General features: G+C 39.1%; 1 protein-coding gene and 2 long non-coding RNA genes across 3 annotated transcripts; 1 reads left to right on the top strand and 2 right to left on the bottom strand.

Annotated features, from left to right (window-relative positions):
- Positions 1-5,631: 5,631 nt before the first annotated feature.
- Positions 5,632-8,489, bottom strand: LOC131421951 (uncharacterized). The gene is made up of 3 exons (XR_009223992.1): positions 8,197-8,489; positions 7,826-8,057; positions 5,632-7,521 (listed from the first exon to the last, which is right to left on the bottom strand). It is a non-coding gene; the product is annotated as an uncharacterized LOC131421951 (long non-coding RNA).
- Positions 8,490-15,860: 7,371 nt separating this feature from the next.
- On the bottom strand, positions 15,861-20,898 carry LOC131421875 (uncharacterized). The gene is made up of 3 exons (XR_009223962.1): positions 20,855-20,898; positions 19,903-19,959; positions 15,861-16,197 (listed from the first exon to the last, which is right to left on the bottom strand). It is a non-coding gene; the product is annotated as an uncharacterized LOC131421875 (long non-coding RNA).
- Positions 20,683-24,570, top strand: LOC131421874 (oocyte-expressed protein-like). Its single transcript, XM_058568777.1, has 3 exons — positions 20,683-20,885; positions 21,091-21,270; positions 21,633-24,570. The coding sequence occupies exons 1-3, from the start codon at positions 20,702-20,704 to the stop codon at positions 21,710-21,712; spliced, it is 444 nt and encodes a 147-aa protein (XP_058424760.1). The 5' UTR covers positions 20,683-20,701; the 3' UTR covers positions 21,713-24,570.
- Positions 24,571-62,495: the final 37,925 nt, after the last annotated feature.

The following is a 62,495-nucleotide window of genomic DNA, read 5'->3' as shown; positions in this document are numbered from 1 at the left end:
AGAGACTATCAACTTAATATAGACTGCTATATACGTAGGTTACTGTATATGAACCCCATGGTAATCAAAAACCAGAACCTATAATAAATACACAAAAAACTAAGAGAAAGGAACTCAAACATAATACTAAAGAAAGCAATCAAACCACAAGGGAATAGAGCAAGCAAAGAAGAAAGGAACAGAGATGAACTACTAAAACACTGAGAAAGAAAAAGTTAAAAAATGGCAGTAAGCACATACTTATAAATAGCTAATTTAAACATCAACGGACTAAATGCTCCAATTAAAAGACACAGGGTGGCTGATTGGATTAAAAAACAAGACCCATGTATATGCTGCATACAAGAAACAGACTTCAGAACTAAAGACACTCACAAACTGAAAGTCAAGGGATGGAAAAAGATACTCCACACAAATGGCAATGAAAAGAAAGCTGGGGTAGCAATACTCATATCAGACAAAATAGACTTGAAACAAAAACTAGAACAAGAGACAAAGAAGGGCACTACATAAAGATCAAGGGAACAATCCAACAAGAGGATATAACACTTGTAAACATCTATGCACGCAATGTAGGAGCACATAAATATATAAAGAAATTATTAACAGACATAAAAAGAGAAATAGTAACACAATAATAGTAGGGGACTTTAACACTCCACTTACACCAATGGATAGATCATCCAAACAGAAGATCAATAAGGAAAGATTGGACTTAAATGACACACTAGAAGAGATGGACCTAGCAGATATATACAGAACATTCCGCCCCCAAAACGAAGAATACACATTCTTTTCAAATACACATGGAACATTCTCCAGGATTGATCACATATTAGGCCACAAAAGAAGTCTCCATAAATTTAAGAAGATTGAAATAATAAGCATCTTTTCTGACCACAACAGTATGAAACTAGAAATCAACCATTGAAAGAAAAACAGAAAAGCCACAAATATGTGCATATTAAACAAAATGCTACTGAACAACAATTGGGTCAACAAAGAAATCAAAGGAGAAATCAAAAAATACTTGGAGACAAAATGAAAATATGACATGCCAGAATTTATGGGATACAGCAAAAGCGGTTCTAAGAGGGAAGTTTACAGCAATGCAGGTGCATCTCAGCAAATGAGAGAAATCTCAAATAAACAATCTAACAGCATGCCAAAAGGAACTGGAAAAAGAAGAACAAACAAAGCCCAAAATGAGTAGAAGAACGGAAATAATAAAAATCAGAGAAGAAATAAATGAAATAGAGACTAAGAAAACAATAGAAAAAAATTAATGAAACCAAGAGCTGGTTCTTTGAAAAGATAAACAAAATTGACAAACGTTTATCTAGACTCACCAAGAAAAAAAGAGAGAGGGCTCAAATAAGTAAAATCAGAAATGAAAGAGGAGAAATTACAACAGATACCTCAGAAATACAAAAGATTATAAGAGAATACTATGAAAAGCTATATGCCAACAAATTTCATAATCTAGAAAAAATGGATAAATTCTTAGAATCATACAACCTTCCAAAACTGAATCAAGAAGAAATAGAGAATTTGAATAGACCAATCCCCAGTAAGTAGATTGAAACAGTAATCAAAAACCTCCCCAAAAGTAAAAGCCCAGGACCAGATGGCTTCCCTGGTGAATTCTACCAAACATTCAAAGAAGACTTAATACCTATCCTTCTCAAACTCTTCCAAAAATTGAAGAGGAGGGAAAGTTCTCTAACTCATTCTATGAAGCCAAAATTACCCTGATACCAAAACCAGACAAGGACAACACAAAAAAAGATTACAGACCAATATCACTGATGAACATCGATGCAAAAATCCTCAACAAAATACTAGCAAATCACATACAACAATACATTTAAAACATCATACACCATGATCAAGTGGGATTTATTCCAGGGATGCAGGGATGGTTCAACATCCACAAATCAATCAACGTGATACACCACATTAATAATATGAAGAATAAAAATCACATGATCATCTCTCTAGATGCAGAGAAAGCATTTGACAAGATACAGCATCCATTTATGATAAAAACTCTGAATAAAATGGGTATAGAAAGAAAGCACCTCAACATAATAAAGGTCACATATGACAAACCCACAGCTAATATCATTCTCAATGGAGAAAAACTGAAAGCTACCCCCCTAAGAACAGGAACCAGACAAGGATGCCCACTGTCACCACTCCTGTTTAACATAGTACTGGAAGTCCTAGCCAGAGCAACCAGGCAAGAGAAAGAAATAAAAGGGATCCAGATTGGAAAGGAAGAAGTGAAACTGTCACTATTTGCAGATGACATGATTTTATATATAGAAAACCCTAAATAATTCACCAAAAAAACTTTTAGAATTAATAAATGAATACAGTAAAGTTGCAGGACACAAAATCAACATACAAAAATCAGTTGCGTTTCTATACACTAACAACAATGCAGCAGAAAGAGAAATTAAGAATATAATCCCATTTGCAATTGCAACAAAAAAAAGAAAATACCCAGGAATAAACTTAACCAAAGAGGTGAAAGATCTGTACACTGAAAACTATAAAACATTGCTGAAAGAAATTGAAGACGACACAAAGAAATGGAAACATATTCCATGCTCTTGGATTGGAAGAATTAACATAGTTAAGATGTCCATGCTTCCTAAAGCAATTTATAGATTCAATGCAGTCCCTATCAAAGTTCCAACAACATTTTTCACAGAAATAGAATTAACAATCCTAAAACTTATATGGAACAACAGAAGACCTCGAATAGCCAAAAGAATCCCAAGAAAAAAGAACAAAGCTGGAGGTATCACACTCCCTGATTTCAAAATATACTACAAAGCTACAGTAACCAAAACAGCATGGTACTGGCAAAAACAGACACACAGATCAAAGGAACAGAACTGAGAGCCCAGAAATAAACCCACACATCTATGGACAGCTAATTTTCGACAAGGGAGCCAAGAACATACAATGGAGAAAGGAAAATCTCTTCAACAAATGGTGTTGGGAAAACTGGACAGCCACATGGAAAAAAATGAAAGTAGACCCTTACCTTACACCATACACAAAAATTAACTCAAAATGGATTAAAGACTTGAATGTAAGATCTGAAACCATGAAACTTCTAGCAGACAACACAGGAAGTATGCTCTTCAACATTGGTGTCAGCAACATATTTTCAAGCACCATGTCAGACCAGGCAAGAAAAACAATAGAAAATATAAACAAATGGGACTACATCAAACTGAAAAGCTTCTGCACAGCAAAGGAAACCATCAACAAAATGAAAAGACAACATAACAATTGGGAGAAGATATTTGCAAACCATATATCTGATAAGGGGTTAATCTCCAAAATATATAAAGAACTCATACATCCCAACAACAAAAAAACTAACAACCCAATTAAAAAATGGGCAAAAGACCTGAACAGGCATTTCTCCAAAGAAGATATACAGATGGCCAACAGACACATGAAAAGATGTTCAAAATCATTAACTATCAGGGAAATGCAAATCAAAACTACAATGAGATATCACCTCATGCCCATCAGAATGGCTATAATTAACAAGACAGGAAACAACAAGTGTTGGAGAGGATGTGGAGAGAAGGGAACTCTCATACACTGCTGGTGGGAGTGCAAACTGGTGCAGCCACTATGGAAAACAGTATGGAGATTCCTCAAAAAATCAAGGATAGAACTACCATATGATCCAGCTATTCCACTGTTGGGTATTTATCCAAAGAACATGAAAACACCAAGGCATAAAGATACATGCACACCTGTGTTCGTTGCAGCATTATTCAAAATAGCCAAGACTTGGAAGCAACCTAAGTGCCCATCAAGGGACGAATGTATGAAGACGATGTGGCATATATATACAATGGAATACTACTTTGCCATAAGAAACGATGAAATCCAGCCATTTGTGACAACATGGATGGACACTGAGGGTATTATGCTAAGCGAAATAAGCCAGACAGAGAAGGTCAAATACCGTATAATCTCACTCATAAGTGGAAGATAAAAACAACAACAAATAAACATGCAGAGACAGATATTGGATTGGTGGTTACCAGAAGGGAAGGAGGGGAGGGAGGAGGGCAAAAGGGATGATTAGGCACATATGTGCGGTCATAGATTATAATTAGTATTTGTGTGGTGAACATGGTGTAATCAGTGCAGAAATAGAAGTATAATGATGTACCCCCGAAATTTATACAATGTTACAAACCAATGTTACCGCAATAAAAAAATAAATTAAAACAACAACAAAAAAATAAAGACTAAAGTCTTTCATTTTTGGCTTGTTGTCTTCATGGGCTACTCTAACATCTGACAGTTCAGCAATCTCTCTCTCTCTCAGCTCAGCTGAGCTCCCAACAGTAGCTTTATATAATTATGCTTACTAGATTCATGGAGATACAAAATAAGTTTAAAATTTTGACAGAGAAGTAGAACATAGCTTTCAAAGGACAAAGCAAATTTGGAAAAGAACAAAATAAAAATTCTAGAACTGAAAAGTAAATAATATTAAGAACTCAGTGGATGTATTTGAAAGTGAACATCTTAGAAACAACTAGAGAAACATTAGTGAACAGGATAAATACCAGAGAAGAAATCCAGAAAAAAAGCCCAAAGAGGCAAAATTTTGGAGAGAGAGAGAGAGCACATGAGAATATAATAAAAATTCTAAAATACATAAAATTGTAATCCCAGAAGTTAAAGATAGAAATAGGTTGAAGCAATATTTGAATTGAAAATAACTAAGAACTTTAAAACAAACAAAGGACTCCACAGAATCAATAAGTGCATGGACTGCATGCATGACAAAAAACGAATTCCCCATCTATACTTATTATAATAAAATCACAAAAATAGAAAAAAGAAAGAGAAAGCCTGACAGCAATCAGGAGGGGGAAAAAAGAAGAAAAAGAGAAAGAAAGGAAAGAAGGAGGGAGGGGGGGAAAGGAAAAGAAGGGAGAAAGAGAGAAAGAAAGAATACATCAAAGAAGGAAAAATTAAACTGATATCTAATTTCTCAACAGCAAAAATGGAAGCTGGATCACAATGGAAAGATAGCTTCAATGTGCTGAAAGGATACAATGACAAACTTAAGAATTATATACAAAGCAAAAATATCTTTTAGAAACAGAGAGGAAATGAAAACATTTATAGAAAAAAGCCCCTGAGATTTGTCATTAACATAACAAACTAAAGGTTAATAACAAAGGATGTTTTAGGAAGGGGGAAGGGGGAAATTCCAGATAACAGGATGGAGAAGCAGAAACAAATTAAGAATAACAAAATTAATAAATATGTGACACATAAATATGCGTCAAATAAAGAATGTATAAAACAAAGATAATATGTAATCACTTTAAACTTATGTATAATTTAAATACTGCACACAATAATAATAGCCTAGAAGTCAGGAAGAGGTAAATAGGAACTCTCTAGGAAAAAAGTGTAAGTATCAATTAACATTAGACTTTGATTAAGTAGAGTAACCAGTAAAATAATAAAAATAATATTTACAACTGGAAAACTAACAGAAGAAAACTTTGAAAAATTAAATCAATTCAAAGAGAGAAAGAAATCAATACATAGAAAAGGCATAGCAAACAAAGATTTAATCTCAAATACATCAATAATTACATCAACTGAAAATAGACTAAATGCTTCCCTTAAAATAAAATATAGTCAGTTTTTCTAAGAAATATATCTAAATATTAAGAATACAAAAATATTTTTAATGAGAAAATATTGTATGAGAAAATATACGGTATGTAAACTCTACCCCAAAATAAACAAATATAACTGTTAATATCACAGTAGATTCTAAGGCAAAAAGTATTACTACAGATAAAAAGGAAGGCTTACTAAAGATAGAAAATTCAATTCAAAACATAAATAACAATTTTAAATTATATACACCTAATAATTGGCAGAACCACAAGAAAATAGTCAATGCTACAAACTAGGAGATGTAATAAACAATGGGAGCACAGATAATGATAAACTATGTCAGTAAATTTAATCCTCTACATACGTCAAAAAACATTTTATTTAAACATGAAATGTTGAAAGCTTTTCCTCTGTTATTGGCAATAATGAAAGGTTGCCCACTGTCATTACTCCTATTCAATAGTATATGGAGGTCTTAACTAATGCCTAAAAAATTCTATATTCATATTTTATATCTAAAACAAAAATTATAAGGATTTAAAGAAGAGAAGTAACACTGCTGGTATTTATGGATGATATGTTATATAAAAAATACAGAAGAATCTACAGTTAAATTATTAAAATTAAGTTAGTTTCTCAAAGTTGCTTAAGATTAATATATTCAAATAAATTTTATTTCTACATACCACAGCAAAAAGTGAATTTTTAAAAATATAATTTTAAAAGCACTAAAATACCAAATATTAAGGATCAAGTCTAACAATACATATGCAAGGCCTTTATATAGAAGATTATAAAATGTTGCTACGAGAAATTAAAGAATACTTAAATAAATGGATAAATATACCAAGTTCATGCATTAAAAAATTGAATACTGTAATATGCCAATTCTCCACAAATTGATATGTAGATTCAAGAAATCCTAACCACAATTCCAATTGTTTAGTGGAATTTGGCAAGTGGATTCTGCAATTTATATGAATATTCAAAAGGTGAAGAATATTCAAGACACCCTTGAAAAAGAATAAGGTAGCAGGACTTTGTCTAGGTTTTCAAATATTATGATAAAACTACAGTAATTAAAATATTACGGTTTTGACGTAAGAATGGACAAACGTGCCACTTGAAGAGAACAGTATAAAAATATGCCTGCCATGTGCATACGAACTCTTTAATTTTTACAAAAGTGGCACTGCACAAGCATAGGGGAATAGTAGTCTTTTTTAATAAATAATGCTGGAACACGCAGGGTGTGCGTACAGAAAAATAAAGGAGCTAAATTCTCTCTCACACTGTTCACAAAAAATTAATTTCAATTGTATTATGGAACTATGAAAGGCAAATCAAAATTTTTCCTTAGAATATAGTGTCAGAAAATATCCTGATGACTTTGAAATAAAGAAGATTTATTTTTAAATTGAGATACATAAAGCACGAATGATGAGTAAATTAGATCTAAAAAATGGGGGCCCATGAAACCCGAGTCAGGCGACTCCACCCCTCTCCCACCCCACTCGTCCTCTGGGGGAACCATACACTTCCCCTCCAGTCCGTCAACACAGAACTGGGCTGCTTTAACTTCTCAGGTTAGTGATCAGCCCTGAAATCAATCTGTGTGTGTCAATAAACAAGGAAAGCCAAAGCAAGGCGGGGACCTGAGAATACTTGTTTTTCTCCAGCTTCCAGGGCCGGAACAGTTCAACCTCGGACTTGCAGGCCCGCTCGCCTGCGCCGTGGGCGATGCCTTCACGGCCAGCGGGCAACATGACTCAGTTGGTACCAGAGTCAGCCTCCACGGCTTTTTGGCCTCCTCAGGTCTGCGCTGCCCTGCATGAGACAGAAGAACAGCCACATTAGAATTAAAAACGTGCGACCTGAAACTTAAAATAGGCACTTGACAGCCACATCCCACACCCCTCAAGCTGGCGAGGCCCCGGCTCTTCCCACATGCCGAACTCGGCCCTCGGTCCATGATCGGGATGTGCTGACGCTAAACGACTCTCCCGGCTCAGGAGTCAGGGTCCGGGGCTTTCCACAAGGGACCTGAAGGGGATGAACAAACCTCCCCGCCCCCACGAAGAACGCGAACATGCTGCACTGAGGCCCGGTCCCCCTCCCCCAAGCCTCTCACTTCGGTCCTGGCGGCATCGGTGCCACTCGACCAACACCTGGATAATCCGTTGTGCCCGTTCCCTGAGTAGCATCGGTCGTAGACTGTCCTCTCCAGGGTGTCCTCGAAGCAGGGGTCCACCTGGATCAAAGTGTTGAATCCACGCTCTATTTGGGGGAGGGAGACCTCACTGGTCCTGCTCGGGGAGAAGGGATGCTCAGGTCCAGACAGCTTGGTCCCAGTCCCCGCGAGGCTACGAGGAAGGAGCCACTGTCACTTACAGGAGGTCCCAGCAGCGCCAGCTGCGGCAGGGACTGCGGTCGGGAAGGAGCATGGGGGCAATGGTAGCACTAGAGTGGGCCCTTCCCGGGGCACCTGGGCGGTTTACTCACCGAATACCGCAGCCACAAGGTCAGCCTTGGCGTAGGCCAGTGAAAACTTATTAAAACCTTCCCGCTCTAAAGACCTGTGAGGAATATGGGTTTGCTCTGGCCGCTTTCCCATGGTGATCTCCAGCTGGCGTCAGGACCACGGCACGACCCCTGCGACCCGGAGAAGCAACCCAGACGGTCGGACAGGCGTTCTGCCCACGCCGCCCGGCCGGCTCCGGCGGCCTGCACCTGCTCTGTGCATCTCTCCATCCTCGCCTCTGGCCTGGCTTCCGAGCGCCGCAGACCCCGCCCTCCGGCCCGCAGGCCTCCTGGGGGCCCTCTGTCCCTTCCAGTTTCCCAAAAGTTTCCCGGCAACGGTTTGGGGGCGGGGCAGCGAGGAGAACCCCGCCTTCCCGGGCCGCGGTTCGGCTCCCACTGCCAGGGAGGATGCCCTCAGAAGAAGAGCGGTCCACTCGGGAGACAAGCTGCCCCGGGAAGAGGAGACAGGACGGGCGCGGTCGGGCTGTCTGTGAGGGAGACGCCTGCTCCGCGTTCAACGTGCCGGGGCTTCTGGGGGCTTCCTCGATGAGGATCCCCATAGGGCAACAGGGTGCTACCTTACCCACACCAGGAGACTGAATCTGGGAGACGCTATTCAACTTATATGTCTATGGTTCAGATCACCACGACCCACATGAAGAATCCATTAGAAGTATATAAATGCTGAGTAAAACGGAAATAATCTTTGTCTTGCCTAGAGCAGTGTATTTAAATCTCTTGAGTTAAGGTTTTAAATGTTTACTCTTCAGAGAGGTAGATAAATCTTTCTTCCTAAAGGTATGTCCTTACAGCTGATATTCACATTTTCTCAGAAACCCTTTTTCGAGGATGAGCTGAGGCGGGCTGGGGACATAGGACGGACAGAGCCTCTCTGGAAGCCCAGTCCAGGTGACTCCCCAGGACTTTGCAACATGCTACCCGCTATTTGGGGCTTTTTCTTCCCTTCTGTCTAATTCTCTTTCCCAACTTTTTCATTTTATTTTACTTTTCCTTAACCATCAGCTCTTGGTGTAATATAAAATTTCAACCATTTAAAATCTCATTTACAGGGGCCGGCCTGGTGGCGCAAGCAGTTAAGTGCACACGCTCTGCTGAGGTCGCGCGGTGTTTGCTGGTTCTGATCCGGGCGCACTGATGCACCGCTTGTCAAGCCATGCTGTGGGGGCATCCCATATAAAGTAGAGGAAGGTGGGCATGGATGTTAGCCCAGGACCAGTCTTCCTCAGCAAAAAAAGAGGAGCAGTGGCAGATGTTAGCTCAGGGCTAATCTTCCTCACAAAAAATAAATAAATAAATAAATAAAATCTCATTTACAGAAGTTATTTATTCCCTATTTTACTTTGTCTTGGAGGTGGAGGGTTGCTCTGTTTCCAAGGGCATTTGTTCACTTCATTGTTCATGTATTTCCTCCCGTTTTTAAAGACCGGAAGCATTTAACATAGGACTCTAGATTTTATTTAAACTTTAAATTCTATATAAACTTTAAATTCTGTTATTTAAACCATAAATGCTATACCAAACTATTCACACAGCATAAGGGAAGGTTGAAAATATTAAACACGAAAGGCCTCCAAAACTGGCAGATTGAAACACACAGCTTTTATCAGACACTCTGCCAAAATCCCTCTAAAATGATAGCAAAAAGATTATCAAAAGACATAATGCACGAGGATAAAGAATGGATGGAAAGGGGCCGGCCGGTGGCTTAGCGGTTAAGTGCGGGCGCTCCGCTACAGGTGGCCTAGGTTCGGATCCCGGGCTCGCACCGATGCACCGCTTCTCTGGCCACGCTGAGGCCGCGTCCCACATACAGCAACGAGAAGGATGTGCAACTATGACATACAACTATCTACTGGGGCTTTGGGGGAAAAAAAAAAAAAAGGAGGAGGACCGGCAGTAGATGTTAGCTCAGAACCGGTCTTCCTCAGTAAAAAGAGGAGGATTAGCATGGATGTTAGCACAGGGCTGATCTTCCTCACAAAAAAAAAAAAAATGGATGGAAAGAAGGCAGCAAAATATATATATATCTATAGGAAGCTAGAAAGCAGGTGAAAGTGTGGTATTTGATTAAGACCAGAAAAAGCTGCAAACTAATCTTTGAAGATGGTTGACTTTTTCTGTAGAATTCCAATCTGCCTCAGAAATGAGAGGCATCAAGTACCTCTGAAAATGGGGATGGGGGTAGAAGAATTAGTTGAAAGGCTATATAAGAGGCAGAAAGATGCCCTCCCACCCCATTCTGTTCCTGACCCTGACAGAAGGCCTATCTGAAACAGACTGGAAGAACCAGCAAGGTTCTGGACTCTGGGTCAGTGGGTGCTGTAAGAGCAGAGGGGAGCCAGAGCAAACAAGATTAACACAACTCCTCTGTCCCCACTGGCTCACAGAGCCTGGGACACCGGTTTATACCTTCCAGGCAGAGAAGTGGATGATTCCTCTCAGGTGAAACTGATTAGTCCAAGAAAACACAAACAAACAAAAACCCTGATACTGACACTGGGGAGAAAGGGCCTCTCTACTTAGTTTCCTCTGTGACCAGCAACCCCTGGGAACAAGGCTCCACTCTAAAGACAGGGAGGGGGTGGGCCAGTAATCTAGGTTTTAAAACTTGCCCTCCAGGTGATTTTGCTGTAGTTAAAGTTTACAAACTATTGAGATAGATTATTTTACAATGTAGCCCTTGAGTCAACAAGACTAGAGCCCTGCTCACAAGCTGCCAATCAAGTTTTTTAGAGATCAACTCTTATACAGAAACAGCCACATAGCATGAGCAGATGCTGCAAGAAAATCTCTAACATAAAAGAGAAAAAAAGAAATCTGTGAAAATAGAAACAATGTCGTAAACAGAAGAAAACTTCAAAAGGCTAATTCAGATTTTCTGAAAGATAAAAGATATTACATTCATGAAATAAGAATATATTATAAAAAAGAATATTCAAAAACTAAAAGAGAGAGGTTTATAAAATAGGAAAGATAAGAAAAATAAGAACAATCTAGAAGATTCACCATAGAAATATAGGAATCAATTAACAGAGATTTCAGAAAATAAGAGCAGAGAACATGTTCAGGAGGAAATTATCAAAGAAATAGTTCAAGAAATTTCCCAGAATTGAAAGGGCCTGTGCTTTCAGATAGAGAAGGCACACTGACTGCCCCATGCCATGGATAAAAGAAAATTACACTGCCACTTTATCAGGACACTAAAGGACAAAGAGAAGGTGCAAAACACCTACAGACAGAGACAGAACAAGAAAATAGCACATAAAAGGAATGGAAACCTATTCTGTATGATACTATAACAGTGGATATTATACACTTATTAAAGCCCAAAGAGTGTACAATACTAAGAGTGAACCATAATGTAAACTATGGACTTTGGGTGATAACGATGTGTCAATCTAGGTTCACTAATTGTTAACAAATGTACCACTCTGGTGTGGTATGTTTATAATGGAGGAGGCTGTGTTGTGTTGTGTAAGGGGGGAGGGTGGTATATGGGAACTCATGGCTCAATTTTGCTGTGAACCTGCTCTAAAAACTAAAGTCAAAAAATAAAAGGAATGGACATCAGAATGGCATCTCACTTGTCTAGCAATGTTAGAGGCCAGGAGACAATAGAGAATTGCTTTAAAAATTCTGAAAGAAAATTATTTAAAACTCAGAATAATATAACCCAGCCAAACTATGGACAGATGGAGAATTTAAAACATTTTTAGACAGCCAAAGTGTCAAGACATTTACCTCTCATGAACAGGAGGATGTAGTCCACCAAAAGAAGCCGACTGATAAAAGACTCCATTCAGAGAATGCACAGCCAAGGCACTGCAGTCTCTAAAGGTAGTTGCGGTCAAGGACTCAGATCCCCTGCCCGGTCAAGCTCTTTCCAATATTTACATTCCTGGGTCTCTATCTGAGGCCTTGGGCAGAGGTCTTCTTCAGGAGCATCTGCTGAGGTGTCCTCATGGGGTGAGGGGTGTGGGGAGGAAAGGGGGAAATGATGAAGACACTTTTCCTCGCTCTGACTCAGTATCTAGTACTTTTCCACTCAGAGCTCTCCCCCTTTTCCCTCCCCCTCTGTCTCCCACCCACCCCAGGGTCCATTAAACCGCTAGAGCCTTTTATTTTCCCTCAACTGTGAGATGACGCCCATGTCAGTGCTGATTTACCTGACCTCTTTCGATGAGACAAATGGAACACAGGGAGGCTCTGGTTTTAGCCTCTTGCTTATACAGTTTCAGTAAGTGATTAAAAGTTTAACTCTTCTTTTTGGCTTTGCTTTAATTGGCTACTCCAACACCTGGCAGCTCCGTTCTCTCTCCCAGCTAAGCTGTGCTCCTGACAGCCTCCTTTCCTATGCATCCCTAACTGCAATTTTCCATGGGTGACCTAGACAAGCTCTGGAGGTTTGTAACTCAACTTCATGGGAACCATCAAAAACTCATTGCCTTACCCTGGACCCAGCTGCAAAGGCTTATCCCCTTTGTCCTAAGGCAATAGCTGCCACTGCAAAACTTGATGCTTCTGCTGAACTGGTTCTTGGCTCTCACCTGACCTAACGGTTCCTCAGGCAGTACAGATATTTCTAGTGACTGAGAACACACACTTTCAAACAGCCTTGTAACTTCTCATGAGACTTTGTTACATTCTCCCTCTCACATTACTCTTCACTGCTCCAATATCCTGAATCTTGCCACTTATCTGCCCCTACCAGAAGAAGGGGAACCTCACGATTGTCTTACTTCAGGGACCTTTCTGTACCTCGCTCAGATTTATTAGAGGCTCCCCTTGAGAACCTGACCTAACATTGTTGATGTATCACGTCTCAAAACTGAGAGTGGATGTTATCAAGCAGGACACGCTATCACTAATTTAAGCTCTCCTTTAGAGTATAGTCATCTACCTGAGGAAAAAATCAGCCCAGATGGTAGAACTTATTGCATTTACTAGAGCCTATCAACTAGCCAAAGACCTCAGAGTAAACATATATGCTGATAGCAGGAAGGCTTTTGGAGTAGTACATGACTTTGGGATGCTTTAGAAACAAAGGAGGATGCTTTGGAAACAAATGTTTTATGACGTTTTCTTCTCTACTGAAAACCCTACAAAACATGAACAAGTTAAGGAACTTTAAGATACAATCCTAATTCCTAGAGAGGAGGCTATTATAAAGGTTGAGGCCCATGTAAAAAGAGAGAATATGGAAGCTAAAGGAAATGCTCTAGGACATCATTTTGCCAAATAAGCCACTGTAACCAAGGTTATGATCCTACCCGAGCCTTCAAAGCATAAATATCTGGAAGGATTCAAAGAAGACATAATAAAATATCAAAATTTAGCCCCTGATTTTCAAAAGGAGGAATGGAAAATTCCGGTTGTACCCTTCACTCAGATAATTTCCTGCACTCTCAAGATGGCCACTTGGTGGTTCCAGATGGTCTCACATGGATAGTAGCTTACTTTCTCCAAGAAACTATCCATCATGAAATAGACACTGGTTATCTTAAATCAACATTGATGGAGAAAAGTTTAAAAGACAATGGAGGTTATTTTCAAATTATGTGTCACCTTCAACAACACACTCCTGAAAAGACTGTACAGGTGACATGGCCAGGAACCAAAGCCTCGAGGGCCCTCTGAGCTCCTTCAGAGGGACTGTCCAGCTTTCACCCTCCAAGGCATTTGAATATGTTTTATTTACTGTGTGTCTATTTTCAGGATGAGTTGAAACATTTCCTTGCTAAAAAGCTGCAGCCTTCACAGTCACAGAAGAGCTGCTTGATTTTGAGTTTCCAACCTGGTGGCATCCCAACTGGAACATCAAGTGATTGAGGCACACACTTTACAGAACCTTTATAAAAGAACTTTGTCAGGTGTTATCTCTTACTCAAAAACTACAATTTCTTGGAAGGTTGAAAGGATCAATGGCATACTTAAATTAAAATAAGCAAAACTTTCAGAAACCCTTGAGCTCCCTTGACCAAAGGCACTCTCACTAGCCCATGTGGTCATACAGTCTACTCCCTCCAGGACACACTGCTTATCTTCCCATGAACTGGTAACCGGAAGGCCCATGCATTTAGAGATTTCATCTCCAATATTAGACTCTGCCAACTGCATGTAGATATGGCAAAATATTGCAAGGGACTCACGTACTACACCCAGTCCTATCACCAAAATGTTAGGACCACCTTCCCACAATGTCTTCCTAAACAGCCTCTTCATAATCTTCAACCAGGGGATTTCATCTATTGGAAGAGATATTGGAGGAAAGCTGCTCTTGAATCTTGTTGGAAGGGCCTTTATCAGGTACTGTTAAAAAGTAAGCAGTGAGGGGCCGGCCTGGTGGCATAGCGGTTAGGTGTGTGCACTCCGCTTCCGTGACCAGGGGTTCAGATCCCAGGCGTGCACTGACACACCGCTTGTCAAGCTATGCTGTGGTGGCATCCCATATAAAGTGGAGGAAGATGGCACAGATGTTAACCCAGAGCCAGTCTTCCTCAGAAAAAAGAGGAGGATTGGCAACAGATGTTAGCTCAGGGCTAATCTTCATCACCAAAAAAAAAAAAAAAAAAGTAAGCAGTGAAACTCCAGGAAGTCAATACTTGGGTTCATGTTTCACAACTAAAAAAGCAATTCAGAATTGCACACAATTGGAAAGCTAATATAGGACCTGAAACTCAGGATTCTCAGAGATCCCCCAGAAGCAAATCTTGAGAAGCAGACAGCTGGCCCAGACCTTTGGAACAAACAGATGACCACAGATAGTCCTTGGTCCACTGTTGGACCAGGACACCTATCTAATTCCTGTTTAATTTTTTATCTGCTTGTTTATAAGCATTCTTCTTATTTTCTCTAGACCCCTTTGTTGTCATCCACCCACAATGGCCCTTTTTCTCTTTTTTTCCCTCCTTATTATAATTGTTAGGTCAGAACATATCATTCTAATGCCATTCTTAGATTATTTTGAACAATAACCACCGCCCTCAATCATATTGACTGCTGGATATGCTATCCCTCACCAGACCCCCATGATAAAAACAACAGAATTTATCATGGCAGCTGATGGTGTTTCCACTTGCACCTACATGGACAATTGACCTTAAACAAATCAACCTATGATTTTGCTAGTGTTCCTCCCACCCAGAAAAACCTTACAGAAGATTTTACAGAACATTATTACAACGTATTGATTGACCCAAGATAATTCTAAATTTGGATTCAACAACATTCATAGAGCTACGGGCCAAATACTACTTGGAAGAGAATAATAGAGATCCAAATATGTAGCCCGGGTAATGTAAGGCCTTGGTTCCAATTTCACCTTATGAACTCTCTTTTTCCCAGATTTCCATGCACCCCTACTGGATACTACTTCCTTTGTGGCCAGAATGCCTGGTCCTATTTGCCTCAGACTAACATCTCGTGCTGGAAATTCTGACTCAGATATGAGCTCCAAAATGAGGCCACCCTGGATTATTCAGGTACATTATCTAGGAGAATTACTGACTCATTGTTTATGAGAATAGTCAGAGCAGTATCCCCATCAGTAAGAACCATACAAATAGAAAAAACTGGAATAAACCTACCACTAACTCTGGCAGAAGTTATTAATGATACTACCTCTGCCCTAGATGGAGTAAAGATCAGTCTCAACTCATTGGCATGAGTAGTGATGGACAACTGCATTGCTCTAGATTTCTTATTGACTATTCTTGGCGGCATCTGTGCCGTTGCTAATCCTTGTTGATGTGCTTGGATCAATGAAACAGACAAGGTGGAATAAGCTATATAACGCCTGAAGGAAAAAGTTATTTGCCTCTCTAAGATTGATCCTCATGGTCTACGGAATTTGTTCTCTTGGCCTGGGTGGGACAATTAGGATTCCTGGTCCCAAAGCATCTTACATTAATTGTTAATTGTTTTCGTTTTTGTCATAGTGGTCACAATGATGATCCATTGCATCTGTTAAAGAGAAACCAAAATGGAGGTCACAGTTTGAATATACCCCTAGACAAACACTCATAGTCACATAACCAAAACTTAAAACTGTCTTGATTTTCCTGAAATGCTGACTCTGACCTTAAACAGAACTTAAGTTTTCTTCATGTCAGCATGACCTTATAGCTTCCTAGCTAATCAGCTATGAACAAGCAAGCTTATGTAGCACCACTACCCTAAAAGGAATGTAAGTTTCTAGTAGCCAGTCACAATAAAAACAATGTACTTCCTCATTCATGCTTTATAAACTGAGCTGTAACGGCTGAGAGCAGAACTTCAAGCCACTTTTTGTTTGGAAGTCTCTCTGTTTGCAAACAGTTTGTTTCTCACTCAATAAAATATTCATCTCAAGTAAAGCTCTCTGAATTTTCTTTTGACACATTCTATCCAGAGTCTTAAATGCTTCTATACAGTCACTCTTCTTCAGATGATCTCTATGATGACACAACAAAAAGGGCAAGAAGATCTTGTAATACAGTTGACCATGAAGACAACTGAATGATCTCTAAGCAGATCTGGATTTCTAGCTTTTCCTGAATTGGTCAACCTCTCATAGACGAGAGAATGGCCAAGAGCAGGGACTGAGAGACTAAATATATAAATGGACAAGGGCCAGACCAAATATCATAAATAGAACTCTGACCCACAATCCGCAGCACTCAGTCTAGGAAGCCAAACAACCCCTATGGTAATCAACACAAATGGCCAGGACTTGATTAATAACTGACAGCTCCCCCAATTTTTGCCTTAATTTCAATTTAGAACCGACTGGAGAAAGCCAAATATTCACCCCTAACCAATCACATATAATGCTCTGCTTCTAGATAGCCCAGCTACAGCTTCCCCACGCCAACAACCTCCTCCTTCAGGCATACCTGAAGCCTTCCCTTTTTCCCTCTATAAAGTTTTCCTGCTCCTCTGCCTGCCTTTGAGTCTCTGCCCAACACAAGTGATGGTGGCTGACTCCCTTGCTATAGCAAGCTCTGAATAAAGAGCCTTTGTTTGTTCCCATTTGGTGGTCTTTGTTTCTTTTCACATAAGATAACTCATGATTTGCTATTTGTTGAAGCTGTGTAATGAGTATATGGGCATTCATTTGTACTATCCTCTCTACTTTTGTATATGTTTGAAATTTCCCACAATAAAAAATTTAAAATATTTCAAAAATATAAATGTCATTAAAGATGGAAAAAACAACAGAGAATGATTCTAGATTAAAAGAGACTAGAGACATGATAAGTCAATGCAATGTATGCTCCTTGATTGGACTAGAGATTTTTAAAAATTTTATAAAATACATTATTGGAAAAATTGGGGAAATTAAAATTGGACTGTATACTAGACAAGAGTATTGGATCAATGTTAGCTTTTCTGAGTGAATAATTTTATATGGTTATGTAGGAGAACGTCTTTGTTCTTAGGAGATAATGTGGAAGTACTTGGGGTAAAGCGTCATGATGACTGCAATTTAACTCACAAATAGTTCATGGAAAAGTCTATGTAGGTAGAGAGATAAAATAAATGAAGCGAAATGTTAACAACTGGTGAAACTAGATGAAAGGTATAGAATATAAATTTAATGTTCTTACAATTTTTCCATAGGTTTAAAGTTTTTCCAAATAAAAATATAGTGGGAAAAGAGTATAATAAAATACGTGTAATATTACAAAAAAAGTAAAAGCAAAAATTCCCAGATACTTATATACATTTTTTTAAATGAAAGGATAATCCAAAACCTAATAATAGTTAACTAATATCGAGGAGGAGGGTACAGGATAGATGAGAGGGGACTGAAAACTAGGTTTTTCTGAATAGGTATTGTCCATAATAAAATCTTCTTAAAATGTACTTTGTAAATTATCCTTATATTCTAAATAGGCTGTCAGCGAAGATTTTCATTTACTTTACTTGAATGTTATTTAGTAGTATGGTATAATGTCTCCTTGTTTATTTATCCATCCATCCATGCATCCATCCATCTGAGGGAACTAGTGTATAGTTACTGTTTGTAAATGCTCCCAAACATTAGAAGAATGTTCTCTATTGTTCAGAACTATTAGGCCTTTGTGTATTCTTTTTCTGCATGTTTGCTCCTACTATGACAATGATTTGTTAAATATCTCCTTACTAGTTTACTTTCCTCATTTTAATCATTTTGTCTATCTGTGACATACATACATTTTGATGTTAATATTTGGTGCAAAAAATTAACATTATGTCTTTGTAACATTTCTCATTGTATAGAGATTTTATCTTCAGAGTTGAAGATTACAAGAAGTGAAGTAATGAAGAATAAAGCTTCTCAATGAGAAATTACAAAACCAATTAATTCACATACTTCACTGTCTGAAGCCAAATCCCCTCAGAATGGTTCCTTCAGGACTAAGCAGAGAAAATAAAAGCATGTGATGTGCTGAAAGTCTTCTTGGTAGTCTTTTTGTTTGTTTCTACTTTATGGGGTGCAGAGAGTTTAAATAACTTGAATTCAGTCACACAGCTAGAAAGCGTTGGAGCCAGTATTCAAACCCTGCTCCCTCAATCAGAGTCAAATCAGGAAGCCTTGGAGGTAAAAGAATGACAAAACTGGTTCATCTTGGCAGATTCGGCTAAATCCTAAAAACTTTGTGATTCTGTTTAGAAGCTGGCATGGTGTCAGTAAATAAAACTCAGGGCTTGCCAAATGTAGGAAACTTTATATGGGGTCTCTGCATAAAGCCAGGACTCCAAATGACTATACTTCTGAAATCAGAGATAAACTTTGCCATCCAGATGGGAATGGCAAAGGAATTTGTCTTGACCTTGCCTTGCTCAAGTATGTCTTGACCTAATAATTAATTACCACAAATCAGCCTTGTAGCTAACTCATGCTACATGTAGAAGTCTGAAAAATTTCAAGGAGATAATTTGAAGTGGACTTAGGTCGGATGTATCCTCAAGAGAATGGCTCAAGCAAAAAATTATCAATTTATAAAAGGATAAAATTATCTCCCTACCTTACACCCAATTAAAAAAAAAACCAGAAGGTTCAAGGATTTAAATATTAAGACAGAAACTTCAGCATTCTCAGTAGAAAGTATAGTGAATATCTTTAGACCTCAGGGCAGGAAAGATTTCTTTAGCAAGACACAGAATGCACTTACTGTAAAGACTAATAAATCTGACTATATTAAAATTAAGAATTTTATTCATTGAAAGACACCTTAAAGAAAGTGAAAATTTAAACTAAGAAGATATTCACAATACCCACAACTGAAAAAAGATTAGTAAGAGATTGAGAGAGACTACATAAAAGGGAGAACTTTCACCATTACTTCATATCTTCAAGACTTTTTTTACAATGTGCATGTATTATGTTGATTTCTTAAGCTGAAGAAATAAAAATATCCGCTAAAGTTAGCTTCAATTTCTCCTTTCATAGAGATTATCTATTGATACCTGTTGACGCTTAGATGATGTGGATGAGGAAATTCAGTATATTAATACTATCCCCCTTATGTAAATGATAGAAATTTTCCATTAAAAAGATTTTAAAAAACAAACACATTATAGCTAATTGTAACAACAAAATAGTTTGCACAGCAGATGCTATCTATTCTAAAACAACTACCAAACAATATTTCTAGAAAAGCACTAGAAAAAGTATAAAAACATGCATGGCATGATACACACCAGCTTCAGGACAATGATTTCCTGTGGGAAGGGGAAGAAATGATGCTTTAGTGATACCTATTTCAGAGAAGAGAAAAGTGAGACAAATGTGGGAAAATGTTAACATCTTGTTAAACGGAGGTGGGGGCTGGGAGATGGTACATGGGTGTGAAATCCTTTATAACTTAAATTTTTAGCTAAAATTAATAACATTGGGAAGAAATGTGCATTAACACTAGTTGTCTTAGGATACTGGACATAAATGGGATTTGTCTATACTTGCTACGTTTTCTATAATGACCACCTCTGACATTTACATTTTAAAAAACGACACACTTGCTTGAGTGATTTTAAAGTCCTAATCAACCAGAGTCAGAAGATAACAGGGAGCAGAAGAGAGAAAATGTAAATTCGACGAGCCTGTCCTCCGCCTGATCTATCTACCTACCTCTGGAAGGTAAGATAGAAACCTTAACGTAGGCATTGAAAGTGACTCCCAGTCAAGGTCGCCAATGCACACCACACTGCTAATCAGCTAGGTGTTGGGGCAAGGCCTTTGAGGCTAAGTGACACCTTACTTGGAGGAGATGCCCATGCACAACCTCCGAAACCTGACAAGGGCTCAAATAAATACTAGTTCAAAGTCGAAGAAGTCCCAGCGATGGGAAAAACAGGAGACCCCGCCTGCCGTGGGCCCGACCCACACGTGGAGAGGGCGGGCTCGCCGGGAGGGGCGGGGCCGCCAGAAACCGTAAAGGGGTGGACGCCGCCCGGAGGCAGGGGCGGCTGCTGGGACTGGCTCCGGGGCGGGGGTGCTAGCATGGTGGACGCCGCAGGTGCTGCAGAGGCCCCGGGGGACGAATGGGCGCCCGCCCAGGCCCTGGCCGGGTTGCTGAGGTTTCCACCGCCGCGGGCCCGCCCCCGGCCGTGGTGGTTTCCTGTGCAGGAGCTGAGGGACCCGTCGGTGTTTTACCTGGAGGCTTGGCTGGCCGACTCCCTCTTCGGTGAGCGACCCCGAGGTGCTGGCGGTCTAGGCCCTCCGCTGGGAGAGAGGCCCAGCAGAGCAGCTCTCTGCGGTCCCGTCCGGGTTCGCAGACCGCGTGTGGCGCCAGGACGCCCAGCTGGCAGCTCTTCCCTCCGCAGCCAACGTTCCCTTCAAATCCAGCTCCTCTTCACCTTCGACCTCCGAGTCTCTCTTTTCCTGTTTAGGCCGAGACCAAGCCATAATTCCAGAAATGGAGTGGATGAGCCAGGCCCTGCTGACGGTGGACACAGTTAACCCCGGGAACTTAGTCAAAATCACCATCTTTGGACAGCCCCATGTTCAAAATCGGGTGAAGAGCGTGCTGCTGGGCCTCGCGTCCTGGCACCGGGAACATCGTGCCCGAGGTGAGAGTCTTTGAAAACCTGCGTGAGGAGGGAGCCACTGGTGAACCACTTGGCCATACCTGGCTTCCCTACAGCCTCTCCTACCTTCCCGAAACGTTTTGCAGTTTTCTAAGTCCAGTATGCTGCACGCAGCCCCTGGGCATCCCTTTGTGAGAGGAGTCCAAGTAGGACCTTGGGAACGTAAACTGAGATCTGACTCATTCAGGCCCATCACTACCCATGCCACCCTCAGCTTGGTTACGCCATTGTTTGCAGATCCCAGGTTCAAGCCTCCACCCTGAGAAATGATGTTCCCGCCTCCCGCCTCTCCTCCGCCCCAATAACAGAGCAGTTTAAAACAGCGAGCATTTTTCCTTATCCAGTTGAGAAGATGGAACAACTTGAGGAGTTCTTGAAGGCCCGTGCATCACGTCTCCAGACTCCCCAGCATCCTGTTGCATAAGTATTGTCAGCAGCATTGTGAGAACAGTCCTGCCTCTGCTACTAAAGTTAAAGAGAAGCGGGTATTCATAATCTCAACCTTCTTTTTCCCTGTGTCTCGATGGGTAGTGGTTTGATTGTTTTGATGCAAACATGAGTTTATAGTGCCATTCTAGTAAAGAAGTAAATTTCCTTTTTGTTCAACGGCATAAAGATCTTTGCTCACTTAAGCAAATTTGTGCAAGATTGACTGTTCATTCATGTCCCCATGTGACAAGTGGGTAAAAGGCTGATAGGTAGTGATTTTATTTTTGTTTTTTTCCTTAGTTTCTACCATTTTGAAACTACTAACCTTTTTATGATTTTGTGGTCAGAGTCAGGCCCTCAAGTACAGGGGGCAGAGATGCAGGGGCAATCTGCTTTGGGTTTTTTGCATTATTTGTTTACAAACTTTAAAATGTGTAAGCATCACCTTGAGAGCTTGCTATGAATACAATTTCCTAGGCTGCTTCTCTAGTGATTCTGATTCAGTACATTGGGCTCATGAATTTGCATATTTAACAAGCTCGTGGGTAATACCAAAGCCTCTCTGAGGCTCTCACTTTGAAGCTGGTGGTTTGACCCCTGAGAAGCACCAAGTGTACCTTTTCTTCTTGGAGTGGAGCCTCCCTCCGTGCACGTGGGCGGGTGTTCCAACACACAAGCTGAGGCTATCGGCATTAATCCTGCTGGTGCTTGGATTCACCAGAGGAGAGTCGGTGTCCCGCCAAGTCTGCTGTCTCCTTTTCCCCTGAGGCCTGCACAGGTGTCCTACATGGGCTGGGTCGTTTTCCTATTACCCGTTACAATGCCGTGGCTGATTTGTGCGAACCAGCTCCAACCCCCTGCTGCCTCCACTTGCAGGAAGCAGAATTCTTGGAGGAGAAGTTGCCAAGAGCTCTGTGGCTTCAGACACGATGTTGCAGTTGGTATAACTCATGCCGTTTCTTCCCTCTTAGCAGTAATGGATTCTAGCCATTTGCAAGGGTTTTAAGCACACACATACACAAGTCTTAAAATGTGCTTCTTTGATTAAAAATGATATTGAATGTTTTCCTACTTCACATTTTTGTAAAATGCCTTTATATTTTTCTTTATTCATTTTTATCAACTTCTTTCAACCCTGAAGATAAGGATTTTTATTATCTGTATAAGCTTTTGTGACAAATAATTGTCCATTATAACCAATATTTTCTATCCCTTTGCTTCTCAAAGTTTTTACATATGAAAAATTTTTCTTCTGTGTAGTTAAACCCACTATTGTTCTCTGTGTGACTTCCCTCTCATCCCCACCTCTTTTAAGCTTAGGAACTCTTGCTTTTTCTCCTGCAGAAATTTTATAAATATTTCTACAGGTTTTTTTCTAGTGGGATTTCTACAAAACCATTGGACATTTTTGACTGTTACTTGGAGGAAGGGTTATGTTCAAACTTATTCCAATTTTCCAAAAATTATCCAAAATTAAATTACTAAATGGTCCTGCCCTCCCTCCATTCTTGATGTACATTAACATGTTGAGTCCTATCTGCAGTCTCGCAGAATGAGACTGCATTTGGAGATGGGGCCTTTAAAGAGGTGATTAAGGTAAACTGAGGTCAGGTGGGTGGGCACTCATCCAATGTGACTGACCTCTTCATAAGAAGAGGAAATACGGACACAGATATGTGAGTGCACAGAGGAAAGACCATGTGAGGACACAGCGAGAAGGCGGTCATCTGTGAGCCAAGGAGAGAGGCCTCAGAAGAAACCAAACCTGCTGACACCTTGATCTTGGACTTCTAGCCTCCAGAACTGTGAGAAAATATCTGTTGTTTAAGCCACCCAGCCTGTTAGTTATGGCAGCCCTAGCAAACGAATACATTTAATGTTTTTTTCCTGTGTTCCCCTTCATCCGTATGCCAATACAATGTTTTTACTACCTTCATAACCTTGTAATATCTAACAAGCAGTTGCTCTGTCACTCTACCTTTCAGAATTTGGGGGTAATATTAACTATGTGTTTATTAGAGCTTGTATCACACACCAGGCCCCGTGCCAAGCACCTAACTAGGATGCTTGGAGCATAAGAGACTTGCTAAGGTCATAGAGCAAGGATGTGGGGGTGAGTGAGATTTGAACAACACATTGATTCTAGGATCCAGACTCCTGCCTCTACATTATACTTTCCCATTTGCTTTTATTTTTCACCGCAGCTGAATTTAGGCTCATTTCTCAATGTTTTTATTTCTTTTTAGGAGGAATTAGAAGAAACCTCTTAATTTGTGAAGAATCCACAATATTCTATTGAGGGACAAGACAATGTTTTATCTAACAAGTTGCTAAAGTAGAGATATTTACTAGTACCACACCCAAAATAAAAATAGCATTTTTTTCTGATAAATGTACTTACATGCTCAGTGTTTTTTAAAAATAAGGCAATATATTAAAATAATTACTCAATCTCACTGCCCATATGTTACCTTCAGGTACTACAAATATTTTTCTCTTAGTAAACATTTTATTGATACATAGCATTCATATAAAAACATGCACATCCAAAGTGTGAAAAAATTCATCAAACAATGCAAAGAAAACACATCCACTTAGCCAGCACCCAGGGAAGAAAAGACATTACCAGCAGTCCAGAAGCCTCCATTTGCATCCTTCCCAAGGATAACTACTGTTCAGACTTAAATGGAATTGTTGTAAGATTTATCCATGTTGCGAATAGTTCCAGTTCCATTGTATGAGTAAACCATAATTTAGTTTTCTGTTGATATAGATTTTGATTGTTTCCTGTTTGGGTCTATAATGAATAACGCTACTACGAAAATTCTCATACATGACTTTTGGTACATACACAGATGCATTTCTAGTGAATATATATCTAGAATTAAAACTTCTGGGTTACAGAGTGTGCATAAGTTCAAATTCCCAAGGTGGCTGAACCAGTTTATATTCCTTCAGCAACGTATGAGACTCTTACTTGCTCTACATCTGTGTCAGCAGTCAGTCTGATAGACATACCACTCCCCTGGTCTTTAAAGTTAGGTTTCCTTGAATTTTTAAAGTGCAAGTTTTCATACCACTACGATTAATGCATACTATTTTTTTTTTTTTTAACCCTAGCACCCAGCTGTTAAGTTTGCTTCCTTCTTCCAGCCATGGCACATGCATCCCAGCCACCAGGAACATGTGAGAGGCGCTAATTATCACTACATTTGCAATCACATTACAATATGTATATATCAAATCAACATGTTGTACATCTTAAGTTTACCCAATGTTATATATCAAATATATTTAAAAAAAAAATGACAAAGAGGGCTCAACTGCCCCAGTGCCAGGGCCCCCTGCTGCTGCGGTTACTAAGGGAAGAGTCACCAGCACTGCTTGTGTCTCGCTCGTGTCAAACCTCACTGAAGGTCAGTGACCAGGGCAAGACTTGAGGACGACAGTAGGGTAGTCCTGGCTGTTTCTCCTAGTTTCCTCCTCCCGTGCTGCTTGCAGTGCTACAATACACCCAGCCATGGGGCCGGGTGGGAACCACGTGGTTGGCATCCCACATCACCTTGAGTAGAAACACGGCAGGCTTGACGAGGTTTCCCAATGAGGACTGACCCGATGGGCTGGAGAGCTCTCTCACCTGGTGGAGCCAGATGTGCACGGTTAAAAACCACAAGGGAAGCACCTGCCTGAGGCAGGAAAACACCGGCCTCGGATCAGCTAGAAATCCAAGAGATCTTACCTGCCTCTGGGGAGAAATCAGCCCGGAGCAGAAATTGGCTGCTAAAGAAATGTGCCTCTCCCTCCCCTTCTACCTGCTGATTAACAGAAATTAAGGAAATTCGAATCTTGATTAAGGAAATTCAGTTCTTTATTTGAATTCTTTATATTCATATTTGCAAATATTTAACATGAGGCAGGGGACCAAGAGCAACCCACACCGTTTTTTCTCCAGCTTCTGCAGCAGGAGCAGGACCTAGAAGAATAGGGATCCAGAGAGGGGCTTCTGCTTTCACTTGGCGTCTCCCTCATCCCTGGGCCTGAAGTGCCTTTACAAGCGAGTAACCTGGCCCAGGGTGGCGTTGGGCGAGCGCTGGGTCGCCGCCTCCCGGAAGGTGTCAGAGGGCCGCTGGTTCCCGCCCTCCTGGGCGGGGGTCTTCTTTGAGCCTGGAGGAAGGCGGTGAGGAGACCGCACCTGTGTCCGTATACTCTTTCCACAAATGGAGTCATCCGTAGGGACTGCGGAGGTGAAGCACCGGAATCTGAGAGCAGGGGGTCAATTTGGCCTTCTAGATCCCTTGCAAAAAGGAAATCCTCTCTCAGGCGAACTAAGGATAACACCGCTGCCCAAGTATAGCCAGGAAGCATCAGGATCCCTCCTGAGGAACCCAAGCCTGCCTGGGGCACCCCTCACTCTTCCCAGCCCCGTACTTTGTGCCTGGAGTTGGCGGTGATAGCTAAGTTCATGATCATCTGGGATACATCCTTGTGGTAATCAGGCTGACCAAATAGCAAGAACTCAGCCTCGCCTTCAGGCTCCCACTGATTAACGTGAAGCAGGGTCTGCGATCCCCACCTCGCCCGCCTGGGACTGCGCAAGAAACAGAGGCCTCGGAGGGGTGGGTCTTGGGAGGGGAAGGCGGCGGGAGGAGGTGGGGGTGGGGAGGGGCCTGGATTGGGGCCAGGGCCACAGGACAGGCTTGCCGAGGGAATGGGCCGCATCAAGGAGACTGCATCAGCTGCCCGTCTTGGGCCCACTCACTGAAGATCTCTTCCACGAGCCAGGCCTCGAGATGAGCTGCTTTCGGACTCTTCAGGTACTCAAGAGTGGAACCAGTAGGGCCGCTTGGTGAGGTTACCAACCACCTCGAATAGCGTCCCTTCTCGCCGCTCCAACTGCAGGAGCGTCGGAAACCGCTTGCAAGTGGCCATGCTGCGGCTGGCCTCGCAGGGAGCCGGGGGACAGCTGCAAACCCGAAGGCTGCGGTTGGGACCAGCTGCGGCAGCAGTGTCCTGGCCTGTGCCTTACTTAAAGGGTTTTTGGCAAGCCCCTCCCCATCCACGCCCTTCCCACTGGATTACAGGCATCGCCTCCCAAACCCTGCAGCCTAGACTTCCTCCCCAGATCCCGCAGGTGCACTGGGGTGTGTGCCTGGGAAACAGCACCCTTGCGTTTGGAGGGGCGGAGCTCCTAGCTTCAGGCTACCATCTGGTAAGCTGTGGCAACCTTAAGTGTGGACTCTGGGAGGTAGGGGAGATCCAACATCAGGACGATATCTTTCAGAGGAGTGAACTGATATTTGCAGGGACTCAGGGGCTTTTCAGACAGTTCTAATGGGACCAGTGTGGCATTCTTGAGAGGTTGGAGTAACTTTCTTTTTTACTCCCTAAAGTCCCAGTGCATGGTTGTATATCCTAGTTGTAGGTCCTTCTAGTTCTTCTATGTGAGCTGCTGCCACAGGATGGTGACTGACAGAAGGGCGGTATGGTTCTCCAAACAGGAAATGAACTTTGGCAGTGGAAGTGGTGAGAGCTCCAAACTGTAATTATTAGGCCATCAGGGCTGGCTCTGGAATAACTTTTTAATGGAAAATCTAATTAAAAACATAAAGCAAAAACTGCGGCACATTTGTACTGTGACAGATGGAAACTAGACTTTTGGTGATCATACATGATCAACATTTGTCTATACAAGAAGTTGAAATATAATGATGTACATCTGAAATGTATATAATATAAATTGATGTTACCTCAATAAAAAAAAAATTCAGAAATGTAAAAAGGAAAAAGAACAAGCTCAAGGAGTAAAAAAGGTATTAAAGGAAGTCCCCCACTTCCTCCTGAACCCTGACAGCTAAGTTCCCTCCCCCAAGGCCACCACATTTCCATTTTATTCCTTAACCTGTCAGAGACAGTTGAGCACACCCAACAGCACATGGTCCGTGTGCTCTGGACACCAGATGTTCCTTTGAAACATTTGCCACCTTAATTCTCTAACATGATTATATTTCCATTTCTTGATTTTTCTGTCCAGGTTAGAGCATTACCTATTAATGCCACTCCGGAAAATGAAGCTATATAGCTCTCATATCAGTTGTTGGGGTGTCGTGCCCAGACCCAGCATCAAGAGATCCCCAGAATTCAGTCAGACTCATCCTTGTGTCCTTTGTGGAAGCTCTAGGCCAAAGAAGTGTGTGAGAAATTTGCAGATGTCTGATAGGGTCAAAAGTCTTGAGATCTAAGTAGAATATGGATCAAGAGCCCAAGAAGGGCAAAATCCATTCAAAGGGTCTCAAGATGGAGTTACAAGCTTCTGTGGGTAGGCAGAACAATTAGGTGAATGTGTAACTGAAATCCGAAGATCTGGACTCATAACTGTCCCCTCTGGAGGTTATGGAGTCACTAACATAGCAACTATAAATTGAAATTTGAAGTCCCATCTGTATCGCCAACAAGAATTCAATTCAGGAAGCATCCCCATGAAAATCTCTAGTTGGAACTCAGTTTCTTATACCAAAATGATATAGGATGATATTGTTGTTCCTACTTGGCATAAGAGGATACCTGTAGTTCTGTGCATGTTATTGTCATTTATGTGTGTGTGCAGATATCTTTTACTTCCTGAAGCTTCAGAATTGGGTATAGAAATACTTAAGAGAATTAAAACCATAGTATTAGTAATTGTGTTTAAAAAGAATCTGTCACTTCCATAAAATCCTAGATTATGCGAACTAATCTATAATGATAGAAAGCAGAGAGTGATTGCCTGGGGGTGGGGATGGAGGGAGGAAGGGATTGGAAAGAGGCACTAGGAAACTCTTGAGGATGGTGGAATGTGCATTATCTTGATTACAGTGATGATTTTACTGGATGTGTCTATATGTCAAAACTCGTCATATTGTACACATTTTAATATAAGCAGTTTATTGTAGTTTATTCTTCAAAGTGGTTAAAAAAGGCATACCATAAACATGGTATTTTATGTTCCTGTAATATTTTAGATAATTTAACATGTTAGTTTTGTAACTCCAATTTAAAATATATAATTAAGTAATGGATTTAGATGTGTAGCTTTAAGATGAAATCTTAGTCTATATTCAGTATTGGATCACTGAAGAGGACTTCAGGTTCAACACGTTAGTAAGTTTCATTTATTTGATTTATAGGAATTGGTTAGTAATTGGGAAGTTCTTAGTTGTTATTTGAGACTGTTAAACTACTTTGCAATGCTTTTTGCCGTGTATGAGGATGTTTAGTTAATTAAATTTGTCAGTGGGACCTTGTGTCATTCAGAGGTCGTTAAACGTAATTTTTAAAACTTTCTAGGCTTATGAATAGTATAGTAAGGTTTGAAGGTAAAACTTGAAAGCTTTAGGAAGGACTAAAGTTTTGGTTTCTATATTTTTAGGAAATAAAATGTTAATTTTCAAAGAAGCCTCTAAACATTCTTTTGGGTGCACAGAAATCACCCCCAGGTCTCCAAAAAGAAAAAGTACACCAACGTCTTTCACCCTCCTCCCCCAGCTTGCCTACACACGAGACCTGGCATCCTCACAGTTCAGTAATATTATTTTGTTAGATCAGTATTCAAGTTGACACTATTATGACCTTGTAAACAATGTTCATAGCTCCATATAGCTTACTATGATTTATTGCACAAAGTTTTGTTTTTCTTGATGTTTCTGCTTTTATATTTAAATGCTTCTTTTTCCTTTTAAAATGCTTATTTTTCCATATCTTCCTCCTTAATCTCCAAACTCTTCCCAGCTGTAAATTTCTTCTCAGCGCTCTCAAGCGCAGCAGGCACTTGATCATCTCATCTTGACGGTTGCTCTCAGGCTCATGGTTCCTGGGCCCCCATGGATGGCTACAGCCTTTCCTGCTGTCAGATCCTGGGCTTTCTGGACCCCATGACTTCCTTTCTTTTGTTTTGTTTTGTTTTGTTTAGTAGATTTTATAGGAGTAGCAATAGCATTCAGGCAAAATGTTTTTATTTTTTATTTTATTTGTTTATTTTTTAATTTTATTGTGGTCACATTGGTTTATAACATTGTATAAATTTCAGGTGTACATCGTTATACTTCTATTTCTGCATAGATTACATCACGTTCACCACCCAAACATCAATTATAACCCATCACCACACACATGTGCCTTATCATCCCTTTCACCCTCCTTCCTCCCCCCTTCGCCTCTGGTAACCACCAATCCAATCACTGTGTGTGTGTTTGTTGTTGTTTTTATCTTCTACTTATGAGTGAGAAAATATGGTATTTGACCTTCTCCCTCTGACTTATTTCGCTTAGTATAATACCCTCACTGTCCATCCTTGTTGTTACAAATGGCTAGATTTCATCATTTCTTATGCCTGAGTAGTTATTTCGTTGTGTATATATACCACATCTTCTCTATCCATTCGTCCCTCGATGGGCACTTAGGTTGCTTCCAAGTCTTGGCTATTGTGAATAACGCTGCAATGAACACAGGGGTGCGTGTATCTTTACACATTGGTGTTTTTGTGTTCTTTGGATAAATACCCAGCAGTGGAATAGCTGGATTGTATGGTAGTTCTATGCTGAATTTTTTGAGGAGTCTCCATACTGTTTTCCGTAGTGGCTGCACCAGTTTGCACTCCCACCAGCAGTGTATGAGAGTTCCCTTCTCTCCACATCCTCTCCAACACTTGTTGTTTCCTGTCTTGTTAATTATAGCCATTCTGACAGGCATGAGGTGTTATCTCATTGTAGTTTTGATTCGCATTTCCCTGATAGTTAATGATGTTGAACATCTTTTCATGTGCCTGTTGGCCATCTGTATATCTTCTTTGGAGAATTGTGTGTTCGGGTCTTTTGCCCATTTTTTAATTGGGTTGTTAGATTTTTGGTGTTGAGATGTATGAGTTCTTTATATATTTTGGAGATTAACCCCTTATCAGATATATGGTTTGCAAATATCTTCTCCCAATTGTTAGGTTGTCTTTTCGTTTTGTTGATGGTTTCCTTCACTGTGCAGAAGCTTTTTAGTTTGATGTAGTTCCATTTGTTTATTTTTTCTATTGTTTCTCTTGCCCAGTCAGACATGGTGCTTGAAAATATATTGCTAAGACCAATGTTGAAGAGCATACTTCCTGTGTTTTCTTCTAGAACTTTCATGGTTTCAGGTCTTACATTCAAGTCTTTAATCCATTTTGAGTTAATTTTTTTGTATGGTGTAAGATAATGCTCTACTTTCATTTTTTTCCATGTGGCCGTCCAGTTTTCCCAACATCATTTGTTGAAGAGATTTTCCTTTCTCCATTGTATGTTCTTGGCTCCCTTGTCGAAAATTAGCTGTCCATAGATGTGTGGGTTTATTTCTGGGCTCTCAATTCTATTCCATTGATCTGTGTGTCTGTTTTTGTGTTAGTACCATGCTGTTTTGGTTACTATAGCTTTGTAGTATATTTTGAAGTCAGGGAGTGTGATATCCCCAGCTTTGTTGTTTTTTCTCAGGATTCCTTTTGCTATTCGGGGGTCTTTTGTTGTTCCATATAAATTTTAGGATTCTTTGTTCTATTTCTGTGAAAAATGTTTCTGGAACTTGGACAGAGATTGCATTGAATCTATAGATTGCTCTAGGAAGTATGGACATCTTAACTATGTTAATTCTTCCAATCCAAGAGCATGGAATATGTTTCCATTTCTTTGTGTCGTCTTCAATTTCTTTCAGCAATGTTTTATAGTTTTTGGTGTACAGATCTTTCACCTCTTTGGTTAAGTTTATTCCTAGGTATTTTCTTCTTTTTGTTGCAATTGTAAATGGGATGGTATTCTTAATTTCTCTTTCTGCTACTTCGTTGTTAGTGTATAGAAATGCAACTGATTTTTCTATGTTGATTTTGTATCCTGCAGCTTTACCATATTCATTTATTAATTCTAAAATTTTTCTGGTGGATTCTTCAGGGTTTTCTATATATAAAATCATGTCATCTGCAAATAGTGACAGTTTCACTTCTTCCTTTCCAATCTGGATCCCTTTTATTTCATTCTCTTGCCTGGTTGCTCTGGCTAGGACTTCCAGTACTATGTTAAATAGGAGTGGTGAGAGTGGGCATCCTTGTCTGGTTCCTGTTCTTAGAGGGGTAGCTTTCAGTTTTTCTCCATTGAGTATGATATTAGCTGTGGGTTTGTCATATGTGGCCTTTATTATGTTGCGCTGCTTTCCTTCTATACCCATTTTATTTAGAGTTTTTATCATAAATGGATGCTGTATCTTGTCAAATACTTTCTCTGCATCTATAGAGATGATCCTGTGATTTTTATTCTTCATATTATTAATGTGGTGTATCACATTGATTGATTTGTGGATGTTGAACCATCCCTGCATACCTGGAATAAATTGCACCTGATCATGTTGTATGATCTTTTTAACGTATTGTTGTATGTGATTTGCTAGTATTTTGTTGAGGATTTTTGCATCGATGTTCATCAGTGATATTGGCCTGTAATCTTCTTTTTTTTGTGTGTTGTCCTTGTCTGGTTTGATATCAGGGTAATGTCAGCTTTGTAGAATGAGTTAGGGAGCTTCCTCTCCTCTTCAATTTTTTGGAAGAGTTTGAGAAGGATATGTATTAAGTCTTCTTTGAATGTTTGGTAGAATTCACCAGGGAAGGCATCTGGTCCTGGGCTTTTATTTTGGGGGAGGTTTTTGATTACTGTTTCAATCTCCTTACTGGGGATTGATCTATTCAAATTCCCTATTTCTTCTTGATCCAATTGTGGAAGGTTGTATGATTCTAAGAATTTATCCATTTCTTCTAGATTATGAAATTTGTTGGCATATAGCTTTTCATAGTATTCTCTTATAATCTTTTGTATTTCTGAGGTGTCCATTGTAATTTCTCCTCTTTCATTTATGATTTTACTTATTTGAGCCCTCTCTCTTTTTTTCTTGGTGAGTCTAGATAAACATTTGTCAATTTTGTTTATCTTTTCAAAGAACCAGCTCTTGGTTTCATTAATTTTTTCTATTGTTTTTTTAGTCTCTATTTCATTTATTTCTTCTCTGATTTTTATTATTTCCGTTCTTCTACTCATTTTGGGCTTTGTTTGTTCTTCTTTTTCCAGTTCCTTTAGGTGAAGTGTTACATTGTTTATTTGAGATTTTTCTTGATTGTTGAGATGGGCCTGCATTGCTATAAACTTCCCTCTTTGAACTGCTTTGGCTGTATCCCATAAATTCTGGCATGTCATATTTTCATTTTCTTTTGTCTCCAGGTATTTTTTGATTTCTCCTTTGATTTCTTCATTGACCTAATCGTTGTTCAGTAGCATTTTGTTTAATCTCCACATATTTGTGGCATTTCTGGTTTTCTTCCAATAGTTGATTTCTAGTTTCATAACGTTCTGGTCAGAAAAGATGCTTGATATTATTTAAATCTTCTTAAATTTATGGAGACTTGTTTTGTGGCCTAATATGTCATCAGTCCTGGGGAATGTTCCATGTGCATTTCAGAAGAATGTGTATTCTTCAGTTTTTGCATGGAATGTTCTGTATATATCTCTAAGTGCATCTGTTCTAGTGTGTCATTTAAGTCCAATCTTTTCTTATTGATCTTCTGTTTGGATGATCTATCCATTGGTGTAAGTGGAGTGTTAAAGTCCCCTACTATTATTGTGTTACTGTCTATTTCTCCTTTGATGTCTGTTAATAATTTCTTTATATATTTAGGTGCTCCTACATTGGTTGCATAGATATTTATGAGTGTTATTTCCTCTTATTGGATTGTTCTCTTGATCATTATGTAGTGCCCCTCTTTGTCTCTTGTTCCAGTTTTTGTTTTCAAGTCTATTTTGTCTGATATGAGTATTGCTACCCCAGCTTTCTTTTCATTGCCATTTGTATACAGTATCTTGTTCCATCCCTTCACTTTCAGTTTGTGAGTGTCTTTAAGTCTGAAGTGTGTCTCTTGTATGCAGCATATATATGGGTCTTGTTTTTTTATCCAATCAGCCACCCTATATCTTTTAATTGGAGCATTTAGTCCATGGATGTTTAAAGTGGCTATTGATAAGTATGTACTTACTGCCATTTGTTTTTTCTTGGTATTTTAGTAGTTCTTCTCTGTTTCTTTCTTCTTCTCTTGCTCTCCCCTTCTGGTTTGATGGCTTTCCTTATTGTTATATTTGGGTTCCTTTCTCTTACTTTTTTGTGTGTTTATTATAGGTTTCTGGTTTGTGATTATCATGAGGTTCATGTATAGTAACCTACGTATATAGCAATCTATATTAATTTGATGGTCTCTTTAGTGTGACCTCTATCTGAAAGCTCTACTCTTTAACTCCCCTCTTCCCACATTTTATGTTTTTGATATCATATCTAACCTCTTCTTTGCGTGTTTGTATCCATTATCCTCTAATCGTGGAAATAGACAATTTTTCCTGTTTGTAGTCTTCTCTTTCCCCCTTAAATAAGTCCCTTAACATTTCTTGTAGGATTGGTTTCTTGGTGACAAACTACTTTAATTTTTAAATTGATATATAATCATCTTCAAGATGGTCCTCGTGTTTACTACTATAACATCTTTTCTACTTTGTTTCTGATTAGCTTCCAGATCTGGTTCTCAAGGGACCAGGTGGCAAGTTGGTCTGGATGTGAGGGCTGAGAAGCTGTGATCCAGGACAAGGGGAGGGGTGGAGAGATGGCCTTCTTCAGGACCCACTCCCAGGAGGGCTGGGCCACATCCACCTCACTCTTAGTGTGGTCAGGGAAGCAGGAAGAGCGGGTATGGTGTCCTCCCAACCCCCTACCCCAGCCCACGCACCTGACACAAAGAACCCAGTGGCTGGCAATGAGCAGGTGAGGCCTCAGGACTGGATCCCCACGTTCTCTCCCGATCACTACCACTTGCTCCCTCTACAGTCTCTGCAGACTGATCTCTGCAGTTTCCTGACTTAAATAACATCCCTGAGCTGACTACTCAGATTCACATTCCTAATCCCAGACTTCCCTTCTACCCCTTCACGCCTCCCCTCTAATCCTCGAGGTATCCCCACCACCCAACACACACACCGACTACTCCTGTGGGTTTTCTCCACATCAGTGTATGGTAATGCCATCCTTCAGTATTTCAGGCCCAAATCTTGGAATCCTTCTCCGATCTCTCTATTTTTTATTTTTTAAAACCCAACCCTTCAACAAATACTCTTAGGTGAAACTTCACAGTATATCCAAAATCCAGTCACTTCTCATCACCTCCTTGCTGCCACCCTGGTCCAAGCCACCATGGACTCTCCCCTAGGTGACTGCAGTGCTTCCTACCCAAACTTGTCCCTCTTCAGTCTCTTCTGAAACACAAGGGCCAGAACAATTCCATGAACGGTAAAGTAAATCATGCCGGTTAAAACTCTGAATGGCTTCCTATTTTTCTCGGAGTAAAAGCTGAAAGTTTTACAGTGGAGTCCTCCTCTTCTTTTGTCTGTCCCACATCTTCTTGGTTTCCTCCTCTTCTCTCTCTAATCCCAGTGATCTCTCTGCTGTTCCTTAGAAAATTCCGCTATGCTTTAGCTTCAGGGCCTTTGCACTTGCTGTTCCCTCTTCCTTCATAACTTTATACCTTGATCCCCTTCCAGTCCCCAGGCCACCACTGATCTCTTAATTAAATATTACCTGATTCTCAGTAGGACCCTCTGGGCTCCCAATTTAAAATCACAGTTTCATCCTCCTTCCTTGCTTTAATTTTCTCCAAATTACATTCTTATGTAATCAACTATATATGTAACTCATTGATCTTGCTTATGTGTCTGTTTCCCCTGTTAACACCATTACCACCCCAGATTATGAGCATAGGAATTTTTTTTTTACTGCTGTGTAACCTGCGCCAAAACCATTCTTGAAACATAGAATGTGCTCCATAAATATTTGTTGAATGAAAAAATGGGCACAGCATAGAGTACACTCACTCAGTGTGGCATCCATAAGCCTCGTATGCAAGTAAAACAGTGGGTTGACCAACTATTGAAAGTGAGAATCAGCTTGCTCCTTTGGTTTGCAAGTGTCCATGACCTTTAAGCCAGTGGGAAAATCAGGTTTCCTTGAAATTAAATCCAGTCCTCCCTAATCCTAGACTCTCAATTTGCTATTATTGTCTGACTCATCTCAGCAGGGGTCATCCATCTCCAATTGATTCAAACAAAATTTTGAGAAAACACAAACCTTTCCCATAGTCCTTCACAATCATATTCTACACAGATTTGTGAAGAGTCATTTTTCACTCAATAACGTATTCTGTTTACTTTTTGTTTTTAAATATATTGGCTCTGCTTCATTCTTTTAAAGATTGCCTGCCCCTAAATTCATTAAAGAACACTTGCATATGCTCTAATTTTTCACTATTTTAATGAGTCTGAAAACATTGCAGAACATATGTACCTGGACCTTTTGCAAGTAACAAAGATTCCTGGAAACAGAATTGTGTGTACAATGGGAACTACCTTTAATATGCTTTCCTGGATTCTGTAAAATGAACAGACATTTTGTTGTAGTTGTAGAACACTATTTATTATGATACTTAACACGATGCTATATATAATGTAAATTTTAAAAACTGTACACTGATTCATCTATGTGTATGTTTAGAAAAATTCTGTAGTAAATCAAAATTGTCTATTAATAGATTAGCTCTGATAGTAAAACTACAGTAGGAATAGGAAACAGTTTTTCTCTTTCATTCTACCTCAATTTGGCATTGTTTTAATTTATTTCCATCAAGCTGGTATCAATTTATAATATTTTTAAAACTAGTTTTCAGAGGCATTGCAAAATAAACATAATCATAGTTTTTTTAAAAACCCACTTGCATACAAAGTAAAAGGTCGAGTTCCTGTCCTGCCACTTATTACCCTAAGGTAGTCATGGATAAGAATTTTAGTTGACTTCTCCCACACATGTTCTGCTCATTTATAATCATAATGCTTACCTCTGGTTATACTTGGATGCACACAAATGGCGTCTGAACTTGGGCCCAGAAACCAGATCTGGAAGGGAGACAGCTTTGTGAATAATTTCAGAAGTGGAACTGACAACACTTGGGACTGATGTATAGAATAGATAAAAGAGACCTGTTGGAAATGTTTTGAACGAGTGCTCAAAGTGTAGGTTTTAGAAAACAAAATAGGAACAGGAGCCTTAGGGATGAGAAGGAGCTAATGAGTTCACCGTGGGACATGTAGTGTTTTAAAAGCCTCAAGGATGTGAAGATGGAAAAGTGTAATGGGCTATTGGTGAAGCACTCGTGATTTTGGAAATCTAGGTTTGGGAACTGTAATTAGTGGGTAGGTAGTTTAAGTCAGAATTGTAGACAAAACTACCTATGGAGAATGGCAGAGGGTAATAAAGGGACAGGGGTGAAGGATGGACTCAGGAGAACCAACATTTAAGGTACAGACAGAGAAGGGAAGAAGGACAGAGAATGGGAGACCAAGAAAAGCATGAAGTCAGGGGAGCAAAGAAGGAGCAGAAGAACAAGTGCAAATGTGCGAGCAGGATAAGAAATGTAAAAAGGTGTTGGATTAGGTACTCAGGAGGTTGTAGGAAATCACCTAGAGCAACACGGTCCAACTGAAATGTAATGCAAGATACATCATTTCACGTTTTCTCACATCCAAGGTGGAAATAAACATGTGAAATGAATTTTAATAATGTATTTTGTTTAGCTTAATAAATCCAAGATATTATCATTTTAACATGTAATCAATAACAATTATTTATGAGATGTTTTACTTTATTTTGGTATTAAAGTCATCAAAATCTTATGTGTGCTTTATACTTACTTACAGCACGTCTCAATTCTGATTAGGTACATTTCAAGTCCTCAATAGCACTCATGACTAGTGGCTACTATATTGTTCAGAGCAGGTCTAGAAAGTGAATTCTGTTAAAATGTAGGGGCGGAAATACATAGAATAAAGTGTTTAGGAATAAATGAAGCGTACAGAAGTAGAAATATGAGTTTCTTTTCCAAGGAGTTTGGGTGACAGGAAAGATGGAGATTGGGCTGCAGCTGGAATGGGAGATGAGGAGTTGAAAGCTGATATTTTAGGATGAAACATCTTTCCAGGCTGAGGTAAGAAGTCAAGAGAGACGGAAGGATTGTTGAAGCATGGTTCTGAAGAAGGGGCAGAAAGCAATGGGGTCAACTCTGATATGGGTTTTGGCTTTGGATGTGAGCAGGGAGATATGTTCTTTGCAGGAGATGGAAGAGACTAGCAGGAGGAAGAAAGTTGAGGACATGCCTAGGTATTTTTCAGGTCTCAGATGTCACCTCACTATGGAAGTTTCCAAAGATACCCCTTGTAATGGTTAGTTTTGTGTGTCAACTTGGCTAGTCTATAGTATCCAGTTAATCAAATACTAATGTAGTTGTTGCCGTGGAGGTATTTTGTAGATGTGATTAACATCTACAGTCCGCTGACTTTAAGTAAATGAGATTATCCTCAATAAGGTGGATGGGCATCATCCAATCAGTTGGAAGGCTATAAGAGGAAAACAGGTTCCCTGAGGAAGAAGGAATTCTGTCGTATCCACTCCTGCCCTAGCATTTCAACCATTTGTAAGTGTACAATTCAGTGGCATTAAATGTATTCACAATGTTATGTAACCATCACCACTCAAAATTTTTTATCATCCCCTACCAGCCTTCCCTACAAATTTCAGACTTGTCAGCTACAGTTTCATGAGCCAATTCCTTGAAACAAATTTCTTTATGTGTATATATGTACGTACGTATGTGTGTGTGTATGTATATGTGTGTGTGTGTGTATGTGCGCGCGTGCACTTCTGGTTCTGTTTCTCTAGAGAACCCTGACTGATACACCCCGTGACTATATTGATGACTTTCTTTTGTTCTCCAACACCTCATGCTTACTCCATCCTAGTACTTGTGAGACCATATTGAAATTGCCTGTTTTGTTTTTCTTTCCCTCTTGAGGACAGAAATTGTCTTTCAGGAGTGTACCTAGCATTTAGCATAATACATGTCATATTGTAGGCACTTTCTGACTTTTTGATGAGTGAATGTATGGTTTAAATTTCTTTTACAAGGGAGGTGATTTTTAGGCTGGGGATGAGGCCATGGGCATGAGCCAAGGAAAATTTAGGGGGAACTAGGGCTTTTGTCCTTACCAAGGATCCAATCCTGTCAAAGCCTTGACTTTACAGAGTCAAGAGAGAATCTTTTTTTTTTAATGGGAAATACATGGTTTCATGTTGGTCTCTGGAAACTGGAGGATAGTAATGGAGTTCCTGTACAATAATCCGTGGTTGTTCTGGAGAAAAAAAATAGCAATGACCAGGCATTTCCAGATGACACCTGATACAGTGGAAAGAAGCAGAAAGGTTCTGAGACAAACTTAAGGCTCTGAATTTTAAAACACATTATAAAGCAATGGTTATTTCTATAATGGCCCATATTTATAATACCAGACACTTGAATTTTGTAGTGCCTTTGGTGAAAAAACTAGAAATTCTGAGCTATGGCAAAAAGCAGAGAACTTAGAAAAATTCACTTATATGCAAGAATCTACCCATAAGTGATAAAGCAAACAGCATTAAACAATGGGTAAGTTAAGTAATATTTAATAAATGGTGGTAACAAATGAAGAAAAATAAAATTTACATTGATTTCCATTTTAAAGCGTAAGTCAAACATTCTTGATCAATTTGAATAAATATAAGAAGATTGGTCAAACTTATACAGCCTTTATTGAGTCCCTGATCTTGTCCAAGGATGCACAGTTGGGGAAAGATGATGGAAATAGGATATAAAAGTCTGTCAGGGGGCCAGCCCCGTGGCTTAGCAGTTAAGTGCGTGCGCTCTGCTACTGGGGGCCCCGGGTTCAGATCCCGGGCGTGCACCAATGCACTGCTTGTTTGGCCATGCTGAGGCAGCATCCCACATACAGCAACTATAAGGATGTGCACTATGACATACAGCTATCTACTGGGGCTTTGGGGAGAAAAAGGGAAAAAAAGGAGGAGGATTGGCAATAGACGTTAGCTCAGGGCCAGTCTTCCTCATCAAAAAAAAACAGGAGGATTGGCATGGATGTTAGCTCAGGGCTGATCTTCCTCATAAAAAAAAAAAAGAAGTCTGTCAGATGTGTACTCCTATATCAGGAACACACAGCAGGTGCTATAAAGGTGACTAAAGGGTAAGGGTAATTTCGATTGGTTAAATAACTTACTCAAGCCTGATTTTCAGGATCTCTTTTCCTAAGAGTATCTTTTTTATTACATCTTTTCTTCTATTCTAGGTCTTCCTACTCCTGCTTTTGTATCTCCTCTTATGGTCTAGATTCAAAAACAGCGAAGTCCACTGTAAAGAAACCTTTATCATCATCCATACACCCCACTTTATTTATTTCTTCATTCATTTATTCATTTACTTATTTATTTATTTAAAATTGAGGTCACATTGGTTTATAACATTATATAAATTTCAGGTGTACATCATTATATTTTGACTTCTGTATAGACTGCATCATGTTCACCAACAAAAGTCTAATTTCCATCCATCACCATACATATGTGCCCTTTTACCTCTTTCATCCTCCCTCCACCCCCGCCCCTCTGGTAGCCACCAATCTGTTCTCCATATCTATGGCATACATCCCACTTTAAACAAGACAAATTGTACAGGGCTGTACTGTAATTATCAACATAGATGCATCTGGCTCCAGGGTTCATATAGTATGTTATAGGCCTGAAAAGTAACTGTTTGAAATTAGTTTTTTTAGGAGAGCGACATCAGCATCATGGTGGAGTGAGCTGTTCCCTTAGTCTCTCCCCCCATAAGTTACAACCAAATGGATATTGATTAACCAAGAGAGGACTCCCTACAAAGCACAACAGGACATCTGAGAGATCCAAAAGCCATACATCTGAAGGTGGGGGTACTTGATCCCTGAGAAGCAGTAGAAGGAAATGAGCAGATCCTCCCCACTCCCCAGCAGCAGCAGCGATCTAGGTTGCAGGTCCTCACACAGCAGTTGGTTCATGACTGTAAGAGGAAGTGATTGTAAGTGCTGCACAGTTTTGGAGTTGCAGCCTGGCCCACAGGAATACTCCACAACGAGTGATGTGGCTCAGCCACTGCATGAGCACCGCCACGAAATGCAGAAGCCCAGGTGAGTGGCCCGTGAATGCACACTGGGAATGCACATGTATGAAAGATAATGCCCCTCACCTGACACCTAGCACACCAGTCTGGCCAGTCCCCAGCCAAGGCAGCAGATCCACACCAGAGCACCTGCACATGTGGGTGTGACCCACCGGCACCTTCAGCCATTGGGCAAATGCAGATAAGCCCTATCGGCACAAATTCTAGCACATGTGGCAGGTTCAGAAAATACAGCTCCTGCTTCCCCCAGTGGTGGCAGGTGGAATCTGCAAATTGAAACTACTGCTATGCACTGGCAAAAGATAACTTCATCAAACACTATGAAGAACTACATTAACACCACAGAGCAGAAGGAAAATGACAAGTCTCTAGAAACCAATACTGAAGTCACAGAACTTTACAATCTTAATGATAGAGAATTCAAATTAGGAGTCATAAGAAACTCAATGAGTTGTAAGAAAACACAGAGAGACAGTTCAATGAGCTCAGGAATAAAATTAATGAGCAGAAGGAATTCTTCACCAAAGAAATTGAAACTCTAAAACAGAAATTATGGAGATAAAGAACACAATTAATGAGATAAAAAACAATCTAGAAACCTTGAAAAACAGAGCTGACGTTATAGAGGACAGAATTAGTATTTTAGAGGGCAGAAATATAGAAATGCTTCAAGTGGAGGAGGAGAGAGAACTAAGACTTTAAAAAGTGAAGAAATTCTTCAAGAAATATCCAACTCAATTAGGAAATTGGAAACATAAGGATTATAGGTATACCAGAGAAGAAGAAAGGGAGAAAGGAGCAGAAAGCTTGTTCAAAGAAATAATAGCTGAGAACTTCCCAAACCTGGGGAAGGAACTGGGCTTACAAGTATATGAAGTATATGAAGTATATGAAGTCTATGAAACCAACAGAATTCCTAATTACATCAATGCAAAAGACCTTCTCCAAAGCATATAGTAGTAAAACAAAACTGAAAAGCCCTTAGTCAGACTCACTAAGAAAAAAAGAAAGAAGGCTCAAATAAATAAAATTCAAAATGAAAGAGGAGACATTACAACAGATACCACAGAAATACAAGGGATTATATGAGAATACTATGAAAAACTATATGTCAACAAATTGGATAACCTAGAAGAACTGGATAAATTATTTATCCCCCAAAACTGAATCAAGAAGAAATAGAGAATCTGAATAGACCAATCATGAGTAAAGAGATTGAAATAGGTAATCAAAAGCCTCAAGAAAAACAAAAGTCCAGAAACAATGGTTTCTCTGGAAAATTCTATCAAACATTCAAAGATTTAATACCTATCCTTCTCAAACTATTCCAAAAGATTGAAGAAGATAGAATGCTTGCTTCCTAACTCATTCTATGAGGCCAAAATTACCCTGATACCAAAACCAGACAAGGACAACACAAAAAAGGAAAATTACAGGCCAATATCACTGATGAACATCGATGCAAAAATCCTCAACAAAATATTGGCAAACTGAATACAGCAATACATTAAAAAGAATTAGTACTTTAGAGGATAGGAATACAGATATACTCCAGATGGAAGAAGAGAGAGAACTAAGACTAAAAAGAAATGAAGAAAGACTCCGAGAAATATCGGACTCTATTAGAAAATGTAACATAAGAATTATAGGTATTCCTGAGGGAGAGGAGAGGGAAAGAGGAACAGAGAGCCTATTCAAGGAAATAATAGCTGAAAATTTCCCAAATCTGGGGAAGGAGCAGGAAATACCAGTAAGCGAAGCCAACAGGACTCCTATATATATTAACAGACAAAGGCCTTCACCACGACACCTAGTGGTAAGACTAGCCAGGGTCAACGACAAAGAAACAATATTAAGGGCAGCTAGACAAAAACAAAAAATAACGTACAAAGGAACTCCCATCAGGCTCTCAGCGGATTTCTCAACAGAAACTTTTCAGGCTAGAAGAGACTGGAATGATATATTCAAAATACTAAAAGACAAAAACTTTCAGCCAAGAATACTCTATCCAGCAAAAATATCCTTCAAATATGATGGAGAAATAGTAACTCTCCCAGATAAACAAAAGCTAAGGGAGTTCATGGCCACGAGACCGCCACTACAAGAAATACTCAAGAAGGCCCTCAGGCCTGAAAACAAGAAGAGAAAGGGAACACAAAGCTTGGAGTAAGGAGAAAAGTAGGCAGACAAAATCAGAGAAATAGTAGATCTTTACCGGAATAGGTTAGCAACCACTTAAATACTAAACTCAAAGATCAAAGGAAGAAATTCACCAAAAATAAATTTAACCTCATCACTGTAAACACACAGCCACAACACAAGATAGAATAAGGTATAACAAGAGCAACTTAGAAGGGGAAGAGGAAAGTGACTGAATTGACTTAGTATAAGGAAATAGGAGGCTATCAGATAATGGACTATCTCATACAGAAGATTTTTTGCCCAAACCTCAAGGTAACCACTAAACAAATAATCAAATTAAAACCACATATGATAAACAAAGAGAAAACTAGAAGAATCATAAGACAGAACAACCAAACTGAATTGGCAGTCCAAAACAAATGGGACAAGAAACAAAGGAAATGCAAAAGAACCAGAAAATAAGTGACAAAACAGCAACATTCAACCCTCATATTTCAATAATTACCCTAAATGTAAATGGATTGAACTCTCCAATCAAAAGATACAGAGTGGCAGGATGGATTAAAAAGCAAGACCCAACAATATGCTGCCTTCAGGAAACACATCTTAGCACTAAAGACAAGCACAGGCTCAGAGTGAAAGGATGGAAGACAATACTCCAAGCTAATGGCAAACAAAAGAAAGCAGGTGTTGCCATACTCATATCAGACAAAGTAGACTTCAAGATAAAACAGGTTAAGAAAGACAAAGAAGGGAAATATATAATGATAAAAGGGACACTCCATCAAGAAGACATATCACTTATAAATATATATGCACCCAACATAGGAGCACCAATGTACATAAAACAACTATTAACAAACCTAAAAGGAGAAATCAACAACAACACAATAATAGTAGGGGATCTTAACACCCCACTTACAGCAATGGATAGATCATCCAGACAAAAAGTTAATAAAGAAATATTAGACTTAAATGAAAAACTGGACGAGATGGACCTAGTAGACATATACAGAACACTCCACCCAAAAACAGCTGACTACACATTCTTCTCAAGCGCGCATGGAACATTCTCTAGGATAGACCATATGTTGGGAAACAAAGCAAGCCTCAATAAATTTAAGAGGATTGAAATCATAACAAGCATCTTTTCAGACCATAAGGCTATGAAACTGGAAATGAACCAGGAAAAAAAAACTGGGAAAGTGACAAAAATGTGGAGATTAAACAACATGCTACTGAACAACCAATGGATCATTGATGAAATTAAAGGAGAAATCAAAAACTATCTGGAAACAAACGAAAATGATAACATGCCATATCAAACCATATGGGACGCAGCAAAAGCGGTCCTGAGAGGGAAACTCATAGCGATACAAGCCCACCTTAACAAACAAGAAAAAGCCCTAATAGGCAACCTTGAATTACACCTAACAGAACTAGAAAAAGAAGAACAAACAAAGCCCAAAGCCAGCAGAAGGAGAGAAATAATAAAAATCAGAGCAGAAATAAATGATATTGAGACCAAAAAAACAGTAGAAAGGATTAATGAAACAAAGAGTTGGTTCTTCGAGAAGATAAACAAAATAGACAAACCCTTAGCCAGGCTAACTAAGAAAAAAAGAGAAAAGGCTCAAGTAAATAAAATTAGAAATGAAAGAGGAGAAATTACAACGGATACCATGGAAATACAGAGGATTATAAGAGAATACTATGAGAAATTATATGCCAACAAATTGGACAATCTAGAAGAAATGGATAAATTCTTAGACTTATACAACCTCCCAAAATTGAACCAAGAAGAAATGGAGAATCTGAATAGACCAATCACAAGTAAAGAGATTGAAATAGTAATCAAAAACCTCCCAAAAAATAAAAGTCCAGGACCAGATGGCTTCTCCAGTGAATTTTACCAAACATTCAAAGAAGATTTAATACCCATCCTCCTCAAACTATTCCAAAAAATAGAGGAAGATGGAACACTTCCTGAATCATTCTACGAGGCCAACATCACCCTGATACCGAAACCAGACAAAGACAATACAAAGAAAGAAAATTACAGGCCAATATCGCTGATGAACATTGATGCAAAAATCCTCAACAAAATATTGGCAAACCGAATACAACAATATATTAAAAAGATCATACACCATGATCAAGTGGGATTTATACCAGAGATGCAGGGATGGTTCAACATCCGCAAATCAATCAACGTGATACATCACATCAACAAAACGAAGAATAAAAACCACATGATCGTCTCAATAGACGCAGAGAAGGCATTTGACAAGATACAACATCCATTTATGATAAAAACTCTCAATAAAATGGGAATAGAAGGAAAGTACCTCAACATAATAAAGGCCATATATGACAAACCCACAGCTAACATCATACTCAACGGGGAAAGACTGAAAGCCATTCCTCTGAGAACAGGAACGAGGCAGGGCTGCCCACTCTCACCACTCCTGTTCAACATAGTACTGGAGGTTTTGGCCAGAGCAATTAGGCAAGAAAAAGGAATAAAAGGAATCCAAATAGGTAACGAAGAAGTGAAACTCTCACTATTTGCAGATGACATGATTGTATATATAGAAAACCCTAAAGAATCTGTTGGAAAACTGTTAGAAACAATCAACAACTACAGCAAAGTTGCAGGGTACAAAATCAATCTACAAAAATCAGTTGCATTTCTATATGTTAATAATGAACTAACAGAAAGAGAGCTCAAAAAGATAACACCATTTACAATTGCATCAAAAAGAATAAAATACCTAGGAATAAATCTTACCAAGGAGGTGAAGGACCTATACAATGAGAACTACAAGACATTATTGAGGGAAATCTACGATGACATAAAGAAATGGAAAGATATCCCATGCACGTGGATTGGAAGAATAAACATAGTTAAAATGTCTATATTACCTAAAGCAATCTACAGATTCAATGCAATCCCAATCAGAATCCCAATGACATTCTTCACAGAAATAGAAAAAAGAATACTAAAATTTATATGGGGCAACAAAAGACCCCGAATAGCTAAAGAAATCCTAAAGAAAAAGAACAAAGCAGGAGGCATCACAATTCCTGACTTCAAAACATACTACAAAGCAATAGTAATCAAAACAGCATGGTACTGGTACAAAAACAGACACACAGATCAATGGAACAGAATTGAAAGCCCAGAAATAAAACCACACATATACGGACAGCTAATTTTCGACAAAGGTGCTAAGGACATGCAATGGAGAAAGGAAAGTCTCTTCAATAAATGGTGTTGGGAAAACTGGACATCCACATGCAAAAGAATGAAAGTGGACCATGTGCTATCGCCATACACAAAAATTAACTCAAAATGGATCAAAGACCTGAAGGTGAGACCTGAAACTATAAAACTCATAGAAGAAAATATAGGCAACACACTATTTGACATTGGGTTTAAAGGAATCTTTTCGGATGACATGCCTACCCAGACTAGGGAAACTAAAGAAAAAATAAACAAGTGGGACTTTATCAGACTAAAGAGCTTTTATAAGACAAATGAAATCAGAATCAAGATGAACAAACAACCAACCAGCTGGGAGAGAATATTTGCAAAACATACATCTGACAAGGGGTTGATCTCCATAATATATAAAGAACTCACACAATTGAACAACAAAAAAACAAACAACCCGATCAAAAAATGGGCAGAGGAAATGAACAGACACTTCTCCAAGGAAGATATACAGATGGCCAATAGGCACATGAAAAGATGCTCAACATCACTAATCATCAGGGAAATGCAAATCAAAACAACACTAAGATACCACCTCACGCCCGTTAGAATGGCTATAATCACCAAGACAAAAAACAACAAATGTTGGAGAGGATGTGGAGAAACAGGAACCCTCATACACAGCTGGTGGGAATGCAAATTGGTGCAGCCTCTATGGAAAACGGTATGGAGATTCCTCAAAGAATTAAAAATAGAGATGCCCTATGATCCAGCCATCCCACTACTGGGAATCTATCCAACGCACCTGAAATCAACAATCCAAAGAGGCTTATGCACCCCTATGTTCATTGCAGCATTATTCACCATAGCCAAGAAGTGGAAGCAACCTAAGTGTCCCTCGACTGACGATTGGATTAAGAAAATGTGGTATATATATACAATGGAATACTACTCAGCCATAAAAAAAGACAAAATCGTCCCATTTGCAACAACATGGATGGGCCTGGAGCGTATTATGTTAAGTGAAATAAGCCAGAAAGAGAAAGACAAACACTGTATGATCTCACTCATATGTGGAATATAAACCAACACATGGACAGAGAAAACTGGACTGTGGTTACCCGGGAAGTGGGGGTGGGGGGTGGGGGGTGGGCACAAGGGGTGAAGGGAGTCATATATGGGGTGAAGAACAAACAAAAATGTACAACCCAAAATCTCACAATGTTAGAAACCATTAAAATATCAATAAAAATGTAAAAAAAAAAAAAAAAAAAAAAAAGATCATAAACCATGATCAAGTGGCATTTATACCAGGGACACAGGGATGGTTCAGCATACACAAATCAATCAATGTGATACACCACATTAACAAAATGAAGAATAAAAATCACATGATCATCTCAATAGATGCAATGAAAGCATTTGATAAGATCCAACATCTATTTATGATAAAAATTCAATAAAATGGGTATAAAGGAAAGTACCTAAACCTAATACAGGGCATATATATAACAAACCCACAGCCAACATCATACTTAACAAGAAAAACTGAAGTCCATCCCTCTGAGAATGGGAGCAAGACAAAAATGCCCACTCTTGCCACTCCTATTCAACATAGTACTGGAGATTTTTGCCAGAGCAATTAGGCAAAAAAAGACATAAAATGTATCCAAATTGGAAAGGAAGAAATGCAACTCTGATTGTTTGTGACAACATGATCACATATATAGAAAACCCTAAAAAGTCCACCAGAAAACTATTAGAAATAATCAACAACTACAGCAAAGTTTCACGGTACAAAATCAACTTGCAAAAATCAATTGCATTTCTTTTTTTTTAATTTTTTGTTTATTGCAGTAACATTGGTTTATAACATTGTATAAATTTCAGGTGTACATCATTATACTTCTATTTCTGCATAGATTACATCATGTTCACCACCCAAATACTAATTACAACCCATCACCACACACATGAGCCAAATTATCCCTTTCGCCCTCCTCCCTCCCCCCTTCTCCTCTGGTAACCACCAATCCAATCTCTGTCTCTATGTGTTTGTATATTGTTGTTATTATCTACTACTTAATGAAGGAAATCATACGGTATTTGACTTTCTCTCTCTGACTTATTTCACTTTGCATAATACCCTCAATGTCCATCCATGTTGTCACAAATGGCTGGATTTCATCATTTCTTATGGCTGAGTAGTAGTCCATTGTGTATATATACCACATCTTCTTTATCCATTCATCCCTTCATGGGCACTTAGGTTGCTTCCAAGTCTTGGCTATTATGAATAACGCTGCAATGAACACAGAGATGCATGTATCTTTATGCATTGGTGTTTTCATGTTCTTTGGATAAATACCCAGCAGTGGAATAGTTGGATCATATGGTAGTTCTACCCTTGATTTTTTGAGGAATCTCCATACTGTTTTCCATAGTGGCTGCACCAGTTTGCACTCCCACCAGCAGTGTATGAGAGTTCCCTTCTCTCCACATCCTCTGCATCACATGTTGTTTCCTGTCTTGTTAATTATAGCCGTTCTGACGGGTGTGAGGTGATATCTCATTGTAGTTTTGATTTGCATTTCCCTGATAGTTAATGATTTTGAACATCTTTTCATGTGTCTGTTGGCCATCTGCATATCTTCTTTGGAGAAATGTCTGTTCAGGTCTTTTGCCCATTTTTTAATTGGGTTGTTAGTTTTTTTGTTGTTGAGATGCATGTGTTCTTTATATAATTTAGAGATTAAGCCCTTATCAGGTGTATGGTTTGCAAATATCTTCTCCCAATTGTTAGGTTGTCTTTTTGTTTTGTTGATGGTTTCCTTTGCTGTGCAGAAGCTTTTCAGTTTGATGTAGTCCCATTGGTTTATTTTTTCTATTGTTTCTCTTGCCCAGTCAGACATGGTGCTTGAAAATATGTTGCTAAGACCGATGTTGAAGAGCGTACTGCCTATGTTTTCTTCTAGAAGTTTCATAGTTTCAGGTCTTACATTCAAGTCTTTAATCCATTTGGAGTTAATTTTTGTGTGTGGTGTAAGGTAAGTGTCTACTTTCATTTTTTTGCATGTGGCTATCCAGTTTTCCCAACACCATTTGTTGAAGAGACTTTCTTTTCTCCATTGTATGTTCTTGGCTCCTTTGTCAAAGATTAGCTGTCCATAGATGTGTGGGTTTATTTCTGGGCTTTTGATTCTATTCCATTGATCTGTGTGTCTGTTTTTGTGCCAGTACCATGCTGTTTTGGTTACTATAGCTTTGTAGTATATTTTGAAATCAGGGAGTGTGATACCTCCAGCTTTGTTGTTTTTCCTCAGGATTCCTTTAGCTGTTCGGGGTCTTTTGTTGTTCCATATAAATTTTAGGATTCTTTGTTCTATTTCTGTGAAAAATGTTGTTGGAACTTTGATAGGGATTGCATTGAATCTACAGATTGCTTTAGGAAGTATGGACATCTTAACTATGTTAATTCTTCCAATCCAAGAGCACAGAATATCTTTCCATTTCTTTGTGTTTTCTTCAATTACTTTCAGGATTGTTTTATAGTTTTCCGTGTACAGCTCTTTCACCTCTTTGGTTAAGTTTATTCCTAGGTATTTTCTTCTTTTTGTTGCAATTGTAAATGGGATGGTATTCTTAATTTCTCTTTCTGCTACTTCGTTGTTAGTGTATAGAAATGCAACTGATTTTTGTATGTTGATTTTGTATCCTGAAATTTTACCATATTCGTTTATTACTTCGAAATTTTTTCTGGTGGATTCTTTAGGGTTTTCTATATATAAAATCATGTCATCTGCAAATCGTGACAGTTTCACTTCTTCCTTTCCAATGTGGATCCCTTTTATTTCTTTCTCTTGCCTGGTTGCTCTGGCTAGGACTTCCAGTACTATGTTAAATAGGAGTGGTGACAGTGGGCATCCTTGTCTGGTTCCTGTTCTTAGAGGGATAGCTTTCAGTTTTTCACCATTGAGTATGATATTAGCTGTGCGTTTCTCATATATGACCTTTATTATGTTGAGGTACTTTCCTTCTATACCCATTTTATTCAGAGTTTTTATCATAAATGGATGCTGTATCTTGTCAAATGCTTTCTCTGCATCTATTGAGATGATCATGTGATTTTTATTCTTAATTTTATTAATGTGGTGTATTACATTGATTAATTTGAGAATGTTGAACCATCCCTGCATACCTGGAATAAATCTCACTTGATCATGGTGTATAATCTTTTTAATGTATTGTTGTATGCGATTTGCTAGTATTTTGTTGAGGATTTTTGCATCGATGTTCATCAGTGATATTGGCCTGTAATTTTCTTTTTTTGTGTTGTCGCTGTCTGGTTTTGGTATCAGGGTAATGTCGGCTTCGTAGAATGAGTTAGGGAGCTTCCCCCCCTCCTCAATTTTTTGGAAGACTTTGAGAAGGATAGGTATTAGGTAGTCTTTGAATGTTTGGTAGAATTCCCCAGGGAAGCCTTCTGGTCCTGGACTTTTATTTTTGGGGAGGTTTGTGATTACTGTTTCGATCTCCTTACTGGTGATTGGTCTATTCAAATTCTCTACTTCTTTTTGATCCAGTTTTGGAAGGTTGTATGCTTCTAAGAATTTATCCATTTCTTCCAGATTGTCGAATTGGTTGGCATATAGCTTTTCATAGTGTTCTCTTATAATCTGTTGTATTTCTGAGGTGTCTGTTGTAATTTCTCCTCTTTCATTTCTGATTTTACTTATTTGTGCCTTCTCTCTTTTTTTCTTTGTGAGCCTAGCTAAAGGTTTGTCAATTTTGTTGATCTTTTCAAAGAACCAGCTCTTGGTTTTATTATTTTTTTCTATTGTTTTTTTTTGGTCTCTGTTTCAGTTATTTCTGCTCTGATTTTTATTATTTCCCTTCTTCTACTGATTTTGGGCTTTGTTTGTTCTTCTTTTCCCAGTTCCTTTAGGTGCAGTTAGATTGTTTATTTGAGATTTTTCTTGTTTGTTGAGATAGGCCTGTATTGCTATAAACTTCCGTCTTAGAACTGCTTTTGCTGTATCCCATAAATTCTGGCATGTCGTATTTTCATTTTCATTTGTCTCCAGGTATTTTTTGATTTCTTCTTTGATTTCTTCATTGATCCAGTCGTTGTTCAGTAGCATTTTGTTTAATCTCCACGTGTTTGTGGCTTTTCTGATTTTTTTCCTATAGTTGATTTCTAGTTTCATACCGTTGTGTTCAGAAAAGATGCTTGGTATTATTTCAATCCTCTTAAACTTATGGAGACTTGTTTTGTGGCCTAATATGTCATCAGTCCTGGAGAATGTTCCATGTGCATTTGAAAAGAACGTGTATTCTTTAGTTTTTGAATGGAATTCTCTGTATATATCTACTAGGTCCATCTGTTCTAGTGTGTCATTTAAGGCCAATGTTTCCTTATTGATCTTCTCTTTGGATGATCTATCCATTGGTGTAAGTGGAGTGTTAAAGTCCCCTACTATTATTGTGTTACTGTCTATTTCTGTTTTTATGTCTGTTACTAATTGCTTTATATATTTAGGTGTACCTACATTGGGTGTGTAGATATTTACAACTGTTATATCCTCTTGTTGGATTGTTCCCTTGATCATTATGTAATGCCCTTCTTTGTCTCTTTTTACAGTTTTTGTTTTAAAGTCTATTTTGTCCGATATGAGTACTGCTACCCCAGCTTTCTTTTCATTGCCATTTGCATGGAGTATCTTTTTCCATCCCTTCACTTTCAGTTTGTGAGTGTCTTTAGGTCTGAAGTGTGTCTCTTGTATGCAGCATATATATGAGTCTTATTTTTTTATCCAATCAGCCACCCTATGTCTTTTAACTGGATCATTTTGTCCATTGACATTTAAAGTAGCTATTGATAAGTATGTACTTACTGCCATTTTTTAACTTTTTTTCTCAGTGTTTTAGTAGTCCTTCTCTGTTCTTTTCTTCTTCTATACAGAATTGATGTATAGAAGTTTAGTTTGACCTCTGTCTGAAAGCTCTACTCTTTACCTCCCCTCCTCCCTCACTTTATGTTTTTGACATCATATCTGACCTCATTTTTGTGCATTTGTATCCATTACCCTCTTATCATGGAAATAGATAATTTTTCCTATTTTTGGTCTTCTCTTTTCCCCTTAAATCAGTCCCTTTAACATTTCTTGTTGCACTGGTTTCTTGGTGACAAACTCCTTTAATTTTTGCTTGTCTGGGAAATTTTTGATCTCTCCTTCCATTTTGAATGATAACCTTGCTGGGTAGAGTATTCTTGGCTGTAAGTTTTTTCCTTTTAACACTTTAAATATATTGTGCCACTCTCTTCTAGCCTGTAAGGTTTCTGCTGAGAAGTCAGCTGATAGCTTTATGGGGTTTCCTTTCTATGTAACTTGACTTTCTCTTGCGGCTTTTAGGATTCACTCTTTGTCTTTAATTCTGGACATTTTGATTATGATGTGTCTTGGTGTGGGCCTCTTTGGGTTTATCTTGTTTGGGGCTCTCTGTGCTTCCTGTACCTGGATGTCTGTTTCCTTCCTTAGGTTAGGGAAGTTTTCATCTATTATTTCTTGAAATAGATTCTCTGCCGCTTTGTCTCACTCTTCTCCCTCTGGGACACCTATAACACGGATGTTAGTGTGCTTGATGTTGTCCCAGATGTCCCTTAGACTGTCCCCACTCTTTTTAATTCTTTTCTCTTTTACCTGTCCATCTTGGGTAATTTCTTCTAGTCTTTCGTCCAGTTTGCAGATCCGTTCTTCTGTATCCTCTACTCTGCTTTTGAGTCCCTCTAGTGAATTTTTCATTTCTAGTATTAAATTCTTCATTTATGATTGGTTCTTTTTCATATCTTCCATTTCTTTGTTGACATTCTCACTGAGTTCATCTATTCTTCTCCCAGATCAGTGAGCATTCTTAACACTCTTTGTTTGAACTCTCTGTCAGGTAGTTTGCTCATTTCTGTTTCACTTAGTTCCTTTTCTGGGGTTTTGTCCTGTTCCCTCACTTGGAATGTATTCCTTTGCCTCCTCATTTTGCCTCTTTCCCCATGCTTGTGTCTACGTATTAGGTAGGTCAGCTACGTCTCCTGCTCTTGGATAGGTGACCTTATGTAAGTGATGCCTTAGTAGGCCTGCAGTGTGCTTCCCTAAGTTCTCAATGTTCCAGGGGTGACCCCTATGTGGGCTACATGTGTCCTTCTGTTGTGGCCTGTTTGCTCTCCCTGTAGGCTCCCAGGGAGGCTGAGTTATGCTCCTGGCCAGCTGTTGTAATGCTCAGCTGCTTGTAGTTGTTGTGGGTCCTTCATTCTCTTTATCAGATGTGGGGATCCCCAGCACAGTTGGCTGCAAGTTCTAATACCATATTTGTGTTGCAGTATTTCTTTTGAGTAGACCCCCAGCCTGGCAGGTTGTTAGGCTCAGGGGCTTACAATTGCTATAAGCCTCCAGCCTTTAGGTCTCTTGTCAGCTCTCTGAGGATTGCAGCTGGGTGGGGCTGGCCTCAGGCACAGGAACACCCCATTGTTTCATGCTTTGGAAGGTGGGGCAAACCTCCTATGTGGGTCTTTGAGAAGCACAAATCTGCAGCTGATAAGCCCTGCCACCCACAGGTCCACACACACAGTCAACACAGTCCTGTCCCATCTGCGTGCCCCGACCTCCCAAAGCAGACCCAGTCTCTCCACAGCAGGAGCCCCACACACTCCACCACTGCCCCACACTCTCCACCCGCTCCTTGTGTAAGCCCTGCCCCACTGAACTCAGCTCAGTTGCCAGGCTGCAGAGAATCCAGTCACTAATCTATGCAGGCCCACAAGTTGCCTGAGGGCTTGTTGTTGGGTGGGGCCAGTCTCTAGGGTGGGCTGCCTGCCCTGGCTGAGCTGGATTAAATCAGTGCTCTAGCGGGTGGGGCAGACCCTGGGCTAGCAGGCTTTGGAGAACTCCAATGGCATCTGTCAGCATGCCCACACCAAGCCACAACAATGGCCGCCGCCAATGTCCCAGTCCCTGGAGAGGTCTCACCTCTCACTGCAGTGCACTCAGAGCCTATCAGGTGAGACTCTTTTCACCAAAGCACTGTGCACCTTTCTTGTGATTTTTGGTTGCTTTCTGAAACGGGTGAGTTTGTGTGTGGGCCCTTTAAGAGCCGGTTTTACTTTCTTTGTGAACCAGCTTTTCTGGGGGTACTCCCCAATGTTTTAGTAGCAGGCAAAGTCAGATATTATGCCACTTGTCTTGATTGTGCTGGGTCCACAAAATGCCCACAGTGGGGGCGCTCCCCGGCTCAGGGACCCACTCCTCCAGGGAGGGCAGCGTACCTTTGGGCTGCTCCCGGGCGCCCGTGAGGCACTGCAGCTTGTGAAGGCAGCATTTTTCCTCTCCAGAAGGGAGTTTCTGCCTCTTCTACCTCAATTAGGATTGTCCTTTGTTGCAGGAGTTCCTCTTATCCAGTTTTCAGTTCTGTCTCAGGGGTAATTTTTCCGTGAGTAGTTGTAAATTGGCTGTGTCCGCGGGAGGAGGTGAGTTCAGAGTCTGCCTATGCCGCCATCTTGACTTCGCCCCTCAATTGCATTTCTATGCACTAATAGTATACTAGCAGAAACATAACTCAAGAATACAGTCTCATTTACAATCCCAACAAAAAGAATAAAATATCTAGGAATAAATTTAATAAGGAGGTGAAAGACCTATACACTGAGAACTATAAGACATTTTTAAAAGAAATTGAAGAATACATAAAGAAATGGAAAGATATTCCATGCTCATGGATTGGAAAAAAAAAAAACATGGTTACAGAGTCCATATTACCTAAAGCAATCTACAGATTCAATGCAATCCCAATGAGAATCCCAATAACATTCTTCATAGAAATAGAAGAAAGAATCCTAATATTTAAAGAGAACAACAAAGGACTCAATAGCCAAAGCAATCCTGAGAAAAAGGAACAAAGCTGGGGGCATCACAATCCCTGACTTCAAAATATACTACAAAGCTACAGCATCAAAACAGCATAGTGCCAGCACAAAAACAGACAAACAGTTCAAAGGAACAAATTGAAAGCCCAGAAATAAAACCACACATCTATGGACAGCTAAACTTTTAACAAAGGAGCCAAGAACATAAGATGGAGAAAGGAATATCTCTTCAATGGATGGTGTTGGGAAAACTGGACAGCCACACACAAAAGAATGAAAGTAGACCATTATCTTACACCATACACAGAAATTAACTCATAATGGATTAAAGACTTGAATATAAGACCTGAGACTATGAAACTCCTAGAAGAAAATATAGGCACTACACTCTTTGACATTGGTCTCAGCAGCATCTTTTTGAATGCCATGTCTACTGAGGCAAGGAAAACAAAAGAAAAAATAAACAAATGGGACTACATCAGACTAAAAAGCATGGCAAAGGAAATCATGAGCAAAATGAAAAGACAACCCACCAACTGTGAGAAAAAATTTACAAATCATATCCGACAAGGGGTTAATTTCCAAAATATATAAAGAATTCATACAACTCAAAAACAAAAAACACACAACCCAATCCAAAAATGGGCAGGGCATATGAACAGACATTTTTCCAAACAGGATACCCAGATGGCCAAGAGGCACATGAAAAGATATTCATCACTAATTATTAGGGAAATGCAAATCAAAACTACAGTGAGATATTACTTCACATCCCTCAGAATGGCTATAATTACCAATACAAAAAATAACAAATTTTGGAGAAGATGTAGAGAAAAGGGAACCCTCATACACTGCTGGTGGGAACGCAAACTGGTGCAGCCACTATGGAAAACAGTATGGAGATTTCTCAAGAAATTAACAATAGAAATACCATATGAGGGGCCGGCCCCGTGGCTTAGCAGTTAAGTGCGTGCACTCCGCTGCTGGTGGCCCAGGTTTGGATTCCGGGCGCGCACCGACGCACCACTTCTCCGGTCATGCTGAGGCCACGTCCCACATACAGCAACTAGAAGGATGTGCAGCTATGACATACAACTATCTACAGTGGCTTTGGGGGGAAAAATAAATAAATAAAATCTTAAAAAAAAAAATGAAATACCATATGATCCAGCTATCTCACTACTGGATATTTATCCAAAGAACTTGAAATTAGCAATTCAAAGAGACCTATGCACCCCTATGTTCATTGCAGCATTATTCACAATAGCCAAGACATGGAAACAACCCAAGTGCCCATCAACTGATGAATGGATAAAGATGTGGAATATATATACATACAGTGGAATACTACTCTGCTATAAAAAAAGACAAAATCGTCCCATTAGCAACAGCATAGATGGACCTTGAGGGTATTATGTTAAGCAAAATAAGCCAGACAGAGAAAGGCAAATACCACTTGATTTCTGTCATGTGTGGAAGAGAAACAAACACGTGGACAAAGAGAACAGATTAGTGGTTACCAGAGGGAAGAGGGGTGGGATGGGTGGGGGAAAGTGGTAAAAGGGCACATATATATGGTGATGGATGATAATTAGGCTATTGGTGGTGAGCAGGATACAGTCCATACAGAAACTGATAAATAATAATGTACACCTGAAATTACACGTTTTAAACTATTGTGACCTCAATAAAATTATTGAAAAAAAATAGTTCTTGTAAAAGTAAAAGGAGCCACCAGCTGCTCTGGAATGCTACTCCCAGGAAAGTTCTGAGCTCAGCTTTTTACACGTCTTGGCTATTATGAATAGTGCTGCAATGAACATAGAGGTGCACAGATCTCTTTGTATTGTTGATTTCGTGTTCATTGGATAAATACTAAGTAGTGGGATAGCTGAATCATATGGTATTTCTAATGTTAATTTTTTGAGGAATCTCCATACTGTTTTCCATCGTGGCTGCACCAGTTTGCATTCCTACCAGCAGTGTATGAGGGTTCCCTTTTGTCCACATTCTCTCAGAGACTTATTATTTCCCGTCTTGTTATTTATTGTCATTCTGAGGGGTGTGAGGTGATATCTCATTGTAGTTTTGATTTGCATTTCCCTAATAATTAGTGACATTGAACATCTTTTCATGTGCCTGTTGGCTATCTGTATTTCCTGTTTGCAAAAATGTCTGTTCATGGGGCCGGCCCTGTGGCATAGTGGTTAAGTGTGTGCGCTCCGCTGCTGGCTGCCCGGGTTTGGATCCCGGGTGCACACTGATGCACTGCTTGTAAGGCCATGCTGTGGCGAAGTCCCACATAAAGTGGAGGAAGATCGACACAGATGTTAGCTCAGGGCCAGTCTTCCTCAGCAAAAAGAGGAGGATTGGCATGGATGTTAGCTCAGTGCTGATCTTCCTCACACACACACACACACAAAATGTCTGTTCATATCCTCCTCCCCTTTTTTTATTGGGTTGTTTATTTTCTTGTTGTTGAGTTGTATGTGTTCTTTATATATTTTGGAAATTAACCCCTGTTGGATATACGATTTGTAAATATTTTCTGACAGTTGATGGGTTGTCTTTTCATTTTGCTCATGATTTCCTTTGCCTTGCAGAATCTTTTCAGTCTGATGTAGTCCCATTTGTTTATTTTTTCTTTTGTTTCCCTTGCCTCAGTAGACATGGTATTCGAAAAGATGCTGCTGAGACCAGTGTCCAAGAGTGTACTGCCTATATTTTCTTCTAGGAGTTTCATAGTCTCAGGTCTTACATTCAAGTCTTTAATCCATTACGAGTTAATTTTTGTGTATGGTGTAAGATAATGGTCTACCTTCATTCTTTTGCATGTGGCTGTCCAGTTTTCCCAACACCATCTATTGAAGAGATTTTCCTTTCTCCATTGTATGTTTTTGCCTCCTTTGTTGAAGTTTAGCTGTCCATAGATGTGTGGTTTTATTTCTGGGCTTTCAATTTGTTCCTTTGATCTGTTTGTCTGTTTTTGTGCTGGCACTATGCTGTTTCGATTACTGTAGCTTTGTAGTATATTTTGAAGTCAGGGATTGTGATGTCCCCAGCTTTGTTCCTTTTTCTCAGGATTGCTTTGGCTATTGAGTCTTTTGTTGTTCTGTATAAATATTAGGATTCTTTCTTCTATTTCTATGAAGAATGTTATTGGGATTCTCATTGGGATTGCATTGAATCTGCAGATTGCTTTAGGTAGCATAGACATTTTAACTATGTTTATTCTTCCAATCCATGAGCATGGAATATCTTTCCATTTCTTTATGTCTTTGATTTCTTTCAATAATGTCTTATATTTCATATATATTTCAGTAAATATGTCTTTCACCAGCTTGGTTAAATTTATTCCTAGATATTTTATTTTTTTGTGTGTGATTGTAATGAGATTGTATTCTTGAGTTATCTTTCTGCTAGTATATTATTAGTGTATAGAAATGCAACTGATTTTTGTAACTTGATTTTGTACCATGAAACTTTACTGTAGTTCTTGATTATTTTTAACACTTTTCTGGTGGATTCTTTAGGGTTTTCTATATATAGGATCATGTCATCTGGTAGTAGTGATAGTTTTACTTTTTCCTTTCTAATTTGGATACATTTTATGTCTTTTTAATGCCTAATTGCTCTGGCCAAAACCTCCAGCATGATGTTGAATAAGATTAGTAAAGTGGACACATTTGTTGTGTTCCTGTTCTCAGAGGGGTGGCTTTCATCTTTTCACCATTAAGTTTGACTTTGGCTGTGGGTTTGTCATATATGGCCTTTATTATGTTGAGGTACTTTCCTTCTATACCCATTTTATTGAGAGTTTTTATCCTAAATCAATGTTAGATTTTATCAAATGCTTTCTCTGCATCTATTGAGATGATCATGTGATTTTTATTCCTCATTTTGTTAATGTGGTGTGTCATATTGATTGATTTGCAGATGTTGAACCATCCCTGTGTCCCTGGTGTAAATCCCAGTTGATCATGATATATAATCCTTTTAATGTATTGTTATATTCAATTTGCTAATATTTTGTTGAGAATTTTTGCATCTATGTTCATCAGTGATACTGGTCTGTAATTTTCCTTCTTTGTGTTGTCTTTGTCTGTTTTTTTGGTATCAGAGTAATGTTGGCCTCATAGAATGAGTTGGGAAGTGTTTCATCTTCTTCAATTTTTTGGAATAGTTTGCAAAGGATAGATGTTAAATATTATTGGAATATTTGGAAAAATTCTCCAGAGAAGCCATTTGGTCCTGGACTTTTGTTTTTCCTGGGGCTTTTAATTACTGTTTCAATCCCTTTACTTGTGATTGGTCTATTCAGATTCTCTATGTCTTCTTGATTCAATTTTGTTAGGTTGTATGAGTCTAGGAACTTATCCATTTCTTCTAATTTATCCAATTTGTCGGCATATAGTTTTTCATAGTATTCTCTTATAATCCTTTGTATTTCTGTGGTATCCATTGTAATGTCTCCTCTTTCACTTCTAATTTTATTTATTTGAGTCTTCTCTTTTTTTCTTAGTGAGTCTGACTAAGGGTTTGTCAATTTTGTTTATCTTTTCAAAGAACCAGCTCTTAGTTTCACTGATTCTTTCTACTGATTTTTTGGTCTCTATTTTATTGATGCTCTAATTTTTATTATTTCCCTCTTTTGCTGATGTTGGGCTTTGTTTGTTTTTCTTTTTCTAGTTTTATTAGGTGTAGTTTAACATTACTTACTTGAGATTTTTCTTGTTTGTTGAAGTGTGCCTGTATTGCTATAAATTTGCCTCTTAGTACCACTTTTGCTGCATCCCATAAGAGATGGTATGGTGTTTTCATTTTCATTTGTCCCCAGGTATTTTTCAATTTCTCCTTTGATTTCTTCATTGATCCAATGGTTGTTCAGTAGCATGTTGTTTAGTCTCCACATATTTGTGACTTTCCCAGCTTTTTTCTTATAATTGATTTCTAGTTTCTTAGAATTGTGATTGGAAAAGATGCTTGATATGATTTCAATCTTCTTAAATTTACTGAGGTTTGCCCTGTTTCCCAACATATAATCTATCTTTGAGAATGTTCCATGGGCACTTGAGAAGAATGTGTATTCTGCTGTTTTTGGATGGAATGTTCCATATATATCTATTAAGTCCATCTGGTCTAGTATTTTATTTAAATCTAGTATTTCCTTGTTGACTTTCTGTCTGGATGATCTAACTGTTGAGGTAAGTGGGTTGTTGAAGTCTCCTACTAATATTGTGTTGCTGTCAATTTCTCCCTTTATGTATGTTAGTAGTTCCTTTATATACTGTGGTGCTCCTGTGTTAGGTGCATATATACTTGTAAGTGTTATGTCCTCTTGGTGGAACGTCCCTTTTATCATTATATACTGTCCTTCTTTGTCTCTCAATGTCTTTTTTATCTTGAATTCTGCTTGTCTAATATAAGTATGGCAACGCCTGCTTTCTTTTGCTTGCCATTTGCTTGGAGTATCATCTTCCACCTCTTCACTCTGAGCTGATATTTGTCTTTAGAGCTGAGATGTGTTTCCTAGAGGCAGCATATTGTTGGGTCTTATTTTTTAATCTCCTCTACCACTCTGTGTCTTTTGATTGGAGAATTCAATCCATTTACATTTAGAGTGATTATTGATATATGAGGGCTTGATACTCCCATTTTATCTCTTGTTTTCCAGTTGTTCTATATTTACATTGTTTCTTTTCCCTTGAGTTTCACACTGCCATTTTGGTTTGGTGGTTTTCTGTGGTTTTCTGATGTTTATCTTTATTTGTGATTTGTGGCTCTGCTCTCATTTTTTGTTTAGTGGTTACCATGAAGTTTGTATGAAAGATCTCATAGATGACATAGTCCTTTTTCTGATAGCCTCTTATTTTCATTAGCCTAAGCAGGTTCCATCCACTTCCTCCTCCCATTCTGAGTTATTGTTGTCACAAATTATTCTTTTTTGTGATGTGAATTTGTGACTAAATTAAGTCTTTATAGTTCTTCTTTTACGCTTTCCTTCCCTTTATCTTTTATGTTATAATTGTTTGCTAACCTGTTTTGATAAAGACCTGCAATTTTCTGATTTTGTCTATTTATCTCCATTCTCGAGGGTTTGCTAAACTTTGCCTTTTTGTTTCAGGTATAAGGGCATCCTTGATAATTTCTATAAGGGTGGTCTAGTGGCAATGAACTCGCTCAGCTTTTGTTTGTCTGGGAAAGCTTTCATTTCTCCATCATATCTGAAGGATTGTTTCACTGGATAAAGTATCTCTGGCTGAAAGTTTTTGTTTCAGTATTTTGAATATATCATTCCATTCTCACCGAGCCTGTAAGCTTTCTGCTGAGAAATCTGCTGAAAGCCTGATAGGGGTTCTTTTGTAGATTATTCTCTTCTGCCTTACTGTCCTTAATATTTTTTCTTTACCATTGACTTTTGCCATTTTTACTATTATATGCCTTGGAGAAAGTCTTTTTTCATTGATGTAATTAGGATTTCTATTGACTTCATGTACTTGTAAGTCCAGTTCCTTCCCCATGTTTGGGAAGTTCTCAGCTATTATTTCTCTGAACAAGCTCTCTGCTCCTTTCTCCTCTTCTTCCTCTGGGATACCGATAATCCTTATGTTACTTTTCCTAATTGAGTCAGATATCTCTCAAATAATTTATTCTTTTTTGTTTATTTAGGAATAGGAAGATTCGCCCTGAGCTAATATCTGTTGCCAATCCTCCTATTTTTTTCTTTTTTCTCCCCCAAGCCCCCAGTACATAGTTGTATATCCTAGTTTATAGGTCCTTCTAGTTCTTCTATATGGTACAGCACCTCAGCATGGCTTGATGAGCAGTGAGTAGGTCCACATCCAGGATCTGAACCGGCAAACCCTAGGCCACTGAAGCAGAACATATGAACTTAACCATTGTGCCACTAGGCCAGCTCCATTTCTTTATTTTTTTAAAATCATAATTCTCTCTCCTCCTCCACCTGAAGCATTTCTATATTTCTATCTTCTAAGTCACTCTTCCATAGGGTCTTCTCTATTTTTTATGGTTTCTACATTATTTTTTATCTCATTAATTATGTTCTTCATATCCTGAATTTCTGTATAGTTTTTTTATGGGCTTCAATCTCTTTGGTGAAGTATTCCTCCTGTTCACTAATTTTATTACTGAGCTCATTGAACTGTCTCTCTGTGTTTTCTTATAACTCATTGAGTTTCTTTATAACCACTATTTTGAATTCTCTCTCATTTAGATTGTAATCTGTGACTTCAAGTTTGGTTTCTGTAGAGCTGTCATTTTCCTTCTGTTCTGCAGTGTTAGTGTATTTCTTCATGGTGTTTGATGAATCGATCCTCTGCCAGTGTACTTGTGGT

This window comes from Diceros bicornis, chromosome 25 (assembly GCF_020826845.1).
Source record: "Diceros bicornis minor isolate mBicDic1 chromosome 25, mDicBic1.mat.cur, whole genome shotgun sequence".
Taxonomy (NCBI): Eukaryota; Metazoa; Chordata; class Mammalia; order Perissodactyla; family Rhinocerotidae; genus Diceros; species Diceros bicornis.
Note: the sequence above shows the minus strand (reverse complement) of the source record. Positions and strands in the feature narration are given on the sequence as shown.

Coding starts and splice junctions, on each gene's coding strand:
- LOC131421874 (XM_058568777.1), top strand. CDS start 20,702: ATGGTGGACGCCGCAGGTGCTGCAGAGGCCCCGGGGGACGAATGGGCG. Junction 20,886..21,090: donor GCTGGCCGACTCCCTCTTCG/GTGAGCGACCCC, acceptor TTTCCTGTTTAG/GCCGAGACCAAGCCATAATT. Junction 21,271..21,632: donor CCGGGAACATCGTGCCCGAG/GTGAGAGTCTTT, acceptor TTCCTTATCCAG/TTGAGAAGATGGAACAACTT.